At 41.1% G+C, this 72,089-nt stretch overlaps 1 protein-coding gene across 1 annotated transcript; it reads left to right on the top strand.

Annotated features, from left to right (window-relative positions):
- The first annotated feature begins 9,758 nt into the window (after positions 1–9,758).
- LOC125466010 (guanine nucleotide-binding protein subunit alpha-11-like) lies at positions 9,759–53,393 on the top strand. The gene is made up of 7 exons (XM_048560089.2): positions 9,759–10,141; positions 22,294–22,478; positions 34,511–34,665; positions 41,507–41,635; positions 44,130–44,259; positions 49,383–49,536; positions 50,701–53,393. Exons 1-7 carry the CDS (start codon positions 9,988–9,990, stop codon positions 50,886–50,888), a joined length of 1,095 nt encoding a protein of 364 aa, XP_048416046.1. The 5' UTR covers positions 9,759–9,987; the 3' UTR covers positions 50,889–53,393.
- The last annotated feature ends 18,696 nt before the right edge of the window (positions 53,394–72,089 follow it).

Consider the following 72,089-nt stretch of genomic DNA (forward strand, 5'->3'; position numbering starts at 1 on the left):
TGCGTCTACCACCTCCGCTGGCAACACGTTCCAGGCACCCACCACCCTCTGTGTAAAGAACTTTCCACGCATATCTCCCTTAAAGTTTCCTCCTCTCACTTTGAACTCATGACCCCTAGTAATTGAGTCCCCAACTCTGGGAAAAAGCTTTTTGCAATCCACCCTGTCTATACCCCTCATGATTTTGTAGACCTCAATCAGGTCCCCCCTCAATCTCCGTCTTTTTAATGAAAATAATCCTAATCTACTCAACCTCTCTTCATAGCTAGCACCCTCCATACCAGGCAACATCCTGGTGAACCTCCTCTGCACCGTCTGCAAAGCATCCATATCCTTTTGGTAATGTGGTGACCAGAACTGTACACAGAACTCCACATGTGGTCGAACCAAAGTCCTACACAACTGCAACATGACCTGCCAACTCTTGTACTCAGTACCCCACCCAATGAAGGAAAGCATGTCATATGCCTTTTTGACCACCCTATTGACCTGCGTTGTCACCTTCAGGGAACAATGGACCTGAACACCCAGATCTCTCTGTTCATCAATTTTCCCTAGGACTTTTCCATTTACTGTATAGTTCGCCCTTGAATTTGATCTTCCAAAATGCATCACCTCGCATTTGCCCGGATTGAACTCCATCTGCCATTTATCTGCCCAACTCTCCAGTCTACCTATATTCTGCTGTAATTTCTGACAGTCCCCTTCACTATCAGCTACTCCACCAATCTTAGTGTCATCAGCAAAGTTGCTGATCAGACCACGTACACCTTCCTCCAGATTATTTACATATATCACAAACAACAGTGGTCCCAGCACAGATCCCTGTGGAACACCACTGGTTACAGGTCTCCAATTTGAGAAACTCCCTTCTACTACTACCGTAACACGAGTCAAAAAAGCTCTCAAAAATAGTAGCTCCTTTCACCAGAACAGAAAAGGCACATGGTGTCTTTAATGGAGCGTCTCCACATTATGATAAGCTCTGGACAGGTTTCAGAGGGTCAGAGGCAAAAGGAGGTTCCTAGGTAACAAGAAAGGATGCAAGTTTGCTATAACTGGTTCTGCAAGTGTATTCCCGAATCCCCCGGGCCTCTCATTTTCATTCTCACCTTGTTTGCACCCTCATCTTTATGTACGCGGTCTGCTGAGCAGGGATTAAGGGAGCCAACAAGGATTTTCCAGTTGGCCTTAGTTTCCCGATGAGGGCAGATCAAGCACCTGGGGGAGCACAAGAAGTAGCAGGCTGGGGTGCCAGCACTTCCAGCTGCCGTACTGGCCCTTCCTGCCTGCTTGGGTATAGATACCAAAAACTACCCATATAGAAGGATTCATCTCACAGTGATATCTGTCAGATGGGTATGCCAGCTCACAACACTGTATACTGCTCATAGTGAAAGTTCTGTACCTCTTTAAATATAGGAAATTATAGGGCTTCACAGAGTGGAGAAAAGCCACTTCCACGTCTAACTTCTATACTTAATAAGATCTAGTTCATCAAGCCAAAATACTGTAGATGTTGCAAATCTGAATCAAACACAGAGAATGTTGGAGGAACTCAGCAGGTCTGGCAGTATATATGGAGACAGAAGCAGAGTTAATATTTCAAGTTTGACAAAACTCTTCACCTGAACCGCTGAGAAACAAATTTGAAATTCCTGTCTTCACGGAAGGGCTATTTGTAAATGTTTGTGGACTGTTCTTTGAAGGTGGTTGCACCATTAGGCATATTGAGAGAGTACAGGTGTGATTGGGAGTTTGCTGCTAATTCTACAAGTGCTGGACACTGTTTTAGTCTATCCTGCAAGGATATGTCATAAACCATCAGAGCAGAAGTAGGCAATTTAGTCTATTCAGTCTGCTATGCAGTTCAATGAGATCATGGCTGGTCTGATCATCCTTAACTTTTCATTCCTTAGTGTTCCCCATAACCCTTGATTCCCTCATTAATTAAAAATCTGTCGATCTCAGCCTTGAATATATGACGCAGCCTTAACAGCCCATTTTCAGAAAAGAATTCTGCAGAATCACTTCCATCTCATTGAGAAACATCTAAAATACACAATGCCTCAGATGTTCACTTTCCTATCGACAGGGTGGTCATTGTCTAATTAGGTGATTAAATTAGGATGATACAAGGAGCCGAAATGTAAACTCTGCTTTCTTTCCACATTTGCTGCCAGACCTGCTGAGATTTTTCCAACAATTTCTGAATTCATTTCTGATTTCCAGCTTCCATAGTCCTTTGGTTTTTTTGGTTTGATATATTCAAAGTAGTTTCTTATATCAGAAATCTAAACAGTTCTCCCAGTGACATGATGTAACTTACTTATACCAGGCATTGTCTCATTTGCATCACTCCACAATAAATGGAGTTACTTCAAGGACAGTCACTGAGAATTTAGAATAAATTCAATGGCGCAATGGCTCAGAGGTTAGCACTGCAGGTTCGATTCCACCCTCGAGTGACTGCCTGTATGGCTTTCCTCCGGGTGCTCTGGTTTCTACCCACAGTCCAAAGATGTGCAGGTTAGGTGGATAAAAATTGCCCCATAGTGTACAGGGTTGTGTAGGTTTGATGGATTAGCTATGGGATATGCAGGGTTACAGGGATAGGGTAAGGGGTTGGTCTGGGTGGGATGATCTTCAGAGGATCGGTGCGGACTCGATGGGCCAAATGGCCTGCTTCCACACTGTAGGGTTTCTATGATTCTGATAGACACTTCTGTAATTGGAATGAGACCTTCATCTATAAAGATAACTTAATAGTGTTCATTTCTCTGCTAGTGGATGAGAATCACAGCTGACTGTATTGGAAATTCACAGTAATACTGTCGTTCTTCTCACCGCGTACATCAGAAAAATAATCTTCAAAAATCCAGAACAGATACCAAAGACAGCCAATGGGAATGGGGCGAATTCAGGTCAGGCATCTGTCTGAACTTTGTAACAAAGTCAGTGGAAACTGAAACAAAATAAATAATTGTGAATGTTGAGGATCTGAAACAATAATAGAAAATGCTAGAGAGACTCAAATAGGTCTGGTAGCATCTGTCAGAACGTTCTGTTAAGGGTCACTGGATTCAAAACTTAATTTATTTCTGTTTTTCTCTTTCCAGAGGCTGCCAGATCTGCTGAGACTCTCCAGCATTTCCTTTTTTTTGTTTCAATGGAAAGCAAAGTTGGGCAGAGTGAAACTGGGCAGCTATGGCAAACAAACTCCCCTCTGCCCCTACCTTGCTGGGTTCCATAAAAATCACCCCTGAATAGGAAAATAGTCACAAAAGGATTTCTCTCTGCATCAGGAAGCCATTGGCATTATGCTTTTCATTAGAAATTGTTACATTGGGACCGTAAATGTGTTACCACAAGCAGCTTAGTAGCATAATAATTTAGACATTGGCAAAGAGTTAGGCTTGCACTGAAATTATAACAGAGGAACATGATTATCCTTGAAAAACAAGGACTCCCTCCTTCCCTGTGATACCTTGGGTTGCCACTTAACATAGAGCTCAAGGTGGGAGGCGAATAAATTGGAAAACTCTGCAGTGCTACAGTACAGGGCAATCATCTGAAGTTGGAGCTATTGTTGTGCAGATGTTGACTCTCGTAAATAAACTGGAAGTGCTTCATTCCGATACTGGGCGTCTGAAAATAGTTTAGATCCTCCGCAGAATAATCCTGATCGAAATTTACAAAAACATAGCATTAAAATACACAGTAACAAGTGAAACTTCTGGAGTCAAGTAAACGTAATTTCTTTCAAAATGATAACTCTTATCAGTGCAAATATCATCACGTGCTGAATCATGTACAGCAAAGTAACATAGTGTGAAATAAGCACCGAGGCAATCAAAGATAATACTTTTCACAAGAACTGCAATAAGTTTTCTTCCTGCTCTCTTCTTCCTTGTGTTTCTGATTCCAGCATATTCCTTTGCAAAATCTCAAAGAAACGCAACTCACTTCTGTCAAACTTGTACTCACTGCAGGCTTTTCAGGTGGGTCACTGAGCTGCAGAGGGATCCTGGAGGAGTGCTGGACTGAGAGAAGTGCCATTCTTCAGATAAGATATTAAACCAGGGCCACTAGTTTGACCCAGAATTGGTTGCAAAAGATCCCCGTCACAACCAAAAGGAAAACAATGATGTTTTGTGCCAATCATCAATATCATATCAACATCATCATTAATTGTGGAATCTTGCTGTGTGTAGTATGTAGGCTGTGTTTCCCCATATTGCAACAGTGATTACATTTCTAAAGTACATCATTGGCTTTACCGTACTGAGCAAAACAGTGAAGTCATGAAAGGCACTGTACAAATGCAAGTTCTTGCCTTTTTTTAAAAAAAAGTCCCCAAATTAGGCCAGATGTAAGTGCACCTTTTCATTTATTTAATCTTCTGTCCTATTCCTTTCGACGTTGGTGCTCCTGTTCTACTTGCATAAAAATTATTGCAAATGTTTCAAGTGAAAACAAATGGAGCAAACCTCAGCACGACTGAATGCAGGACATTATGTGCAGTGACACACCTGATGAATAACACACGTTATGTAGGTCACTGGGAAGAAATAGGGAAACTATGCCAGCTCGTATAGATTCTGCACAAGAAGCTCAAAAATGAAGCTCAGGTTCAAGTCCTTACACATCCTGCTCAACCAGTTTATGGAGCAAACCTAGAAAATCAACTACTGACTGACATGTATTTCTTCCTTTGATACCATTGGTTAGGAAGGAGCAGTGTGATTTGTGAGAGTGGTTTATTTAAACTGTTGAGCGTCCCCAGACTGTACGCATGAAGGAATTATCAGTGTGCTGCACATGACTGTACACCCATTACGTACAGAACAAAAGAATGGTTTGTGAATGTTTGCGTTGTATGCAGATTAAGAAAAGACAGATATAGTGCAATGTACATGAGGGAACATTGTGGGCTGCAATCTGACACTTTCCCAACAAGCATGAAAGGCACACATTCATAAAATTCCCCACTGTCCACTATAGTTGCGATACATTTTAAACATTCCTGTAGCTGATTTACTCATGCAATGATACAACCTGAATTTTAACAGCGGTAAGTAAAATGATGTAAGACTTTTATTCTGGGACTACCAAGCTATTAACTTACATTGAACACGTGTACTTATTTTTTCACAACAGCAGAAGAGATTTTCCTGAAAGAAGAAGAAATGCTTTGCTCAAATTAGCGTCAGGGCTGAACCATATGAGCTGGTGAAATTCATGCTAATGTCTTAAAATAACAATAGCAAAGGTGGAATAAAAGACTTTGCCAATCTATTTGTTTGAGTTCTAATGAGAGGTTGGATAGGCTGGGACTTCTTGCCCTGGACCATAGGAGACTTGTACACATCCAGAAAATCGAGAGAGGCATAGATAAGGTTTTTCAGCTTTTCCCCATGGTAGGGGAATCCAGAACTAGCAGGTAGAGGTTTAAGGTGAGAAGGGAGAGATACAAAAGGGTCCAGAGGGACAATTTTTTCACAGAGTGTGGTGAGTGTCTGTAACGGGCAGCCAGAGAGGTGGAAGTGAGTACAATTTCATCATTTAAGAAACATTTAGACAGGTACCTGCTGGGATAGGTATGGAAGGATATGGACCGAATGCTGGCAAATGGGACTAACTGGGAAAACTGGGTGGCATGGGCATGTTGGGCTAAAAGGCTTGCTTCCATGCTGTAAACCTCTATGGCTTTTGTGACCCCAAGTGGGCTTTCTACAAAATGCTATGTCCTGTGGGATCAGGATGGTTTGACCTACTTCTCTGTTATGTTTTGTTGGCTCCAAGGCTTCCAATGGAGAAACATCTTCCACTGTGAGGATTGCAGGACTGTAACAGGTTGCTAAAGATTTGACCCCTCAGGAAGAACAATGCCATTGTATAACACACATTGTCTGTAATCCCATACAAAGTGAGAGGAGGAAGCTGATGGAAAGGAACTCTTGCTGCTTTCTCCATCCAGAATCAGCATCAAACTCTTACAGACAAAGTTGTAAAGAAAGACACTCACAACTTCAGCTTGCCTCCAAGTGCCTGACAGCCAGTGAGGTGCTTTTGAAGCTAAACCTGAAAATGCTGGAGAAACTCAGCAGATCTGGCAGTGTGATCTTCAGTTAAGGAAAGTCTTATAGAACTGGAAATATTGATTCTGTTTCTCTCTTCAGAAGTTATCAGGTATGCTGAGTTTCTCTAGAATTTTCTGCTTTAATTCAGCTCATCAGCATCCGTAATATTTTGCTTTTATTGAAGCACTTTTGAAATGTAGCCAGTATAATACTGTAAGTAACATGACATTCCATTTGTACAGTCAATATAGTAACTTGGAGCCGATATCATAGACAGGAAGCAACTTGGAGGCTCGTCTCTCCTGTCCCAATGGCACCAAAGTATATCCTTCTCTAGCCTAATCCATGTCTAAATCTCGTTCCAATGTTGCCCATTATTTCACTCATTCAGATAAGAACCTAAAATGCTTCCATTAAAGGATATTGAAACAAAATCAGCTCCTTCATTTTGATGTAAAGTAAATTTGTCTCACTTCTGAAACTGAAACATTTCACCCCACAGATGTCAACATTCTTGCATTCTCACTGACTGCACAATTCCCTCTGCACTGAGTATGAGCTTTGTATCTCTGGCTGAATGGGACAAGGCACGTTGAGGAGTTGCAAAGCAAGCTTGCCAGAAGCATCCAGGTAGGCTCCAAGTGAGTGAGCACTATGACTGTGAGTGAAGATACAGCCATGAGCTGGGTGCATGACTCTAAGTGCACAGTATCCTTGCAACAGCATTGTAGAATAGCTGCTGCTGCAATCCCAAGGTGCAGTACTGAAACGCAGAAGTGTGCTGTAGGTGGATCAGAGATGAGCCACGAGGGCTCTCAGAGGCTGGCATATAGTTGTTGAAGAGTGTTTTATATGGCCAGTGGCTGTGGAGTACATCCTTAGATGTTCATGCCCAGTGTCCAATATGAAGCTCCTTCAGCACAAGCGATAAGCTAGATTTGCCAGGTACCCACTCTGGTTTCTTTGTCAAGTTTTCTCAATATCTAGTTTGCTTGCCATTTGGCAAGACAGAAAGCTGAATATTAATGAAGTGAGTTAGACCATTAACAAAATATTTAACAAGCAGTAATCTCCCTACTCCATGCTTCCGGTACTGTACTCTATGGAATGACTGGAACAGGTGTAAAGTTAACAATATATTGTGAAGGATGGAAACAGAGACAGGATACTGCTGACTGCTCAGGTTATTGTGTTTGTGACAATTTTGAATAAACATGCACTTGTATCATCATGCTATGTTTACTGAAGATGATGGAGGTCTTACCCATAGACTGGAGAACTGACAAGAGGCCACTTCACCTCTGTTTGGAAAGAGGTCAGGCATTAAATGCCAACTGAGCACTGCACTGGCCAGTGGTAGATTATCCCAGGATCAAGCACCATGAAACATCATTGAGACCTGCCACCCATTCGGAGGTCTCCAACCAGCAGTATTGATTCCTCATTAGGTTGATTACTGAGAATTCAGGACAGCAGATTCTCTGATTGGCAGTACTTGTAATCTGCCTTCTGTCCCAGAAGATCCCTGAGGTGATCTCACTGGTGATATGCGTGGACTCGAGCCCTATGTGATTATGGCTCATGTCATTAAGTACATGGTAAAAAGCTGCCCATTGCATTTGTTTCACTCTTCAGTGATACTGTCTGAGCTGTTGAGTGTTTCTGGCATTCTCTTTGCTCCATTCAGTCGAGAGGTGCTCTATCTTAATGTAAATCATGTATGTTGGATGCATCTACACTGTTAGTTTCATCAGCCTGAAAAAGTATTCCAAATAGCCATAAGTATTTGTTTCATAACAATTATTTTATTAAATAACGCCTCCCTATGTGTCATCATTTTATCTATTGCCATGAGAAAACAATGTAATTATTTCCTGTTAGATGCTCAAGACGCTTACAGAAGCTGACTGGCATCACATTAGTTTTGGAAAATACATACTCTTATAAGTTATTTTGTTACTGACAGAACACCAGCCCAGAATAAACTGCAAGTATTTTAAGCCTGAATGGGCATTCTGGTCCTATGGAAGTTTTTTTCCTTTGTATGTGGTGGACATCAGATGGATTAATTATGATTCAAATAATTGTTACGAATATGTAACATACAAATTAAGAGCAGGAACCATTCTTGAACCTGTTCCACCCATCGGTAAGATTCTGTCTTATCAGACAATTATTTTCTAAATATCCAGGAACCACATTCTTTATAATAGGTTTGAGTATTTTTCCTACTATTGCTGTCAGGCTAACAGGTCTATTGCACCCTGATTTCCCTCTCCCTCCTTTCCTAAACAGTGAGGTTACATTTGCAATCTTCTAATCTGCAGGCCCATATCTGTGTTTGCTAACATTTTTCTTTTCATATACCCACAGAAGCTTTTACAACCTGTGTTTAAATTTCTTGCTATTTTGCACTCATACACTTTTTTTCTTTCTTTATTGATTTCTTAGTTCTCCTTTAGTGAATTATAAAATTCTGCATCCTTAGATTTACAACCTGTTTTGGCAGTTTTATCCGTGCTAATATATTACTCCCCTTTGCCATGTGCTTCTACTGTTCACAATTACATTTATGTAGCAACTTTTCAAATGCCTTTTGGAAATCATCTATGAGTTCTCTATAACTACGTCATATGTCATTTCTTCAAAGGACTCCAATAAATTGGTTGACCTTGATTTGCCTTTCAAACATCTCTGCTCACTTATCCCAATTAGTTTCTTGTTTTGGTGTCAAGCTATAAAACTCCTTAGTAATTCATTCTTTGACCTTGCCAGTGACAGATATCAATCAAATAGGTCCATAGTTTCCTGTTGTGTGCTTCTATTCCTTTTTGAACAGAGGACTTATATTTGCTGCTTTCCAGTCTGATTGCAAAATTCTCTAGATTCTAAAAAAATTCAATCCCCTACCTTGGCCACCTTTTTTAAGATTCTAGGATGATATTCATCAAAATCCAATGACTTGGTGTCCCCGTCTTCTGCCTCCACTTCCTCTTCCTTCCCATTATCCTGCCTTCCCTCTTCTTTCTCTATCTTCTTTCCTTTCTTCATCACCTCACATCCCTTTCCTACCCTTTGCCTCACCCTTCCTCTATCACCCTCCTTCTCCTCTACTTCCTCCTCAGAAACACAGTTTTTCTGAGGTACTGTTGCATCTGTGAAAGTGTAAAATCAGGAGAATTCTGAATTCAATGATGGACTGTGAAGATTTAATGTGCTTTGATTGCATTTCTCTGCCAGGGTATCACAGTGAGTTACAGCCAAGGCATCACCGAACGCTGAGATAGGGAGCAAATTCTGATAACATTTAATTCAAATTTCTGAATTTACTCATCCATACTTTCAAATACAAAGCTTAGTTTCTCTCCCAGTTTTGGTGCAGTTCAACTATCAAGTTACCATGTCTACAATATTTGAGAGAAGTAAAATTGACACATTTTATCTTGTTCATTTTTCACAAAGTTCTATTTACAGTAAATTCCATTCTACTGTAATGTTCTTAGCAGTCTCTATAAGTTTCTAAACAATACATTGTCAGCCAGTGTTAGTCCAAATAAGCTGGTAGCACTCATTCATGTAACTACGAATTAAATATGACTTCAGAGTAGGCGTGGCCCAGATTCTTGGCACTTCAAATTTCAACAAACTGTTGCAGTTTTCTTCCGCACATTAAATTTCAAAGGAGATTGTCTGATTCTCTCTCTTTTGTCATTTGGGATTTACTTCAGGAACAAACGTACTGTGATTGATGTTGGATTAAAGAAGACCAAATCAGACCAAACCTGACTCTGTTCTAACAGGCAGATTTTGTTGTTTGAGTTAGTTTTAAGTATCTGGTGAAGTTCAGTGAGATTTCTTGGCCTTTGGCTAGTTTCAATGTGAGCATAAGGCTCTCTACCAGAGTATGGCTTCATGTCTGCATTATCTGTGTTGCTGTGGCTGTTACTGCTGTCTGCCAGAGGATGAAAAACTTGCATTGGCTGTCAGCAAAAAAATTGACCAAGAAATAAAGCAGCTGAAACAGAGGCAAATGAGAGAACTCAAGCTCCTAGTTCTAGGTAAGTGGAGAATCAGGTGATTTGGTGCAATCTCTCTGTCTCACCCTGAACTTAAAACACTTGCATTTATTCACTTATTCAATAACACTGCTTCATATTTTATAAGGAGTTTAGAAATGTTTGCTGAACTTTTTCTTTCAGAACAGAGGGAGAAGTTTGCTGAAGTTTCATTGCATCTTAAAATAAAATGCAAGGCATGATCTTCGAATTTTAGATTTTCGCCATGCAGTTTAAAGTTTATAAAATTGCACTCCTATTGCAAGAACTCTGTATGTGGTGGGAATTTCAGGCACAATTAGCCTCAAAGGCTGGGTATATCATTGCTGTCCACAGGCGATCCCTTCATATCCATGTTCAAGATACAATCCCAAGATGCCAAACAACAGTAATTGTAACATCATCCATAAATCATCCTTGAACAAAGGTATCACACAGAGGAAGAAAGATGCAAATTTGCTTTTCTGTTGTGGTTGCTTTAAAGTGAAAGTGCTTTACTGTCAAAGAAGTACTTAGAATCATAGAGCTGTACAGCATAGAAATAGAAGCTTCTGCCCAATTCATTCATGCTGACCAGATATCCTAAATTAATCTCATCCTATATGCCAGCAACTGGCCCATATCCCTCCAAACCCTTCCTATTCATATACCCATCCAGGTGCCTTTTCATGTAATTGTACCAGCCTCCACCACTTCCTCTGGCAGTTCATTCCTTACACACACCACCCTCTGCAAGAAAAAGTTGCCCCTTTGGTCCTTTTAAAATGTTTCCCCTAACCCCTTAAACCTATGCCCTCTAGTTTTGGGCTGCCCTTCCCTGGGAATACGCCCTTGACTATTCACCCGGTCCATGCCCCTCATGATTTTATAAACCTCTATAAGGTCACACCTTAGCCTCTAATGCTCCAGGGAAAATAGCCTCAGCCTTTTCAGATTCTCCCTATAGGTCAAACCCTCCAATCCTGTCAACATCCTTGTAAATCTTTTCTGAAACATTCCTAAACATTATAGTAGGGTCACCAGAACTGAACGCAGTAATCCAAAAGTAGCCTAACCAATGTCCTGTACATCCACAGCATAACCGCCTAACTCCTATAGTCAATGCACTGATCAATAAAGGTAAGCACACCAACTGCTTTCTTAACCATCCTGTCTACCTGCAACTCCACTTTCAAGGATCTATGATTCTGCACTCCAGGCTCTCTGCTCAGCAACACTCTCCAGGACTTTAGTGTATAAGTCTTGTCCCATTTTTATCTTTCCAAAGTGCACACCTCACACTTATCTAAATTAAACTCCATCTGCCATTTCTCAGCCCATCAGCCCATCCGATCAAGATCCCATTGTACTCTGAGATAACCTTAATCACCTACCACTACAACTAGCAATTTCGCCATCATCTGTAAACTGACTAACTGTTCTTCCAATATTCACATCCAAATCGGTTATCTAAATGACAAAATGCACTGGGCCCAACACAGGTCCTTATGGCGCACTGCTGATCACTGGCCTGTATTCCTAAAAACAACTCTCCACCACCCATCTACCATGTACAAGACAATTTTGTATCCATTTGGCTAACTCTCCATGTATTCCATGTGATCTAACCTTGTTAACCAGTCTACTACGCAGAACCTTGTCGAACGCCTTGCTGAAGTCCATACAGACAATGTCCATCACTCTACCTTAATCAACCTTCTTTGTCACTTCCTCAAAAAACTCAAGTTGGTGAGATACAATGTCCCACGCACAAAGCCATGTTGGCTATCCCTAATCAGTCTTTGCCTTTCCAAATACATGTAGATCATGTTCCTCAGGATTCCCTCCAATAGGTTGACTACCACCGATGTCAGGCTCACCGGCCTGTAGTTCCCTGGCTTTTCCTTAACCACTTTTCCTAAATTATGGCACAACATTAGCCATCCCCTAGACTTCTGTCACCTCACCCATGTGTATCAATGTTACAAATGTCTCAGCAAGGGTCCCAGCAATCACTTCTCTAGCTTCTCACAAAGTTCTAGGATACACTTAAATCTCGTCCTGGAGATTTATCTACCTTTAAAGATGGCAAGCTCTTCCTCCTCTGTAAGATGGACATGTTTCAATATATCACTGTTTATTTCTCCAAGTCTTCTAGCTTCTATATTCTTCTCCACTGTATGACACAAAATACTCATTTAGTATCTCATCCATCATTTGTGGTACCACACATGCCAGCCTTGTTGAGCTTTAAGGGGCCCTGTTCTTTCCGTAGATACTCTTTTGCCCTGAACATATGTGTAGAGCTTCTGTGGACATTGAGGGTACTGCTTGAGAACAGAGTCATGAGACTTTTATACCCACTTCACAGCAAAAAACCTTAGCTTACATCTTGTCTGAAACATTGGCATCTACTCCATCAATACTGCACCAGCAATAGATAGATTGTTAGTACTTTGAAAAACTGCCCTGTAGTATCCAGGAATGGGAACGTTAGGTGGATTAGCCATGATAAATTGTGGGGCATGGGGTTGTCGGGATAGGGTAGTGGTCTGGGTGGGATGCCCTTCAGAGGGTTGGTGCAGACCTGATGAATCAAATGGCCTCTTTCCTCACTGTAGAAATTCTGTGATTCTAATTTCCCACCACAGGCAGTATGACAATGGCTAAAATTGAGAAGGCTAGGAAGCGAGCGTTGGTATTCCATCAAAATAGAGTTACAAGGGGAAAGAATGCAGTCCAAAGCCTGCAATGCCCAACTCTTTCTGAAAACTTTGAGGATATTGGTGGATGATGACTGCTCTCTCTCTAAGTGCATGAATGTAGCCAGGGAAGAAAGGAGGCAGTCAGGACTGAATGGTTCTTGACAACTCCTGATCATTGACATTAATTGGCCATTTAATTATCTTAAGAACCATATCTGTTTGTTGCAAGTTGAATCGTCATTCCTCTCCAAATTTAGCTTGCAGGGAAAAGGCCCAGGGGTACAGATTTTGCTGTCAAACCAGTACACTGAACAGTGGTGTAAAATTATACACTTGCCCACTTCCCCTCCTACTCCCACACAGGAAGTGGTATTGCCCAAGGATCAACTGAGGTTAGAAACTGTTTATATATGATTGCCTCTTTATTAATGTTGGTCAAGGGACTATGGAGTGTTAGGAAAGAAACATTTGTTAGTTACATAGAGAGTAGAGGAGCGCTTCATGAGAGAGAATACAGAGAGATTAGAACAAAAGTAAAGGAAAACAATTCAGGGAAAGAGAGACAAAGAAAAACATAAAGCAAAATAGTTGCATATTTGGCTGGCACATCCCAACAAAGCAAGGCTATGATAGATGTAGGATCATTAAGAGATAGACAGGCTAGTACCACATCCAGCTATAGAGAGATGGCAGCAATATTAAATAATTATTTTACTGCATCATTTGCCAGACAGATGAAACAAGTAGACATGTCAGTGAATGCGATATGATAAAAGAGATGAGTGTGTGTAAAAGAAGAGTTGTATTGAATAAAATGAGCAAACAGAAAGTGGAAAAACAAACCCTGGTCCTTTGGCCTGTGTCCAAATGTTTTAAGATAATCTAGGGAAGCAGTAACAGTGACATTACAACACATGGTTAATAATTCATCGGGAAAGAGCTTAGTATCAGAGCACTGATATGTGAGAAGTGTAATTGCAGATATTTTTTAATCCACCTGTCCGGACATGGCATAACACACCTCTGGAACAAGCAGATCCTGAATCTGGGCCTTCTGGTCCAAAGGTGGGGACTATGTCACCGCACCAGACTAGCTCACTCGACATCAGTGGTGGGAAAAACAACGCAATCCATTCTAACGGATAAAAGAACACCTAGAAATAAGAAATACAGTGATGAATAGACAGAATGAATTTCAAAAGAAAAGTCCTTATTATTTTTATCTTATTGATTATTATTTTCAATAATCGATTAACTTTAATATTAATTATTCATTTTATTATTTTTTGACATAATAATAGAGGAACCAGCTAATGGGAATGGGACATTTAGTTTATCTGGATTTTTGAAAGTCGTTTGATGAAGTCCCCCATATAAACTAATGAATAAGGTGAAAGAAAATAGACAGAAGGGATTGTTAGTGGGCTTCAAATCAGAGAGACAGAATAAACTGAGTTATTCATAGTGGCAGAAAATGGGAACTGCTGCCCCGAGGAGAATCAGTCCTGAGACTACTGTTATCCTGTTAAACTGTTATATTAATGATTTGCACTTCGGAATCAAAAACGCAGATACTATAATCATGGATAACACAACTTTTGGTCAGAGTCTAAACTGAGGATGGATGCAACAAATTACTGGAGGATGCTAGCAATGGGCCGTGAATTGCCAAATGAAGTTCAGCACAGTTAGATGTGAGACGATGCATTTCATTCAGAAACTACAGAGCTGATACATCACCTGGAAAGTTCAGATCAAGATGAGGTAGAGGAGCAGAAGAGCCTTGGAGAGCAAATACAACAATCCATAAGGTTGCATCACAGTTTAGCAAGACCATGATGAAAGCCAATCCAAACACGATAGTCATACTAATTCCACATTAAACATTTGTTAAAACTCAATTAGAACACTGCATGCAATTCTGGTCACCATATTATAAAATAATATAGAGGCACTGAAAAGGATACGAGGAAGAATCAGAAAGGTGACACAAAAAATGTACAGGTATGTGTATCAGGAGAGGATTGACAGGCTGGGTCTCTTCACTTTTGAAGGAAAACAATGCTGTGGGGTAATCTAAGAGATGTCCTATAAATTATGAAAGATTTTGACAGAGCACACGCAGAGGGAATGTTTCCACATATGCGGATGGTCATAACAGGAAGCCATCCACATAGAACAGTCACCAAGAAATCCGAGGAGGAGTTTAGAAAAGAAAACCCAGAACGCAGTGAGAAGGTATGACTCAGAACCACAGGGAACGCTGATGTGAAGACTGTAGTTATATTTAAGAGGAAATTAACTACGTTCTTTCACTGTCACTGGGTCAAAATCCTGGAATTCCCTCCCTAATGGCATTGTGGATCAACCCACGGCACATGGACCGCAACGGTTCAAGAAGGCAGCTCACCACTTCTTGAGGGCACCTAGGGATGGGCAATAAATGCTGGCCCAGACAGCACGCCCACATAACACAGATGAATTTTTAAAAATTACATGGTAAGAAAGAAACAGAGAGATTCAGTGGTAGCTTTAGATAAGAAAAATGGCAGGATGCCTGAATGTATCATAAACAATAGATGGACTGAATAGAGTCAGAGATAATGGGAACTGCAGATGCTGGAGAATTCCAAGATAATAAAATGTGAGGCTGGATGAACACAGCAGGCCATGCCTTTAGATGGACTGAATAGCTTGGTTTTCTGGCAGTGTAATCCCAAAACGCCTAAGTGTAAAAAAAAATTCTTTTTGGCTCTTTCTGCCACCTCCAAATGATTTTGACTCAGTCCGAGATTTGTTTATGTAAGAAGTCTCCGATACTTCACATTTTAATCTGAGCACAGGCAGTGAAACTGGGAACAGGTAGCAACTTGACTGTAGGTCATTATGCAGCAAAGCAGGAAGCTGCCCCTACTCAAGGTTCATTTGGACTTCCCAGCAGGGAAGTGGGAAGGGCCAGAGACAGTGATGAGAAACACTTGCTTTGGCTGGTAAGTAATTTGCTTCACGTAAATGTCTTTAACTCCATCAATGTCACGTTCGGCTACCTGCTTCCTTTTAATGACTCCAGGGAACACAATGCAGTTTAACAGGTTCTCTTGTTGTCATGAGCTTGTTTGAAAATACAAAGTGTACTGGCTGCCTTCCATCAGCCTTGAGCACTTGTGAAACCTTCTGGCTGCTGAACTCAAATGCTGTAAATTCTTGCTTCCATTTCCTTGAGACATTATTTGACTCCTTTGTTGTGCAAGTATAAATTGGTACAATACACATTGCTAACATAACATAACTAACATCCAGTTTGAAAACCAATATCTTTGACAACTGACAAAAGTTGAAAGTACAATGAAATCACAATGAGTCTCAGTTGGACAACCTCAAACTCCAGCTGTGGCATGTTGTTAGCCATCGTTGCAGGTTGAATAGGAAACCCAACAACTGATAAACCGAAGTTCCGGTTAACTGATTAACTCTAGACTAGCAGAACTTGTGTCAGCTTTTCATATGACCATGGCAACCACTTGGTGTGGAGTTATGCCACTCTAAAGTGCAAACTCTGAGAAAGTTAAGGGTGCTGTTTACTGGTGACAAAGAGAATTTGTTATCACAGACAAAAGTGGCACTGCAAAGTGCAAAGTGGACATTGCTGAGGAGTGGGAGATTCCACCATCAGGTTTGACGGCCATTCTGAAGATTGGAACAGTTTGACGAGGCAGCATTAGAATCATACAGTTATACAGCATGGAAACAGGCCTTCAGCTTACCATATCTGTGCCAGCCTACAAGCACCAAACTACGCTAATCCCATTTACCTGCACTTGCTCCATAGCCCACTACGTTACGTTTTAAGTGTTCATGTAGATGCTTCTAACATATTGCGAGAGGACCTGCCTCCAACCACCCTCTCAGGCAGCACATTACATATTTCTACCAACCTCTGGGTGAACAACATTTTTCTCAGCTCTCCTCTGAACCACTTATTCCTCACCTTAAACTTATGCCCTCTGGTCTTAGACACACCTGACATGGAGTAGAGATTGTCAGGATCCCTGTCTATGTCCCTCATAATTTTCTATACCTCAATCAAATCCTCAGTACCCCCCTGCACCCCGCTGCCCCCCCCCCCTCTCAGAAAACAAACATAGCCGATCCAGTCTGTCCCTATAACTGAGATTTTCCATTCCAGGCAATGTCCAGGTGAATCTCCTCTGCAACCTCTCCAGTGAATCTCTCAATAGTGTGGCAACAAGAACTAATACAGCATTCCATCTGTGGCTTAACCAATGTCTTATAAATTTGTAACAAGGCTTTCTTTCTCCTATATTCTACACACGGCTATTAAAGGCAAACATCCTGTTCTTCTGGATCCCATTCTTCACCACACTGCCTACACCTTCTGTCATCTTCAAGGATCTATGCACATGCACAGCAAGGTTTCTTTGGCCCTCGTATTCCTGAGGGATCTACCATTCTTTGTTTATATCCTTCTCTTATTAGCCCTCCCAAAATGCATCATCGCACACTACCAGCTGATCAATATCAGGCCATAACCTGATACCTGTCCAATTTTTGTGTCATCTGCAAACTTACTGATTATACCTTCTACATTCACTTCCAAGTCGTTAATGTACTTAAACTAACAGCAAGGGTCCCAGCACCAAATGCTGTGGTACAACTGGCCACAAGCTTCCAATCACCAAAGCAATGCTGCATCATCACCCTTGGCCTCCTGCTTGCAAGCCAATTTTGGAGCCAGTTTGCCAACTTGCCTTGGAGTCCATGGCCTCTTTCACACAGCCTTCCATGTGGGACCTTGGCAAATGCCTTACTGAAATCAGTGGAAAGCACATCAACTGCACTATCCTCCATCAATACATTTCATCACTTTTTGAAAAAAACTAAATCAGCCAGACAGGATCTCCCTTGAACAAATCCATGCTGACTATCCCTGCCTATCCAAGTATTGATTAATCATGTCGCTCAGAATTTTTTCCAATTATTTGTCTACCACTACAATCAGACTAACCGATCGGTAATTAACTGACCTACCCCTGCTGCCCTTCTTGAACAGCATTAGTTATCTTCCAGTTATCTGGCATTTCATTAAAAATCTCCACCAGTGCCTAGCAATCTCCTCCTATAACAGACTGGAACACGTATTATCATGCTCTGGCATATATGCACCTCTATACCTGCTAAGGTATCTAATATCCCCCCCCTTGTAAACCTTAATGTTTTGTCGAATCTCACCATTCCAACTGAAATCCATGGCTACAATGTCTCCTCTATGAATACAGATGAAAAGTATTCATTTAAGATCTCACCCACATCCACTGTCCCCACATATAGGTTCCTCTTTGGTCTCTAATAGGTCCCACTTTTCCCGTGTAATCCTGTTACTCTAAGTGTACTTATGAAGAACTATTGGGTTTTCCTGATCCTATTTGGAAAGATATTTCATGACCCCTCTTTACCCTCCTAATTTCTTTTGTAAACTTCACCCTACACTCTCTATACTTTGGAAGGCCTCCTCTGTTTTTAATGTGCTGAACCTGACATATGCTTCCTTCTCTTTCTTTATCAAAGTCTCAATATCCTTTGACACCCAGGGTGAGCTGGACATGCTGCCCTTGCATTTTACTCTTAGAGGAACACGCTGGCCTTGAATTGTCACTATACTACTGTTAAAAGACACACTCTTTCCAAATGTAAACTTACCTGCAAGTAGCTGCTCCCAGTTTTCCAGATCCTGCCTAATGAGATTGAAATTCCCCTTCTCCCAATTTAGACACAGCTTTTACACTATCGTCATCCCTTACAATAACGACTTTGAAACTTACACAATTATGGGGTGTAAACCCCAAAATAATCCCCCCTGCGCATCCCTGCCACCCTGAAACTCCAACAACATCATTCTCTCATGAGAGGTAGTGTGAAAGAGTGGCTGCTAATGTGGCGTACGGCCATCTCTAGTCCCACCCTGCAGGAGAGGGGAGTCACCCTGGTAGAGAGACTGGGTTAAAATGTGATGGACAGCTGGATTGAATAAGACCAGGCCCTGCATCATCTTCCACATGCTAAATAATGAAGGTGAGGTAGTTCCCATAGCAATGACAGATTATTGTCTGCAATGGTCTCACCCACACCCTGAATAAGTATGCATCAATGAAGATTTTAACACAAATGAGATTGGACTATTTTACAATCTTTCATCTGACCACTCCTTAATGTTTAAGAATGAAATGTGTAATGGCATGCAAAGCATGGGATATGCCGTTTTTATGACCTGCACCAACATTACTCGCACCAAAAAAGCTGCCACTTGTGATAGAAATTGCCATGTTCCTTTGTGAAGATCGAGACGAATTGTAATGTAAAAACATTTTTCAATCACTGAATCACTTCGGTACGTTGGGTTCAGAGGTGCTTCACTTAAGACTGATACTTGGGCAATTTGCCCCCGCCCATGATTTGGCTTTCACTGCACCACTTACAGAAAGACTGACAAATGGCAGACTAATAATGTAAAGGGCACGTCCCTTTCAGTTTATCAAGCTTACTCCCACCAGCTCATGCACAATCTACCCTTTCCCAGGCTCCAATCCACCTATATGTCCCCTGATGCATGGTATAATTTCACAAAATGAATGTTTTGAAAATATCAAAAAAGTCAATGTCTCGACTCTTGTCCTCCCAACTTCCACAGCCAATATTCTTCTCACGTGTCATCATAATGATGGAGTAAAGCTTAAATTATCCTGAATTGTTAATCTTCAAATTTGATTATCTCTCTAGCCTCAAACTGATCAGTTCCTTTCTGACAGAGTGGAACAATTCAGTTGTGCATATGGAATCTGTGGAAATTTTTTCCTCTCTCCTTCCTACCATCTCAAGCTGTACAGAAATGCAGTTGCTCTGCTTCAATATCTTTATATTTTTGGCTGGAAAGGTCCAAATGAAAAAAGTCCATTTGACATTCTGTACTAGGAATTCAAAGGCTGAGAAAATACCACGTGAGCAAAGATTGATAACAATACAGACAACCACTGGTAGCTTTAAATCCTGAATCAATTAGGCAGAAGCTAACAAAGAATTAGGCAAAAGAGAAAACAGCGCTTGAGAAATTACAAACACCTACATAGAATGCTGGAGAAACTCAGCAGGTCTGGCAGTATTTGTGGAGAGAAAAAGAGTTAACGTTTCATGCCTGGTATGACATCTTCAGAGCAGTTCTAAAGATGCAGTCATGTCTACCCCCACCAGTTTTCAGGTGTTGTTATCTGTAGTGTGTCACCTTGTCTAATGAGAGAGGGAAGAGTGTCGGTGAGAGACTTAGGATGTGTTTTGATGATGCTTCTGGCCGAGCTAGATTTAAATGGAAGCAGCAAAATCTGAGTGTGAGGCTTGCTGAATTGTCAAGTGTGAGAGAATGAAAAAGAAAAGAGGCAAGCTAGTCATAAGTCCTAATAGAGAGATGCTGAGCAAATGGGGATATGGTGCATTGCTTAGTGGGTGAGGTTGGTGGTGTGGTGGGTTGGACATTATGTTTGAAAATGCATTCAGTTGATTTAACCACTTATGTGCGGTCACTGAATATTTCTGGCACTGTAGACATGTCTCTGGGACCAGATTCTTCATATTGGAATTTGTGGATATCTGCTCCCAGTCCAATGTGTACGGGATATCCTTGGCTCCTGAAGGCCTCCAAAGCTGGATCATGGAAACCTGTGAACACTCTGTGACCTGAAGCTCCATTGAGTCTCTTTCTTCTTTGTAAGGAGCACATTTGGAGAATGCCCCAACTCCTGCCACTGCTAGAATACAACCCCACTTGAAATGGTAGGCCTTGTCACAGTCATGGAGAGGAGTGGACACAGCTCTATGTTTGAAATCTGCCTGCATTGCTTTGATCGGTTGCAGGGTAAGATTGCATCGCAAACCCTGTTTTCACAAATGGGCCATACACAATATTTTGTGCGTAGAGCATAACACAAATATTGCATACAGTTTGATTGTATTTACTTTGGTTCGAGATGTGTCTCATTGCTCTGAGTGTGTATTTATGTCCAATGAGTGATGTCTATCAGATGCAGTAGATGAGTTGGATTTCAAATAAATTGACCTCATTTATTAACTTTAGAATATTGATCAGAAAAGGTCACTTGACAGTTTGCGCACCTAGAACCTAAAGAACCAAAAAAGCAGATACTTTCTCATAAACTTGTTCAGAGATGTTATTACTCAGATAGCTGAATGGCTGGTTTGTAACACAGAGGGATGCTAACAGCATGGGTTCAATTCCCACACCGGCTAAGGTTACCACGAAAGACTCTTCCTTGTAACCTCTCCCCTCGCCTGAGACTTTGAAACCCTCAGGTTAAAACACCACCAGTCTGTCTGATGAGAGAACAACTCAATGGTTCACTTTGACTATGGTGACTTTATCTTAATTAGACACCTCTAAAGCAGGCAGGACTTGAATTTAGGATTCCTAGGTCAGACGTGTGGACACCAGGGCTGCACCACAAGAACCCTCAAAGTGACCACAAAAACATCAGAAATATCTCAAAGTATTCCAGCTGCATTGCTGTGAAGTCAGGTCACTTGTCTCCCTGCCACAACAACATGAGATAGTAATGCAGTTTTCTGCTGTATAATTGTGTACTAGATTACCAACAAAGCACTGAAAGTTACACTCATTTCCCTTTCCAATTCATGTCTAGTTTTGAGGTTTGGAGTGTCAGCATGGATTTTGTGCTCAAGGACACTGACTTACAGGCAAAAGTGTAACCAAGTTGGTCACAGTTGGCTAGGTTGGCATTTATTATCCACTTGTAGTTGACCTAAGAAGATGGCAATGAGTTTTTTTTTACAGGAGTCGCATTGGTTAGTTACTTTGCATCATGTACTTTAGACAATCTAGCAGCTTTTATTGCTTTTTTTTCCCTCTGGTACTTGCACACAAATAATGATTCCATTTCATAGTTTTCCATAATAGGAGTTGTATGCTTGATCTTAAGGACGCTCGTCTAGCGCGATGAATCCTTTGCCAAGATTTTGATTCTGGACTGGTTAGCCCGGGATCCCGGATATATAGAGCTATAAATGTCAATCTCCACCCTGACAGAAAGCCTCGTACTAATTATACCCTTAGAGCTCTATAGCTTGCCTGTCTCCTCACACAACATTCTACCTTTCCAAGGAGGCACAGCAGGCTAGAGACATGCATCAAGGTCTAGGCTTCTCTGAATTTCCCTTCCCTTTCCTTTCCATCAATAAACATCTCCCTTTGTGGCCCTGTCTTTCTGACACCAGCTTATCTCTGAAACTAGGGACTCACTGTGTGGAAAAGTTGTGCGCAAGACAATACAACAGAACAATACACTGCTCCTCATGGCTGCTTTGACAGTTTTCCACGATCTGTCACAATTGAACAATCTAATTTGTACCTCACTGTCTCTGTTACATCAGGCACTGGAGAAAGTGGCAAGAGCACATTCATCAAACAGATGAGAATCATCTATGGGTCTGGATACTCAGAGGAAGACAGGAAAGCCTTTGCAAAGTTGGTCTTTCAGAACATTATTACTGCGGTACAGTCCATTGTCAGAGCTATGGACACGTTGAATATACAGTATCAGCTGCCGGAGAATAAGGTAAGATCGGAACAAATAATGTTAAAAAATATGGGCAATGTAAGCCTTGTGATTTTAGATTGTGCTATTTTGGGATTGGATTGCCCATTTTATGGAATGATGTTTCTACCATCTATATATAAACTGTTTCCAATAGATCTTCTGGATAGCATCCTAATAAGTAAGAATAGGATGAATTCTTGAAATCAATCCAGTGGCTTGTCTGCCAGACAAACCTTTTGAGAGGCTGCATTGGTTGAAGATTGGTGCCAACATTAATAAAAAAAACACATGGTAAAGACAATAGCCATTTCTTCCTATCAGCATCCCACAACAGCAAGTGATGAATGAACATTTAATCTTTTGTTTCAGGTGTTATTTGAGCAGGGATGTTAGCCAGACACCAGGAGAACTGGTTTCTGATTCCCAAACAGCTCCATGAAATTTTTAATGTTCATCCCAAAAAGGCAGACAGGAGTTTGGCACATTGAGCTGGCCAAAAGGCCAGACTCACCCCATATTATAGTTTTATTTAATGGTGTCCCTGCCAATGGTGTCCATCAACCTGTTCCATTGCTAGCGTTTAGAGAATGTATTCTCTATATGATGCACAGCAGCACCTGCCAGCACTACTTCAACAGTCCCTCACATCCACATGGCTTCTCCACCAGTAGGGACAAGGGCACCTTGGAAATACCATCACCTCCAGGTTACACTCACCCAGTGGCCTTCCAGCTCCTTTATTGGTATTGGGGCACTGTCCTGCAATCCTTTGTCTGGCACCATTGTGGGAGAGCCGTTAACATCGGCACCGCAGTGGTTCATGTGGAGAAGGCCCACCAGCTGGTTGTCAGGGTAATTAGAGTAGGTAATAAATGAGGCCTTTGCAGTAAGACCCACATCCTCAAAAACATTTTGTTTTGAATATGTTGCCCTTCTGGTTCATGGGACAGGTTGCTTGTTAAAATATTGGAATGTTTTCATAAACTTTAGAACAAATAGTGTACCATCAAAGATAAAGCTTTTCACTGCAGAATGTAGCTATAAACAAGAGGTCATGGGAAAATGGAGGAAGATGAGGTCAGGGAACCTCAGTGACAACAGGCAATTTTGTTTCAATATTAAGTTGTATGTGGAACAAAGAATAGGATCCTGACAGAAATATTACCTGTTTGGCAGAATGAAGTAATTGCTCAGATTAAATTATTTTCTTGCCAGGCAACCTTAAGTAGGTAATCTCACACCATATATCCTCTATCTACTTTTGCAAGTAAAGCATATTAGTTCAGGTAGGCAGCATTTATCAGCCGTGACAACAAGCAGCATGGAAAAGGAGACAGAAAGGAAAATATTTCATTTGGTATCTTATTTATAAAGCATTTCTCTTTTAAGTTCTATACATCCACAGGAACAGTCAGGCTCCTGAGACCACATTATACTAGCCATTCTTGTTTCACTTCTGAACTATTCTGTTCAGTTAGAAGGATTGTACTCGAGATGACAGAATGACAAAACGCTTAACATCCTGAAAGGTTATCAGTGCTATTTTGTTCCCTTTATCTTGAAAGCAGATAGTACTGAAGTATTTCTTCCATGCTCAAAAACGCTAAGGATATGATATCTTCATTCACAGACGAGACATTATTTTATGTTATGGCCCAATGAGCCTTTTAGGTATTTTTCACACTCGTGAATATCAATGTTGGGAATGTGAGACAACAAGGTGTAGAACAGGATGAACACAGCAGGACAGGCAGCACCAGAGGAACAGGAAAGCCGATGTTTTGGGCCTAGACCCTTCTTCAGAAATGTTGGGAATGGAATACTTTCCAATGTTAGCACCAATAAATCCCCAGCTGAGTCAGGAATAGTACAGTTTGATACAGATTGAAGCAAGCTCTCTACAACCTCACAATCTACCTTAGAAACAGAATGTATTGTAAGTTCTCAATAAATCAGGTAGCATTTGTGGAGAACAAAACAATTAACATTTCAAGGAAGGCCTGTTGACAGTGTGGGAGATGGGGGTGATTAAACAACAGGATCTACTGCAGAAATTCGCCAAAGCTCCTTCGACATCACCTCCGAAACCCACAGAATTTCCATCTAGAAGGACAAAGGGCAGCAGATACATGGGAACACCAACACCTGCAAGTTCCCCTGCAAGCCACTCACCACCATGACTGGGAAATACATCACCATTCCTTCACTGTTGCTGGGTCCATATCCTGTAGACCCCTCCCTAACAGCACAGGGACAGCAGTGGTTCAAGAAGGCAGCTCACCACCCCTTTCACAAGAGTAATTCGGAACAGGCAATAAATGATGGCCCAGGCAGAGACATTCAAGTCCCGTGAGCGAATAATTAAAAAGGTTGTGATGCAGGGCAAAAAGGGCCATAATGGGCCAAATTAAGAATAAAAATTTGAGTTCAGAGGAATTAAACTGCTACCCTGTGCCTGCTGCTTGAGCCAAAAGTAAGAATAGATCTTAGACTGAACTGGAGAAAGACAATGCTTCCTGCAACATCGTTGCCTCCCCACTACACCAACTAATCATAAGCCTGTCTGAATGACACTGCCAATAGCCTCATAGCTAGGAATCAGTGGAAATATTCACCACTTAAATCTGGACTGGATTTGACCCCAACTCCCAGAGCTGAAAAGTTCATTGCAGAAAGCAATTCCCTCAAAAAAGTGTTAAAGTAATTTGCATTCATAAGAAAGTTGTCACCTGGAAAGTGTTTCAAAACATCTCACGAGGTAGAGACAGAGGCATAAATGGACTTCATCGTCAAAGAGTTAAACATAGAAACTCAGAGCAGGAGTGAGCTATTCAGTCCTTCCAGCCTGCTCTGCTGTTCAGTGAGATCACCGCTGATCTTCTTTCTTAATGCCACATTCTTACTTTCACCCCAACCCCCTTGATGCCTTCAAAACCTAAAAAGAATTCATCTTTCTTGAGTGTATTCAGTGACTTGGCCTCCACAGCCTTCAGTGATGGAGAATTCTTCATGTTCACTACTCTTTCAGTGAAAAAGATTTTCGTCATCTCAGTCCTAAATAGTCCACCATGTGTTCTGAGTCCCTGGTTCCAGGCTTTAACCAGGGAATCCATCTTCTCTGCATCTGGTCTGCCCAGCCCCATAAGAATTTTACACATTTTGATCAGATCCTCTCTCATCCTTCTAAACTCCACTGCTTGCAAACTGCCTGTCCTCATAGGTCAGTCCTGCCATCCATGGTATCAGCCTGGAGAACCTCTACTGCACTTCCTATATGGCAAGAGTATCCTTCCTTAGGTAGGGTGACCAAAACTTCATGCAGTATGCCAGCTCTGGTCTCACCAAGTCTCTATATAACTGCATTAAGACACTTTCCTTTCGAACTTAAATCCTCTTGCAATGAAAGTCAATATTTATTTACTTTTCTAATTGCTTGATATTCCTTACAATACCTAATACCCCTCTCACACTAATCACAACCAAATTCACTTCCTAGTTCTGAAGCTGGATCAGAGGACTCTGTTTCTCTTCACAGGCGTTGCCAGACCTGCTGAGTTTCTCCAGCAGTTTCTGTTTTTGGCTTGCACCAATCTCTGCTGGTTGTCTAAATGCGTTTCAAGATCCTCAGTTTCAAATACCGTAATATATTTAGCCCATTCTGAATTTCTCCGGGCGTACAAAGCTCACTCCAGCCTGTCTACTTTCATTGACTGATGTATATGGATGCCATTTGTACCTCTACATTTCCCAAAATTTCAACATTTAAACAGTACTCTGCCTTCCTGTTTTGCTCTAAGTGTATTGGTTTGTAGTTAGCCATGTTGTGCTGAATCTGCTATGTGTTTGCCCACTTGTACAACTTTCTAACTCACCTTGAAGCCTCCTTCTTCACAACTACTGCCAGTTGTGTCACATCAGGAAACTTGGAAATGTTTCATTTGGTTCCCTTGCCCAATAAATATATATACCATGAGTAGCTTAGTCCCCTAGCACTGATCCTTGCCACACTTCATCAGTCACTTCCTGCTGCTTACAAAAAAAATTATTCCCACTGTCTGCTTCCTGTCTGTCAACCAAAACTCAATCCATGTCTATCTATTACCCCACATCCCATGTGCTTTAACTTTATAAAAGGAATTATCAAAAAGCTTCTGAAAATCCAAATACACCACATCCAGCCATTCTTCCATATCTATTCTACTAGTTACATCCACAAAGAACTCCAATAGATTTGATTGATGTTAGGCTTACTCATCTATAATTTTCTTACCCTCCTTGTTTTAATTATTGGGGTTCCATTTACCACCCTCTAATCATAGGAGCTACTGTAGAATCTATAGAGTTTTGGAAGATGACAACCAATATATTCAATATTTCTGGGGCTACTTCCTTTATCAAATGCTTCAGGTTAACCCCATTAATTTCCCTAGCACCATTTTACTACTAATTCTGATTTCCTTCAATTTTGCCTTCTTAAAAGATCTTTAGTTCATTAATATTTCTGGGAGGTTATTTCAGCCCTCTTTTCTGAACACAGAAAATATGTTCAATTATTCCATAGCTTCCTTGTTCACCATTATAGTTATATAGCTTTCAGTCGTAAGGACCCTAATTTGTCTTCACTAACCTTTCTCTTTTCACATATTTATAGAAGTTCTTACAAACAGTATCTATGTTCTCTACATTTTTTCTCTTATACTCTTTTATCCCCTCTTAATCATCCTTGTCCCTCCTTTGTTGAGTTACAAAATGCTCCCAATCCTCAGGCTTGATGCTTTTTCTGGCAATTTTATATTTCTTCTCCTTGGACCTAATCTATCCCCAATTTATTTTGAAACCCATGTTTAAGCCACCTTTCATTTCTGTTTGTTTTAATATTTGTCTTAGGAAACCTTTGACAACAAAAAGAGAGGTAGGATTTTAGAGTCATTGTCATAGAGTCATACAGTCCTCCACCATGGAGACAGGCCCTTCGACCCAAACTAGTCCATGCTGACCAAAATGTCCATCCATGCTAACTCCATTTCTCTGCACTTGACCCATATCCTTTCCTATCCATGTATTTGTCCAGACATAATGGGAACCACAGATGCTGGAGAATCTGAGATACCGAAGTGTAGAGCTGGATGTACACAGCAGGCCAAGCGCATCTTAAGAGCACAAAAGTGGACATTTCAGGCCTAGACCCTTTATTTTGGTCCAAATGTCTTTAAATGTTATTAATGTACCTGCCTCAACAGCTTCTGCTGACAGCTCACTCCATATGCACATCACCTTCAGTGTAAAAAAGTTGTGAAAAGTTTAGAAGAGAACTATTGAGGTCAAGATGTAGTATTTATATTTAATCCAATTGTGTTGAAGTAAGGGGAGTCAGAATCAAATTTAATTTGAGAGGATTGCTGGGTAAAGTGAGCTTTGCACAACTGGAGAAGTTCAGAATAGGTAGAATATGTTATGATATTTGAAACTGAGGAACTGGAAATGTATTTAGACAAAAACTGAAATTGCTGGAGGACACAGTGGGTCTGGCCACATCTGTGGAGACAAACAGCTAAGTTTTGAGTCCTGTAATCCTGCTTCAGAACAAGGCGTGGAATTTAGCGACAGTTAATGTGAGTGGGTTATTAGATGTCGTAAGAAACAGGACAGAGAGCAGGTAGTTTGCCAAAGGGATGTTAGTAAAGGAACCTTCTGCTAAATCAATACCTGATGTTGAGGGTATGGATTAGGTCTCAGCAGCAGTGTTGGAAACTCAGGATATATGTAGACATTGCTCTGTAGTTGGAAGAATGTGATTTAGATGACACACTGCAAATGGGCAACTTTTAAGTAGCTCGTGGTTAACTGGGATAGCCAAGCGTTAGCTATTGTTCAAAAAATGACTTCTGAAATTCCTCCCATTGATAATTGTAGAGGATAAAGCAGGAATTTCTAGTTGGTGGACATACCGACCTTTACAGGAAATCATTACTGATAATCCTGTAATAGGAACTCAATTGACTATATAAGGGAAGGTACATTGCACTAGGAAACATTTCTCTCAAGATATTTGTGAACACATTGATTAATTGTTGAAGAATGCAATTATTTAACCACAAATATACTTTGAATGCTTTCCGGTGGTTTAGAAAATTAAAAAAAGCTGTTTATAAAGATAGTAAAATATTAACACAAAATTTCGTTTGAAACAGAAGGACATCATTAGCTAAAATGGAACTGTGTTTAGTGGGGACTTCCCAACCCACTCTTTAATACGTCATTGCTTACCTTCAAGTCAACGGAAACAATACAAGAAAGAATTGTTTATGTGTCAGATCAGGCAGCATTTGGAAAGGAAAGTAGTTTAACATGGGTTTCAACTTAATTTCTTCCAAATATTTCCCATCTTCTTTTACCTCACCTTCTTAATGTTTGTAGACTTTATTTTAGCTAAAACAAAACGATTACACATCGCAGGCAGTTTTTGATGTGAGTGCTGCTCCCTGACACAAGTGCATGGAGAGGAGACAGATAGAATTTCTAGACTCTCTTCCATTACAGTCTCATAGCCCAGCTGAAGAGAATACTCATTACCTCGCATTCCAGCTAAGGGTATGGTAAGGACAAGTGTTCAATAGATATAAGAATTGCTGAGGTCCTTTAGACTTTCAAGGCTGTTCTATCATTGAGATCATTATTGGTCTTCCACCTCAACTCCATTCCCAAACTATAGGTCCCTTGAATCCATTACAACTCAAAAGCTAGCCATGTCCAATTGAATATATTCAACTACTGAGCATCCACAGTTCGCTACAGAATTCCAAAGGTGCACATTGAGTGAAGGAATTTGTCCTCTTTTAAGTCCCAAGTGACTGGCCCCTTACCTTGGGAGTGTGACTTCTAATTCTAGACTTTCTTCTTTGCCAGGAGACATGACTTCCCAGCATCTAACCTGTCAAGTCCTTTAAGAAATTTTTATGCTTCAATGAAATCACATGCCTTTTCTCACAATTCCAGGGAATAAAGGACTTCTCTACCAAAATGTTCCTCGTAGAGCAATCTCTTATTCTCAAAATTCAGCCTAGTTTTCCTTATATTTGATCTGTGGGATTTGAGCATTGCTGGCAGGGTCAGCATTTATTACCATTGCTCATTGTCCTGTAGAAAATGATAACAAATTGCCTTCTTGAACCCCTGCAGTCCATGTGCTGTAGGTTACACTCAGAGTGTTTTAAGAAGGCTGCTTCAAGAATTTGACTAAGCAACAATGAGTCATTTGCACTTTCTGCAAAGCAAGTTTATCCTTCCTTTGGTAAGAAGACCAAAACATTGTACTGTAAGAGTTATCACCTTGTACTGTACAATTACTGTAAAACTGCTTCACTCACATATTCCAACCCCTGCAAAATAACAGCTAACATACCATTTGCTTACTGAATTAACATGTTAACTTTCTCTGATTGATGGACCATAACAGCCATATATCTCTGAATATGAACATTTATTACTCTCTCATTTTTTAAAAAATCTTTTTCTCTTCATTTTTTCTATCGTGGATATCTTCACATATCCCTGCACGATATTTCAAATACCATACTCTTGCTCAGTCACTTAATCTATTTATATCCCTTCTCACAGCTTACTCTCCCACCTTACTTCTCATTCTCAGCAAAGTTGAACATAATCTAAACCACCTATAAAGATTGTAAGTAGCTGGTCTTTGTAGCTGCTAAACTAAAGGTGATCAATTTATTCTTGCCCTGTTATTTGTTGGTCAATGCTCATCCATGCTAATATATATCCACCAATCCCTAATGCTGTGTATGCTGCCATCTCTATTCTCTGTTTTTGTGTTCTTTCGGGCCTTGCATTTTCTAACGTGTAAGAGAGCAGGCTTCTTCTGGTCTAACAAGAAGAGTGTTATATACAAAATGTAGTTACAATTTTACAGACTATAACAGTTGGCTGTACATTACTATAAAAAATGTTGACAAGACCTAGCCTTTTCAAAGCCTTCCATAATCTTTTACTGAATGATAGATCCTAGCGTATCCTGTGCTAATGACACCAGGTTAACCGACCTCCAGTTCCTTGTTTTCTTTCTCACTGCTTTTTTGAATAATATAATTGCATTTATTACCTTCTAATCCATGAAAATTGTTCCAAAATCTGGGGAATTCTGGAAGATCAAAACCAATGTGTTCACTATCTCTGTACCTACCTCTTTTAATATCTGAGGATTTAAGCACAATTTGCATGGTCATGGTGTACTTGATAATAAAAGTACATATCATGAGTTTTGTATGAGGTTTTCCTCTAATTAGTAAAGAAGTTTCAATTCTATATCTCTGTTTCTTTGTGTATCTCTGGTGTGCAAAGACCATTCATTCATATTTTTATGAAATGTTAATGTAATTAGCAGCAGAATTCTATGGTTAATGCTACCTGAAATCAGGATTACCATTAAGTAAACATTTTCAAAATTCCTGGCATCAAATATTTAACTACATTATTTTGCTTTGAAAATGTTAGCTCAGTCCTTTGAGTGTAGGAGTTGGGAAGTCATGTTGAGGTGGTACAGGACACTGGTGAGGCCTCTTCTGGAGTACCGTGTCCAATTCTGGTCACTGAGTTACAGAAAGGATATTTTTAAGCTGGAGAGAATTCAGAGATTTACCGGGACATTGTTGGATATTGAAGGTTAGACTTATAAAGAAAGGTTGGATAGGCTGAGACATTTTTGCACTGGAGCATAGGAGGTTGAGAGGTGACCTTATAGAGGTTTTTAAAATCATGAGGGCTATGGATAGAGTGTAGATTCATAGAGATATATAGCATGGAAACAGACCCTTTGGTCCAACTCGTCTATGCCAACCAGATATCCAAAATAAATCTAGTCCCATTTGACAGTATTAGACCCATATCCCTCTAAACCCTTCTTATTCATATACCCACCCAGATACCTTTTAAATGTAATTGGACCAGCCTTCTTCACTTCCTCTGGCAGCTCATTTCTTACATGTACCACGCTCTGTATGAAAGAAGTTGCCCCTTAGGTCCCTTTTACGCCATTCCCTTCTCACCTTAAACCTAGGTTGATAGGGTTGCCACTCAGGTTGATAGTGCTGTTGAGAAGGCTTACGGTGTGTAGGTTTTATTGGTAGAGGGATTGAGTTCTGGAGCCGTGATGTCATGCTGCAACTGTACAAAATGCTAGTGTGGCCTCATTTGGAATATTATGTCCAGTTCTGGTTGCCCCATTACAGGAGGATGTGGAAGCATTGGAAAAGGTGCAGAGGGGATTTACCACGATGTTGCCTGGTCTGGAGTGCAGGCCCTATGAAGAAAGGCTGACAGACTTGGGCCTGTTCTGATTGGAGAAAAGGAGGCTAAGAGGGGATTTAATAGAGTCATACAAGATGATCAGAGGATTAGATAGGGTGGACAGTGAGAGTCTTTTTGCGAGGATGATGACTTCAGCTTGTATAAGGGGGCATAGCTACAAATTGAGGGGTGATAGATTTAAGACAGATGTCAGAGGCAGCTTCTTTATTCAGAGAGTGGTAAGGGTGTGGAACGCCTTGCCTGCCAGTGTAGTTAACTCAGCCACATTAGGGGCATTTAAACAATCCTTGGATAAGCATATGGATGATGGTGGGATAGTGTAGGGGGAGGGGCTTAGATTAGTTCACAGGTGGGCACAACATCGAGGGCTGAAGGACCTGTTCTGTGCTGTATTGTTCTATGTTCTATGCCCTCTAGGTTTGGACTCCCCCACCCCAGAGAAAAGATTTTGCCTATTTACCCTGTCCATACCCCTCATAATTTTATAAAACTCTATAATGTCACCCCTCAGCTTCTGACATTCTTGGAAAAATAGCTCCATTCTGTTCAACCGCGCCCCATAGCCCAAAGGTTCAACAGTAGGTGTCATTTCCCTAGGATGGGGGATATCAAGACTAGGGGACATATCTTTCAGGTGTGAGGAGAGAAATTTAAAAAAGACATGGGGGAAATCCTTTTACACAGTGGATGGTTTGCATGCGGAAAGAACTTCCTGAGGGTAGTGAATGTGGGCACAGTTACAACATTTAAAAGACACTTAAGTAAATGCAGGAATAGGACATGCTTGGAGTGAAATGTGCCATAAGCAGGCAGGTAGGACTGTTTTAGTTTGGAATTATGTTTGGCATGGACTGGTTGGACTGTTTCCATGCTGTATGACTTGATGACTCTGGCTAATGCCAATTTAAATAAAATCAGTGTTGCTGAAAAAAAAATGTTTTGTTGAAACTTCTTATCTTGCATTCATCAGGGCATTCACAAGAAATAAGAATATAAAGGGTAAACAACATTTTATACTGATGAGAAGAGCGTTGACTGATTGGAAAATTGACTGTGATTTGTAGAAGTGATGTTGGCGTTATATCAGTCTTATGGAGGGAAAATGACTGTTTTACAGCAACATTTATTGCAGATGTTCATTAACAATAAGGTAGGCTCAGTATTGATCTCCTCAGTATCGAGAGAGTCCTGTTGCTGTGATGACACAAACAAAACATGGATTTTGGGTAAAGGGTTGGAGAATAATTGGTGTCCCTACGCTCCGCTGAGCAATCATTCAGTAAGGGATTAACTTTCAGTAAGGAGAGAAAATATTCAGTCTATTGTTCCAAGTGACATGTACTGTGCTAGTCCAACAGCCGATTTCGGAGCCTCTATGTGTTACACTGATGAGCCTATAAATACAGAGGAGGCATTTGGTGGGTGGGGACAAGAATAAAGAGTGAACAGGATTTATTTTTGGACAAGTTGGCAGTTCAACAATGGCAGATCTTCAGGCAGCTGTTTAGAGTAGTGCAGGGCCATCTTGAAGTTTAATGGGGCAACGAGTGGTAGGAATGGATTGGTCACCAGTCATACACCCAAACTTGATTTTACTTTCTAAAGAAGTGAATGTTGGAAAGGTCCCCCATTGAATCGCAAGCTGACAAGGTGCATGAACCAGAATTTCAGCAGCAGAACTGGAAAGAAGATCAGAATCATTTCAGGCTTAGAGTTTAAGGGCAATGCTCATTGTGTGATTTTGACATTTGGAGTCATCCACTGGACATTAGAATTTTCATTGTGAAATAGTTATTTTTGTAAAGTCAATCCCATCAGCAGCCAAGTGTAATTCTACGTGTTGTCACTTGATGTTCCCATCATGAGCATGGGAATAGGAATATAAGGAAGAGAAACCAACAAGCAGTGCTCCAGATGCAAGATTATGTATTCATTGCTCAGTCGTATTCTGTGACACTTTATACAAGGTTGTATACTTGAATGCACCATAGTTAGAAAACAGAAAATAATTGGTGAGTTTGCATAAACATAACTGAGGCTGGATGTTGGGCTGTAAGCAATTCCACACTAGGTCACTGCAGGAATATCCCAAGTAAAATGCCTCCACCCAGACACAATACTAAAGTCAAATACAAACTTCTGAGAATATGCACACAACTCAGATGATGCTCTTGTTGTTACCTTCACTGTCCTACTTATAGAGTCAGTCATTAAGTCAAACAGCATAGAAACAGACTCTTCAGACCTACCAGTCGATGCTGACCATAATCCCACCTGCCTGGCCCTGGCCCAAAAATCTCAACCTTCCCTATTCCTGTACTTACCTAAGTACCTGCTAAACATCCAACTGTACCCACATCCACCACTACCTTGGGAAGTTCATTCCACATACAGACCACACCTTGTGTAAAAAAATTCTCCCTAATGTCTTTTTAAAATCTCTCCCCTATCACCTTAAAAATGATCCCCCTAGTCTTGAAATCCCCCATCCTAGGGAAACAATACCTGTTATTAACCCTACCTCTACATTCAAAATGGCCCTACATGTGTAAGCTTGCGTACTGTAATTGCATCCTCTCTCCAATAATGATACTGTAGCATGCCTTTCCGTTTAACATCAACTGTCGTAGCTATTGAAAGCTACATTTAGAACAGACCATGTAATGAAATTCAGGGAACCTGAGCAGTGTTAGTGCCACTGTTTACACTCTTATTTAATTCAACAGGAAAATGCTGATAAAATAAAGGAACTAGAAGCCTATAAAGTCACGACTCTTGAAAGGCACCATGCAGATGCAATTAAAAGGTTATGGAAAGATCCAGGAGTGAGAATGTGTTATGAACGACGACGAGAGTACCAGTTGCTTGACTCTACAAATTAGTAAGTCTTTATTATTCTTTATTTTCCTTTCAGAAGTTTCTTTGTGTACAGTTCAATTTTAATTAACCACCATATTGGTTATTGCATTGTCTTGCTCTGTCTCTGATGCCTTAGCAATTCCATATGTGTTTTTCCTTTATTCATTTATGGGATGAGAGCAATGATGGCTAGGTCAGCATTTATTGCCTATCCTTAATTGCCCCAAGGGCAGTTCATAGTCAACCACCTTGCTGTGGGTCTGGAGTCACATGGAGGCTGGACCAGGTAAGGATGGCAATTTCCTTCCCTAATGGACATTAGTGAGCTAGATGGATTTTGCTTAAGTGATAATGGGAACTGCAGATGCTGGAGAATCCAGGATAACAAAGTGTGGAGCTGGATGAACACAGCGGGTCAAGCAGGATCTCAGGAGCACAAAAGCTGACATTTCGGGAAGGGTCTAGGCCCGAAACGTCAGCTTTTGTGCTCCTGAGATGCTGCTTGGCCTGCTGTGTTCATCCAGCTCCACACTTTGTTATCTTGGATTTTGCTTGATCCTGGCAGCTGGTTACCAGTCCCGGCATTCTCCACAAGTGCACCTAGTTGCCTTTTGAACCAACTAGTACAATGTGGTTTAATGGCCTTCCAAGATAACAATTGAGTATCATAGAATCATAGAGTCACTTATGGAACAGAAGACCATTCAGCCCACTGTATGAATGCTAGCTTCCCACAAACCAATCCAGGAAGTATCATTGCTCTACTTAAAAATACCCATCCAACTTCTTTTTGGAATCATTGATTTTGTAGCTACTTATAACTTCAGTAAGGCCACACTTGGAATATTGCATACAATGTAGATGTTCACACAGCCAGAAGGATGCAGAGGCTTTGGAGAAGGTACAGAAGAGGTATTCCAAGGATGTAGCCTGGTTTGAACGGTAGAGATTGAAAAATCTCTGCTTGTTTGAGAGTGAGGGGTGGCCTGATAGAGATTTACAAAATTATGAGAGGCACAGATAGAATGGATGTTTGGCAATTTTTTTCCCTGAGTAGAAGTATCAATTACTGGAGGATATTGGTCTAAGGTAAAAGTGGATAAGTTTAAAGGAAATATGAGAAGCAAGTCTTTTAGAGGGTGGCAAGTGCCTGAAATGTGCTGCCAAATGTGGTGGTGGTGGTGGTGGAGGCAGATAGAATAGCAATGTTTAAGAGGCATGCGTGACAGAAGCATGAATAGGCAGGAAATAGACGGATACAGACTGCCTAGAGGCAATGCAAGCTTAGTGGGCCAAAGGACCTGTTCCTATCCTGCACACTTTGTTTTTCCACTGTTGTCATGGGCACCTCCTTCCATTTTTATGTAAACACAGAGTTTTAAATCTGAACAACCTTGCCCTGTACATCACCAATAACCCCTGTGTGAAATAAGTATGGAACTCAGGTAAGCCTTTTTCTAATTGAATGACAGATTGGATTTTCATCTCTATTTTTCATTCATTCGTGAGATGAAGATGTCACTGGCCGGGCTGCATTTATTGCCTAATTTCCCAGAGAGCAGTTAAGAGTCAACCACATTGCTGTGGGTCTGGAGTCACATGTAGGCCAGACCCTGGTCATAAAGACAGCAGTTATATTCCCCTTAGAGACATTAGTGAAACAGACGGGTTCCCGGCCCCTCCCTGAATCAACACTAGATTCATGGTCATCATTAAACTCTTAATTCCAGATATTTATTGAACTCAAATTCCACCACCTGCCATGGCAGGATTCGATCCCAGGGCCCAAGAACAGTATCTGGGTCTCTAGGTTAACCGTCCAGTGATAATACCACTAGGCTACTGCCTCCCCATTCCACTCTTAATGGAATAAACAGTCATAGACAATTTGGTGTTTGTGATCTGCCTCTTCAATACTCATCCCAGCCTCAATTTAGGCAGCCACCTCTCCCACATGAACGGGGTAGTGGCCTCACTAATATACAAAGGTGACACAGGTAGAAGCTCTGTAGAAACTTCTTGTCAATCAGTGTTGTTACCGCAGAGTCCTGGGCACTGGGTGTGACAGGTTGGGAGGTGGCCACTGGCTGTGCTCTCTGAAAGGGATTATAACTTGCAGTCATAGAAAGCTGGGGGCGGTTGAGGTAATGTAATTTTGTTCATTCCTTTAGGATTTTTAAGCGTTAGACACTTCCTGAAGGTGAATTCCCTACTGCTGCTTTGCATACTTTTTGTATTTCCACATTAGTGCGACACGGAGCTGGTCCCTACCCAATAAAGTTATTGTTGCCGATCTCAGTCCCTCCCTCTGCAAACAGCATGATTCATGATTAGTCATTGTACCGGTGGAGCAGTCACTGACACCCATCTAGAAGTTGGCCCGTGACCCAGATATTTATAGGGACGCTGGAGGCAGGGGAGACGTTCATAGTGGCTTGGCAATTCAGGGACACAGATTTGCACAAGGCCACATGCATTGATTTGATTTGATTTGAATTGATTGCTTTTCAATGGCTTACCAGCTATCAGCCAGTCAGTCTCTGATGCGGGCAAGGCAATTGCGGTTGGAGCCAGGTGGTTGTTTAATTAAAGGTAGAAGTTAAATAGATAGATGTTTATATAAAAGTTGAAAAAAGTGAAAGGTTATGGGGAAAAGGCAGGAGATTGGTATGAAGGTAAATTCTTAGAGAACAATGTAGCAACAATGGGCTGAATGTTATGGTGTGAAAGGAAGACAATTAGTGATTCAGTGAGATGGCTTGCAGTGAAATGTGGGGAATGAAAAAAGGATTGGTAAGGTGGGAGTGATTATATGGGGACAGGGGAGGGAGCAGGGCAAATTAAGATCCAGTGGGAAATCACAAATTGGGTGATGGGTCATTCACTGGAGAATTGTTTGTATTTGAAAAATAATGGACTTATTTGGGATAGTCAGCATAGCTTTATGGTGGGGAGGCCTTGTCTCAAATTTACTTGACTTTTCTGAGGAAGTGGCAAAGATGATTGAGAGTAGTGCAGAGGATGCAGTCTGCATGGATTTTGCTAAAGCATTTGACAAAGTGACTTGGAGTAGGCTGATCCAGAAGATTAAGTCACATGGGATCCATGGTGAGTTTATAAGTTAGATGCAAAATTGGCTCAGCCATAGAAGCATTTTGGGAGGTCAAATGCAAGAAGAAAGTATACAGTAAGTGACAGAACACTTAGGAGCAATGATATGCAGAGGGATATTGGGTTGCAAGTCTATAACTCTGAGTGGTAACACAAGTGGATCAGGTGGTAAAGATGGCATATGGTATGTTGTTTTCCTCTATCAGAGTACTGAGTGTAATAGTTGGCAAGTCATATTGCAACTGCATAAATCTTTAGTTAGGCTACATTGGATTATTATGTGCACTTCTAGTTACATGTCCATCCTGGGCCTCCTGCAGTGCCACAATGATGCCACCCAAAGGCTGCAGGAACAGCAATTCATTTTCTGCTTGGGAACCCAGCAGCCCAATGGTATCAATGTGGACTTCACTAGCTTCAAAATCTCCCCTCCGCCTACTGCATCCCAAAACCAGCCCAGCTCATCCCCGCCTCTGTAACTTGTCCTTCCTCCCACCTCCATCTCCTACCTATTAACCTCATCCCACCCCCCTTGGCCTGTCCATCCTCCCTGAACTGACCTATTGCCTCCCTACCTTGCCACCTACACTCACCTTTACTGGCTCCAACCCTGCCTCTTTGACTGGTCTGTCTCCACTCTATATATCTTCTCCTCTAGCCATCTTCTATCCGCCTCCCCCCACCTCCTGATTTATTTCAGAACCCCCTTCCCCTCCCCCATTTCTGAAGAAGGGTCTAGGCCCAAAACGTCAGCCTTCCTGCTCCTCTGATGCTACTTGGCCTGCGGTGTTCATCCAGCTCTACACTGTGTTATCTCTTTACCAGAATACTACCTGGATTGGAGTGTATTTGTGATAAGGAGAAGTTGGGCAAACTTGAATTATTTTCACTAGAGCATCAGAGGCTGAGGGGCAACCAGTTAGAAGAATATAAATTTATAGGAGGCATGGATAGTGTGGATACTCAAGATGCTCACTCCTTTTCCCCAGTGTAAAAATGTCTAATACTAGGTTTAAGGTGAACAGTTTAAAGGAGATGTATAAGGCATGATTTTACACAGAGGGTGGTTGATGCCTCGAACGTATTGCTAGGGGAGGTGGCGGAAGCAAATACAATAGCAACATTTAAGAGGCATTTAGACACATGAACAGGCTGGGAACAGAGGGATATCGACCACATGCAGGCAGATGGGATTACTTTAGAATGGCATCGTGGTCAGCACAGTCATGGTGGGGCAAAGGGTCTGTTTACTGTTCTATGTTTCCATGAGGTGGCAATTACAGGATGAAGATGGAGGGAGAGGGGGCTGACACAATCAAGGTTGGACGTCATAGCTGGAGCTTTGCGCTGGAAAGCATCACCTTTCCTCCTGGCCCATGGGCAGACCTGGATAGGCAACAACCTGCTGGATACAGCCCATCTCATTTCTTCATCTGTCAGGCTTCCTCAAACCAGGGGAAACCAACTCATAAAAGTTAAATCAAAATGCTTGCCAGAAAGCCATGTTATCTTATTAACCTATTCAAATAACGGACTCGCTTCTGGAGAAAAAGTTACAGTATCCCAGCCAGCCGAGCTACCTCCGTTAAAATGGGAGGTGGGCAGCCTGCTGTCAAGTCCCAGAAAAACCAAAGAACAGCGGATGCTGTAAATCAGAAGCAAAAACAGAAATTGCTGGAAAAGTTCAGCAGGTCTGGCAGTACCTGTGAAGGGAAAGCAGAGATTTTATTTCTGATGTCCCCAGAAATCTTGGATTGCAGACATAATGCACGTAAACATACACTAGTACAGCACAGGAATAGGCCCTTCAGCGCACCATGTCTGTCTACTATGATGACATTCTAAACTAATCCCATCTAGCCGCAAATGGCCTGTATTACTCTATTCTCTGCCTGTTCATGTGTCTGCCCATATGTGTCTTAAACATGGTTATTATATCTCCATTTACTACCTCCCCTGGCAGCACATTCCAGGCACCTACCAGCCTCTGTATTTTTTTAAAAAAAACTTGCCTTGCACACCCCCTTTAAACTTTCTCATTTTACTTTAAACCTATGACCCCCTAGTATTTGAAATTTCCACCCTCGGAAACAAACTCTGACTATCCACCCTATCCGCGCCTCTCGCTATTTTATACACTTTGATCAAGTCACCCCACAGCCTCCAATGCTCTAGCAAAAGCAATCCAAGTTTGTCCAACCTCTCCTTCTAGCAAATACATTGTAATCCAGACAACATCATGATAAACCTCTCTTGCACCCGCTCCTAAGTGTTGCGAAGCTGGATAGAGTGCTTGTGGATTGGAAGGCAGGCCTTAGAATTTGGTGTTTGTGAAATGTTGGTGTTTGTAAAATGCTATGGGAAAAGCAGTCCGTGGTCCCTTTTAAGAAATGGTGTGCTTTTCCTACGCTTAGAGATTCAAAATGGATAGTTGTGGATTTTGCAGGCACACAGACCACCTGAAATGAAACATTTGTATCAAAAGGCTGTACGGTTGGAAGACAAAGCAGCATTTTTACCAAGACAACAGGTTTTCAAATTTAGCCAATTATTTTAAACCAGGCCCTTAGATACCAAAAACCAATTAAATTTAGATCTGATGGTTTTGACAACATAAGACCCTATTGTAAGAAATTGATATGTCATCAAGAGTATAAAAGATGAGGGTATTTGGAAAATTGGCAGAGAGCCAACTCTCATCTGCCAAGAGAACAGCTCTGAGTTCTAAAAGAATGAATCACTGGCTCTCACAGAAATCTCTAAGCCTTACTGTAAGCTCCAGAGAAATTATAGGGACCTATAACACAAATAGTTAATGCTCCTGACAAAAGAATTCAACAGAGAAGGCATTCCTGACAGAAGGATTCACTGAGAAGAGATTCCTGACAGAAGCTCAATGGAGAAGATACAGAAAATTCCGGAATATTTAACCAGGCTGTAATTTTGAGAGACTAAATTCTAATTTTGTTTTATTTTGTTAATATAGGTGGGACTTATATTTATTGGAACAGCATACTATGAGAATCATGTTTTATTTGGCGATTGTTAGTATTTAGAAGGGATTTATTCAGTTTGTTGATAGGTTAGTTCATTTGTTCATTATTAGAGTTAGACAAATAAATCATTGCCTGTTGATTATAAAGTGAGTGTCAGGGGTTTATTTTATTAAACCACTCCTTTAGAACAATTTGGGGACAGTTATTACAGAATAATAGACCAAGGTACTCTTCTCTGAGTGCTTCAGTTTTAGTTATCAAAAGAGGGCCAACCCCTGCATTATAACAAAAGCCTTTCCTAAGGTGTAGTGACCAGACTGAACACAAACTCCAAGTATGGCTTGACCAAAGTTTTATACAGCTGCAACATGACTAATCAACTTTTATACACTTGGAATGATCCATGTCCAAAGATAGTGCCCCACTGTTGAATTGCATCTTAATAAGTGCCATCTTTAAGTTTTAATGAAAGCTCACTTTAGAATGGTTATCCCCATCTCCTCTATGAACTGATTGCACAGAAATTGAATAGGAGCTAATGTGGCACAGTGAAATTTAGGAAGGTCACATAACTGTCGTCACATGACACACAATAGCACTCTTAATGATGTAACTTTCCTGTGACTTCCTTCCTTGAACAATGGACATATCTGAATGTGCATCAATACTGTAAGGTTGAGGACACTATGCTGCTAATAAACCTTCTAAGTTCTATTCATGCTCTGACTCATGGGGGTCTGCATGTTACTTTTGCAGTTACCTGACTGACATCGATCGTATTGCAGCCAGTGATTACATACCAACAGATCAAGATGTCTTGAGAGTTCGAGTACCAACAACAGGCATCAATGAGTATTCATTTAACATGCATCATGTATCCTTAAGGTAGGCAGGAATTATTTTGTAGAATAAAGAAAAGTATTAGTTATTAGAACTAAAAATTCAATAATTTAAACAAAATATATTATAAAGATAAATACCAAATATCCAACAATTTGAGTAAAATATGTAATAAAAATAACCTTTTAATCGTTCTGTTATATCTGCTAATATCAGTGAATATAATCGTGGAGTCATAAAGCATGGAAACAGACCCTTTGGTCCAACTAATCCATGTCAAACATAATCCCAAACTAAATTTATACCACCTGCCTGCTCCTGGCACACATCCCTCCAAACATTCCTATCCATGTACTTAGCCAAATGTCTTTTAAACATTGTAACTGTGCCCATATCCACCACTTCTTCAGTAAGTTCATTCCACACATGTACCACCCTCTGTGTAAAATATACTCCCCCATTATCTTTTTTAAATCTCTCTCCTCTCATCTGAAAAATGTGTCCCCTAGTGTTAGAAATACCCCGTTCTAGGAAAAAGACAACTACCATTAACCCTATTGGAAGATATATCGTTTAGAGTGGAGGTGGTCAGCACTTCAAGAGCTAGAGGCATACATTGTGCAGTAATGTAATTTTATTTGATATTTATTACTCCAACGTGTCCACTTGTAATTCTCACAATAGCTGAAGCATGCTTTGTCAAGAAGCATGAAATCCAGCCCCTTCCGTTGACCTGAAGATTATTCTCCTTCTCTCTTTTATTCCTGTTCTGCCTCACGCATTTCTGCATTCTCCTAATTTCATTTGCCTTCTTTCAACCTTGTCACTCTCTCTTCTATCTCACTCATAAACCTTACTCTCAAAACTTGTAACTTAATGACTCACACTCCTTCTCTTGTCACCTCTATCTCAGTCTCTCCTTATCTTATTCCTCCTTCTCTTCTCTCATTCTCTCTTCCTATTCATTCTTATATTCCTTTATTTATAGAGTCATAGAGAACCATAGTACTGAAAACAGTTTTCAGTCCATTGCATGTGCTCTGATCAAAAACAACCAGCTGACTATTCTAATTCTCTTTTCCAGCATTTGGCTCATGGCCTTGTATGCCTTGGAATCAAAAGTAAACATCTGATTTGATTTGATTTGATTTATTGTCACATGTGCCTAAGTACAGTGAGAAGTTTTGTTTGCCAGCAGTACAAGCAATCATAGTAATCAGGGGCACGCAGATCATAGGGTGAAAAAAACACGGACAGAGTGAAACATACAGGTTACGCTGCACAGGACATGCATGAAGCAAGATCAACATTAACAAAATCATCATCTAAATACTTTTTAAATGTTGAGAGTTTCTCCCTCTATCAACCTTACAGGGAGTGAGTTGCAGATTCTCACCACCCTCTGGGTGAATATGCTTTTTTTTTCTCTCATTCCCTCTCAACCACTTCGCACTTATTTTATATCTATGCCCCATGGGCATTAATCCCTCCATTAAAGAGAAAAACATCTTCCTATCTACCCTGTCAATGCCTGTCATAATTTTATATACCCCAATCGTGGGTAGTCTCAATCTCCTGTAAGAAAAACAACTGCAATTCTGTCCAATCTCTTTATATAACTGAATCTCTCTAGCCCAGGCTACATCCTGGTAAATCTCTGCACCCTCTCCAGTGCAATCACATTTTTCGGTCATTTATCCTTTACTGGACTGAAAGCATTCAACCAGGATATTGTACAAGCAGCATTCTGGTGGCTCTTGTTAGTGTGAATAGAAAATAGTTTTTGAGCAAAATATGGAATTGATGATTTCTGCACATTTCAAAAGTGAGAGTTATCAGGTTATCTCAAGACAGAAATGCATTGCAATAATTGAAACACAAATACTTTCAATCAGTGTGAGAACAGAAAGGGTTAATAAGATCAAGATGGACTGAAGCCCACTTCTTTCAGTTTGTTAGTTTTGCAGGATGGAGAGGCAGGGCTGCAGGTCTAAGTAAAATAAAACAAAGAACCGCAAATGCTGGAGAATAAAACAATCAGAAACTGTTCTGAAGAAAGCTATGGGTCACTGGACTCGATACAATAACACTAATTTCTTTCCACAGATGCTGCCAGACCTGTTGAGTTCCTCCAGCAATTTGTTTTTGTTTGCTGCAAGTCTAATTTCCTGATTTGTGTGTTCTGAGTCCTCCAGGACTGTTCCATTATAGAATCAGATTTCAGACATAAAACTAGCTGTTTTGGATTTATTCATTGCAGTGTTGAACAAGGTGATGGGAAATCTGACTGGAACTACTCAGTGAAATTTAACAAGCATGGAACACTGGTGTAACAGTACCTCAGTTTTCATGTTCATATATCGATTGAATAACATTTAACAACTAAACAAGTATGCTCCGGATTCACATTTAAACTCATTAAGCTTGCTTCTGCTTTAAAAAGAGCAGTAATTCACATGTTTTTTTTAAACCAAATACTTTGCTACATCATGGCCAGTTGTTATTTCTGATTGAACTATTGGCCTTCTCTAATTGTTAGATTTGTGGATGTTGGAGGACAGAGGTCTGAGAGGACGAAATGGATTCACTGCTTTGACAATGTCATATCGGTTATATTCCTGGCCTCACTCAGTGAATACAATCAAGTCCTAGAAGAGAGGGACCATGTGGTAAGACTAATGTGAAACTGATAGCTTTGGCATTGTAAGCCTTCACATCCCTATTGAACTATTGGAAATTAACATGTTTGAAGTTTTTGAGAAAATTTGTAGCTCAGGTCATGGATGAGTTTGCAGACTTGCTCAATGAGCCAGCATGTTTGATTTCAGACGTTTCATCACCCTGCTAGGTAATATTGTCAGTACACCTCTGGTGAAACATTGGTGTTCTATCCTCCTTGTTTTTTATATGCCTCGGTTTGCTGGAGTACTTCGCTTCACATCCGGTTCTATTTTTCAGTGGTTTGTGTATTGAGTCTACTTCAATGTGTTTGTTGATGGAGTTCTGGTTAGAATGGGGGGCCTCCAGATATTCCCTGGCTTATCTGTTTGGCTTATGCTATTATGGATATGTTGTCCCAGTCGAATTTGTGTCCTTCTTTAACTGTATGTATTGAGACCAGTGAGAATTGGTCAAGTCTCTTGGTGGCTAGTTGGTTATCCTTATTGTCAGTTTGGCCTATGGAATGTTTTTCACAGTCCTTGCATGGTATTTTCTATATTATGTTAATTTTATTGGTTGTGGGTATGGGGACCTTTATTTTCGACAGTAGCTGTCGCAGGGTGGTTGCCGGTTTGTGGGTTACCATGAAACCTAGAGGTCTGAGTAGTCTTGTGGTCATCTCTGGTACATACCTGACATATGGTAGGGTGACTAGTGTGTCTGGCTGTGTTGCTTTGTCTTCTTGTTGTGGTAACAGCAGATTGTGCTTTTTGGGAATCCATCCCTTTTATAAGTGCGCCAGTTCTGCTTCGTGCAATTCCGGGTTGCTGCAGTATGTTGTGGAAAGTTTGAGCAACGTCCTGACACAGCTCGGTTTATGGGTGTTGGGGTGGTTGCTGGTGTAATTAAGTATCTGGTCTGTATGTGTGGTCTTTCTGCATATGCTCGTCTGGAGTTCCCCATTGTTCTTATGTTCCACTGTTATGTCCAGGAAGGGTAGTCACTTATGGTTCTTTTCTTCTTTTGTGAATTTTATTCTGGTGAGGATGTTGTTTGTGTCAGCAGGATTCTTCTGGTCTTGGGTGTCTAGTTTGTTCACAAGATTCGAAGAAACCCACCAACACAAACAACATCAACTATCCTCATAATTCACCAGAATAAAATTCACAAAAGAAGAAGAGAACCATAAGCAACTTCCCTTCCTGGACATTATGTGGAACATAAGAACAACAGGGAACTCCTGACAAGTGTATACAGAAAGACCACACATGCAGACCAGATGCTTACTTACACCAGCAACCACCCCAACACCCAAAAAACTGAGCTGTGTCAGGACATTATTCACATGAGCCACAACATATTGCAGCGACACGGAATTGCACAAAGCAGAACAGGAGCACTTACATGGAGTTTTTAAAAGGAATGGATACCCAAAAAGCGCAATCCGCTGTTACCTCTGCGACAGACCACAAGTAGAAGATACAACATGGCCAGACACACCAGTCGCCCTACCGTACTTCAGGGACATAATCAGAGATGATCACAAGACTATTCAGATTCCTGGGTATCACTCAGACCACAAGCCAACAACCATCCTGTGACTGCTACTGTCGAATGTAAAGCACCCCATACCCTCGACCAATAAAACTAATGTAATATACAAAATACCATGCACGGACTGTGAAACACATTACGTAGGCCAAACAGGAAGAAAACTAACAAAAGGATACACAAACACCGGCTAGCCACCGAGAGACGCAACCAATTCTCACTGGTCTCAATGCACAGACAAAGGACATAAATTCGACTGGGACAACACATCCATAACAGCACAAGCCATACAGAGACATGCCAGGGATTTCCTGGAGATCTGGCATTTCAACCAGAATTCTGTCAACAAACACATTGAACTGAACCTGATATACAAGCCACTGAAAAATAGAACCAGAAGTAATACCAACCACCCCAGCAAACCGAGACATGTAAATAACAAGGGGGATCAGAACACCAACGCTACACCGGAGGCACACTGACAATGTTACCTAACAGGATCTGCAATCAAACACATTGGCTTGGTGAGCAAGGAAATTAACATGGTTTGCAGCGGTAGTCAATACTTAAGATTTTTAGTCTCATAAAAACCTAGCCAGTTAAATGGCATCAAAAGTGTAAACAATACTGAAGACATCACCATCTTTTGTTTCAAATTCAGATGCAGGCTCAATACTTCAAACCTGCTAGCTCCACAACCAAAGTCGGATTTTAGGTGCTCCTGGGTTTGGAATACTTGTTTAACATCACACACTTCCATCACATTGAAGCTATGATAGGAAACTAACATGTTCAGGGATACCAGCGCTTTGATCAGCCCACCTCCAAACTCTTTAAACCCTTGCCTCTAAGTCAGCTTGTAGCAAGCATTCCCATCTTTGACTTTAATGTTGTTGCAAGTTTTTTTGATGAGAAGTGAAAATGGGTCAGCTTCTGAAGTCTGAAATTTAAAAATGTAGTGATTGGAATCACATGGACCCCACTGACTACAAGGTTCTGGTCTGGCATCGTTAACCTGGGCCAAGCAGGAAGCCCCAGCTGACCAATATAACCAGGAGATTGTGTCTCTCATGCCTGCACATGCACAACAAAAACTATTACCAGCAGATTAGAATCTCCTCAGTTGAGGACTGACTCCGAGCTGGCTGGCCACAGCCAGTGTTCTGTGCATAAGTAAATAAAGGGTAACTTGGTGATAGGATACTGGCCTCTGTGCAGTTATTTAAAAAATAATGAAAAAAAGAAAAAAATTATAACCAGAAGATTTAGGACCTCCTCAGTTCAGGAGACTGACTCTGAACTGGCTAGTACTATGCACTAATAAATAAAGGGTGACTTGGTGTATGGGATACCGGCCTCTGTGCAGTTATTTTAAGGAATGATGTCAGTGATTGTTCTGCTTGAAGGCAAGTCACTGCAGGTGCATGGTAATCTCAGAATTATTACAGTGAAGAGACATGCCATTCAGCCCATCTTGCCAGCACTAGCGGGATCAGTTAGACAGGCCAGGTTTATATCTGCAGGTTTTTAAAAAAGTATATGACACAGTATATGTGGAAAGGATATTTCTGCTTGTGGGAAAACCTAGAACTAGGGGTCATTGTTTCAAAATAAGAGGTCACCTGTTTAAGGCAGAAGCGAGGATAGACTTTTTCCTCACAGCTGGAGGCCTTAGAACATTCTTTCTGGAAAAGTAGTGCTAATGAGGACGTGGGGGTAAATCATTATCTAATAACCAGGGCCCAGCAATCACTGTGTTCAGACTGGGGCCAATCTACCATATTGGAGTTAGTGGCTGCATTGGTAGCTGAATAGCACCAGGGCCCGTAATTTCATCAATAGGCCCAGAGAAAGGATAGCCTTTGAATATTTATAAGGCAGAAGTAGGTAGATGTTGGATGAACAAGGGAGAGGGATGAAAGGTTATTAGGATAGGCAGGAATGCTGAATAATCAGATCGGCTATGATCTTATTGAATGGTGAGGCAGAGTCAAGGATCCAAAGGACCGACACACCTGTTCCTAAATCACAAGGTTGTATTGTAATGGTAGCTCATACTATTGATTCCCCCAAAGCCTCACTGCTTTGTGCTTTTACTTGAAGTACATGCAAAAACATTTAACTAGCAGGAGCAGTTATCAAAATGTTGTGAATAATGAATGGTGCCATTGAGAGAAAAAAAATTTGCTTGTTGAATAATTCTGGTTTTCTAACAATTAAAGTCAGCATTCTGTACCTGATCTGTCAATTAATATCTTTATTTTAATTGCTACTGACTTGTAAGGCATGGGACTCCTATGCATTTTATACCTTGCACGTGGTCCTGTGAAAATAGATGTTAAAATTGAAGAGCTGAGATCAAGGTGATTGTATCAACTGAGGAACTTCTATATCTTTAAAATGCTTTACGCAGATAACATGAGGGAAGCAAGGAGAATACTCTGCACTTGCCTGGCAGCTGAAATAATGCTCAAGAAGTTAGATAATGGCCAGGACACTTCCTCCATGACTAGTACAATGTGGCTGTGATGTGTGGTCTCCACAGAATACACAGTAGCAACCTGCTCAGGCTTATAGGGCAGTACCTTTACAACTTCCATCACCTACAAGGCCAAGGGAAGAAAGCAAACAGGGACAACATCACATCCACATTGTCCATGTGTTACCACCTTCCTGACGTGGAAAGTTATTGCCCATTCCTTGATTGTCTTTGGATTGGAATTGTGGAACTCCCGACCTAACAGAACAGTGGGAACACCTCCACCCTATATTGTAATTCAAGGGAAAGGCTCAACACCATATTCTCGGAGCAACTGAGTGTTGTTCTTGCTAACAAAACTGATATCTCTAGATTAAAAAAAAACACCAAAAGAACCACAGATGCTGTAAATCAGAGGGAAAAAAAATGACCCAGAAATTATTGGAAAACCTCAGCAGGTCCAGCAGCATTTATGGAGAGAAATCAGAGTTAATACTTCAGGTAGAGTGACCCTTCCTTAGAACTTAGTAATAGCTGAAAATATTTCAAAGGGATATAGACAGAGCTTAATTGTACTTCCTCTACAGAAGGGAAAATAGAGAATAGGTTAACTGAGCTAGCACAGTTTGACTGGATTTTTAATTCATAGTTCAGTCCTAACTTGGATACTGATTCCTCATTGTGCTCCATAGTAAAACACAGACAACAGCCAGAGTTCAGTGACCCACAAATAATATAAAATATTGCTGAATATTGGCTGGGAGATGTAAGGAAGCAAAAAGGAAAGTGAATGGAATAAGCAATTCCCCAAATGGCTAGAGGATATAACTTTAGCAAGATGGGGTCATAAGGGTGTTCTCATTTTAGTGTTGACACAAATTTATGACATATTTTACTTGTAGGATTTTAAGAAAATGTTGCAGATGATATAGGAGCAAATGATATAACATGAGCATGGCATCTTTACATTAAATCCTTCCCTAATTTAGTGCAATATATTTACATCTTGATAGGAAAAACAAAGCACAAGATTTACACAAAATTTGAATTTGAAAGGATGCTCAATAATTGTGCTGTAATTTTTTTTTGTTGCTGTCACAGAATCGAATGCAGGAAAGCCTGGGTCTCTTTCGTTTTATTTTGAAATCCAGCTATTTTGTCAATTCATCTATCATTCTGTTCTTGAATAAAAAGGATATTTTGGAAGAGAAGGTTATGAAGTCACATTTAGTGGACTATTTTCATGAATTTGATGGTATGCAGAAAACATTATTCTTTGGTTTTTCTCTTACTCCCTTTCCTTGTACGAGTCCTCACTGTTCAATTACTTCTCGTTTACTAACAAGATTAAATATGTGCTCATTGATATGAAAGTGAAAAATGTTAGTTCTGGGAATGGAACATCTTTGTTTCAGAAACTCAATGTCAACATCAAACACTCCCAGGTCAGGTAAACCACAGAAGAATACAGATTTAAATAAAATCCCTCCGACTCACCCCAACAAATTGTCATATTGCCTTAAATCTTAAAACTTTAATTTATTGCCTCATTTTCAGAATACTATAAATAAGTAAAGAAAATGAACATTTTGGGCAGTTTAATTTCCTTGGCTCAGGATTGCAAATGCTGGCTTTTGTTTTACAGTATCAGCTTAATGTGCAAGCAGATATTGGACAGTGTAAGTGAATTGAATATGGTTCTTCCTTCGCTAGTTCCTGTCAAACAAAACAAGTAAATTCAGGAGTGCAGAGTGCTTCGAGTCATAGAAGTTTACAGCATGGAAACAGGCCCTTTGGCCCAACATGTCTATGCTGTCCAGTTTTCACCATTAATCTAGTCCCATTTGTACTTATTTCTTACATTTATTCAATCACGGGATGACGTCTCACAGGCAATGCCAGCATTTATTGCGCATTCCTAATAGCCACTACTTCCTTGTAGTGGTGCATATTCACAGGGCTTTCCCTATCCCTATCACTCCTTGGACTTGTAAACGTGCTATTTCAGGCTTAAGGGGCACTATGTACATGAATGACACTTGTGCCCATGGTGATACTATGATGCCTCTTCACAATTCTAGTTCTTCATGTACGTGCACTATGCTGGTTGGAAGACCACTCTTCCTGGGGATTTTCGGATGAGTGATTAAACTGAGGCCATGTCTGCTTGTTCAGGTGTATCCAAAGGCATCATTTCAAATTGCAGCAGGGGAGTTATACCTGGTGTCCTGATCAATATTTATCTCTCAGTGAAGATTCTACAAAAATAACAAACTATTTGGTTGCTATCACATTGCCATTTGCAGGGATTTGGGAGGATTGGATGCCATGTTTCCTACATTATAACACTGACTAAACTTCCTTGGCTGTAAGGCATATTGAGATGCTTGGTGCTAATCTCTCTTTTTTTTGTCTCTAGGACCTAAAAGGAATGCTGAAGCTGCCATGAAATTTATCCAAAAAATGTATCTGCGCCAAGTTGAAGATGGAAGAAGAATCTACCCGCATTTCACCTGTGCCACAGATACAGATAACATCCGTAGGGTGTACATGGATGTTAGGGACACAGTTTTGTTTGGAATCTTACGAGACCTGGATATATTATAGAAAGAGAAGGTAAAAGTGGTAACTTTAACCTTCCCAATGCAGCATGGCTAAGAACATAAAACTCCTTAGAAGCCATATCAACACTCCAATTAATGATACATATTTCTTCATCTCTCAGCTGTTGCAACATAGATTTGAAAGGCACTTATTTCCAAAATGAAACCTTCTTGGAACTATTGTGATCATATTACTCTTGATACTCACACAATTCAGGAAAGTTTAAACTGAAGGTCAACCAGGGAAGGATGGTCAAATGATGAAGAAATTGTAACAAAGCTTCATAAATTTTCCAAGGCTTTGGTCAATGATTTTGACAATCCATAATTTTCCTTTAAAATCCAGATTGCTTACTGTACTCAGAAATGGACATTTGTATTAGATACTGAGTGATCTCAAGATTAGAGGTAAACTGGCTGTAATGTCAAGTGTGTCCATGATCCTAGCACATTCAGTGTTGGGGGAGGATCATGTGCCAGGAGGAGAGAACTTCACTCACTCTTTGCAAATCAACTCCACTGAATACTGAATTGACACTACTCTCTTCAGCCCTGAGATGATGTACAGCTCATCCCAAAGATGCAGTTTACCCCTCTTGCTCTCTAACGCAGAACTTGTTGTTTATCCTGGCATTTGCCAACTCTGCTTGGACACACATGCTGCTGATTTCATTACATGATGCTGAATGCTGTTTCCACACGAACTGGAAATTATACAAACTATCTGTTACCTGATTGAGAATCATATGCGTACAGTTATAGTGACCTAGGCCTCCAGTGTTGTAGAAATAATAAGTTTTTGAAGAAATCAAGAAGCAAACGCCATTATTTTTAGCAGCCCCACAATCTTCATTCCATGTTGCCCGCTGCAATCTCCTGGAGACGAGATTCGCCAACTTTAGGTACATTTAAGTCGTCATTGGATAAGCATATGGATGTACATGGATGGAATAGTGTAGTTTAGATGGGCTTGAGATTGGTATGACAGGTCGGCACAACATCGAGGGCCGAAGGGCCTGTACTGTGCTGTAATGTTCTATGTTCTTTAATTCCCAGAAAATCCAGGACAATTCCAGTGACCTTATGTCATACATTTAAAATCCCAACTAGGGAGTAAGGTCAACACCTTCTTTTGGGAAAAGCAAAAATAACAGGCAATACAATTTTAATGGGTATAAAGTGAATAGTGAGGTGACATATAGTTAGAGTTTCAACATGTGGTTGACTCTCAACTGCCCTCTGGGCAAATTAGGGATGCGCAATAAATATTCATCTGGCTATTGCTGTCCACAGCCCATGAATGAATAGAACAAATTTGTCAACATTGATTCTAGACCAGAGAGGTATCTCATGGCCAGTTGGAAATCTCTAGCTGGCCTTGTTCTCCCTACTTCTGGCTGAGTGCCAGCACAAACGTGAGTTTGAGACTGTAGAAAATAGTACAAAATATTTTACTCTTACTTTATCATCAAATTTTTGCCCCTGCCTCCTATTCCTACAAGTGTTGACTTCTTCTCAAGCTCAGATTCCCGCTCGTTCTCGAGCTGCCTAGTCCAATTTGTCAAACCTTGACAATCAGTGTTTGCAGGCTAATTGACAGGAGCAACATCACAAGCCAGTCAGATCTCCTTGTTATTTGATTCACTATGTAGTTGCACTCTCAGTGAGAAATTGAGCAAGCAGGAAATGGTAACAGTTTTCATCACCTTAGCACACGGCAATGAAAATTAGATGGTTATTATATCAGGACAGTCAAAAACTGCAACGTCAGTTTGAGGCGTGGTTGAAAACATCCTACTCACCAACATTTTGATAGTCCTGTTTGATTGTAGTGACGGGAGAACAATTTCAATTCAATAACAAAATTGATCTAACTCCACTAAACTAAAACGAAGAACTGTCCATGCTAGAAATCTGAAACAAAAAAAGAAATTGCTGAACAAACTCAGCTGCTTTGGCAGCATCTGTGGAGAGAAAGCAACATTAATCTTTGGTCCAGCGACCCTTTAGGATTCCTTCTCTCCACAGATGCTGACAGATCTGCCAAGTTTCTTCAGCTATTTCTATTTATGACCTAGTTTTACAAATGATGGTAAAATATAAATGCAAATTATTCCTATTTTTAACTCATAGATAAATAAGATAAAGGAAATTAACAAAGTGATTTTTACTATAATAATGAAAAATATAGATGCTAGTCTCTCTCTCCATCGTGGATCACCTGTTGGGTCATTCCTCCAGGTTAGTAAGCTAACAAAAACATAACTGAGTCCCTGAACCTTTTATTTTCAATTTTAGAACTTCTATAACAGATTATGGAAGTTTCAGTCCTGTAGATAAAGTATTTGTAGTGATACATAGTCTGCATAAACTGGGATTTGGGAATAGCCAGTTGGTGGTTGACCAGAACATCTTGTTGTGAGGACTGATCCCCTAATCACATCTGTACCATCAAGAATTTTAAGCTGCCTCAGTACACTGTACAAATATCATAGTTTGGTAAGTAATATACAAGTACGATTAAATGCAAGTAATATTGTGAAATTTGGTTTTATATCTATATTGCTCACTGTATTTACATTAAAGTGCATTTCTGTGCAACTCAAGAACCCTTGAGAACTCTCGTTTGTTAGCCATTTCCCCCCCCCCCCCCACCTTATTCACTCTCTGGATGAGGGCATCACTGGCAGGCAGCATTTATTGCCCATCCCTAATTGCCCAGAGGGCAGTTCAGAGTCAACCACATTGCTGTGGGTCTGGAGTCACATGTAGGCCAGACCAGGTAAAGATAACAGTTTACTTCCCTGAAGGACATTAGTAAACCAGATGGGTTTTTCCAACAATCGACAATGGATTCACAGACATCATTAAATTGTTAATTTTGGATATTTATTGAATTGAAATTCCACCACCTGCCATTGCGGGATTCAACCTGGGTACCCAGAATGTTACCTAGGTCTCTGGATTAACAGTCCAGCGATAAATGCCACTGGGCCATTGTCTCCCCTGGTAGTTGAAATAAATTTGACTAATAGTGCTATGGCACACCCAGCAATATGCACAGTTAAAAATCAGGTTCCGGTAATTGACACATCTTAGAAATTATTTTAACTCCTTATTTCCCTTCACCCTTCCTCTTTCAATTTTCAGGCTTTTAAAACCTAAGTTTGGACTGATCAGACAAGTAGCTCCTTCTCTTTTTATTAGTTTGATGGGTTTGGATGTTGCTGGCTAAGCCAGTATTTAATTTCTCATTTCTGGTTGCCCTAGAGAAGGTGAAATACGTTCTTGAAATTTTGCAACCCTTGTAATGTAGTGACACCACAGTGCTGGTATGAAAGGCTTCAGATTTTCACTTAGTGACTCTGAAAGAATTTTGATACATTTCCAGGTCAGAATGGTGAATGGTTTACAGAGGAACTTCCAACTGGGTGTGTTCCCATGTATTTGCTTCCCTTGTCCTACTGGGTGATAGAAGTCATGGATTTAGGAGGAGCTCTTGAAGGAGGCTTGGCAAATCGCTACAGTGCATCTTGTTGATAGTGGATGGGACTCCAAACAAGCTGGTTGCTCATGTTTGTGCTCCTCTGCCCCCCACCTCAATGAGTTCTGTGTTTGCCAAGACACTGAGCTCCTCTTCTGCTGCCTCTGCCTCCATGCCTTCTTCTTTGATAAAGATTCCCAACCACCTTCCAAGGACTCCTCCTCCCACCTCCAACCTTCCTCTTCCTCTTGGACACACCTTGCTGGCCTCTCAGCCACCCTAGACCTCAACCACCCCAGCCGATCCATCGCCTCCACACACTCCTGCCCTAAACTCATTTCTTCCTACCCCAACTCCATTGTCTCCCCCTTAGTCCAAGCAATCTCCATGTACACCAGGGACACAAACCATGCCCTCCACCTCTTTGGTAACTTCCAGTTCTCAGCACTTCATCTTTACTATTGAGGTGCAATACCTACACACGTCCATACCCAACAGGCCCTCAGATCTTTTCCTCTCCGATAGACCTATCCAGCCACCCCCAAATAATACCTTCCTCCACCTCACTGAACTAGTCCTTACACTGAATAACTTTTCTTTCAATTCTTCCCACTTCCATGGGGTTGCCATGGACACACGCATTGGCCCCAGCAATGTCTGCCTCTTTGTAATTTTGAACAGTCTCTCTTCAGTATGTACACCGGCACTGTTCCCCAACTCTTCAGCTGTTACATTGAAGACTACATCAGTGCTGCATCCTGCACCCAGGCTGAACTGAAGCAGTTCATCAACTTCGCTAACAACTTTCAACCTGCCCTCAAATTCATTTGGCCTATCTCAGATACCTCCCGCACCATTCTTGACCCCTCTGTTTCTATTTCTGGTGACAGTTTACGGATCAACATTCACTATAAACTCACAGACTCCCATAGCTACCTAGACTACACCACCTCCCACCCTGTATCCTGCAAAAACTAAATCTCATTTCCCCAGTTCCTCCGTCTCCATTGCATCTGCTCTGATGGGTAGATGTTCCACTCCCAAACATCCTGGACGTCTGCCTTTTTCAAATAATGCTCTTTCCCCCCTATCATCCAGGCAGCCCTCCACCGTACCTCTTCCATTCTCTGCTCCAGATCTCTAAACCAACCAAGCTCGTCCCCGCCTCCCTAACCTGTTCCTCCTCTCACCTATCCCCTCCTCCCACATCGAGCCGCACCTCCATCTCCCACCTACCAACCTCATCCCGCCTCCTTGACCTGTCCATCCTCCCCTGACTGACCTATCCCCTCCCCACCTATACTTTCCTCTCCACCTATCTTCTCCTCTATCCATCTTCGGTCCGCCTCCCCCTCTCTCCCTATTTATTTCAGAACCCTCTCTGATGAAGGGTCTAGGCCCGAAACGTCAGCTTTTGTGGTCCTGAAATGCTGCTTGGCCTGCTGTGTTCATCCAGCTCCACACTTTGTTATCTTGGATTCTCCAGCATCTGCAGTTCACATTATCTCTATTTTATATGGCTAATCCAGTTCAGTTTCTATTCAGGGGTAATCCCCAGAAAATTATTTTTGGGCTACAGCAATATTAATGCAATCGAACATGGAAGGGAGGTGGTTAAATTCTGTGTTTTTGGAGTTGGCATGAATGTTATTTACCACTTAACAGCGGTAGCCAGGATATTGTCCACGTTCTGCTGTATTTGGCCATGGAATGCTTCAGTTCCTGAGCAGTTGGAACTGAACATTGTGCAGTCATCACTGAACATCCCCACTCCTGACCTTAAGGTGGTGGGGAGGTCATTGATGAAGCAGCTGAAGGTCGTTGGGTCATGGACAAAACTTGGAGGAACTCTCGTGGTATCATCGAAATTTACTTATTGCCTATTTCATTTCCTGTTGGTAATATTATGTACATTGGAACAATATTCTTCCACTAGTTTACACATAAAATGATATTTGATTGGGAAAACCAGCTGACTGCACTTAACTGAAGGAGGAATATCAATGATGATTGTAGCTTCATATTGATATTTAAAATACCAATCAGACTCCTCAAAGTGTGATTCCTAAAATAATTTCAAACAAGAACTGTACTCAACCAGGACTGATTTGTAATCATGGAAGCCAAAATAAAGATCATTTTCTTGAGGATCAAAGGACCGAGTGTTCATTTTGGATGCAATGCCTTAGTAATATTCATTGGCATTTTCTGTCCCATATGAAGAATTGCTGTGCAATGTTCCAGTGTAATGCAGCAGTTGTGTTCAAGATTGAGTTCTGTTTGAAGCAAGACATTAGATTAGATTAGATTCCCTACAGTGTGGAAACAGGCCCTTCAGCCAAACAGGTCCACACTGCCCCTTGAAGCATCACACCCTGACCCATCCCCCTATAACCCACACACCCCTGAACACTACGGATAATTTAGCATGGCTGATCCACCTAGCCTGCGCATCCTCGTATTGTGGGAAGAAACCGGAGCACCTGGAGGAAACCCATGCAGACACGGGGAGAATGTGCAAACTCCACACAGACGGTCGCCTGAGGCTGGAATCGAACCCCGGGGCCCTGGCGCTGTGAGGCTGCAGTGCTAACCACTGAGCCACCATGCCGACATGCTTGACATTTAAAACTGCGTAAAGCAAAACTACCAACAATGAAATCTGACCAAAACCAAAACCATGCTCTAAAGCTCTCTAAGACACAACCACCAGACTTGACTTCATCAATATCCCAGGCTATGACATACATACATGGAAAACCTTATAATATCCCTTAACTGTGAGTTCACCTACATCTCTATTCTTCAAGTTCTTCAGCTTTCTTTCACCTCCATGTAGCTGTTGTACCCTCCCCATCTCTCTACCCTACATTGATGAAATCTTCTGCCTCTTTACGTCAATTTCAGAATTTCCTGTTTGATAGCTCCAGTTACCTCCTCTTTACCATAGACATGCAATCCATTTACACATCCATCCCTCATTAGGATGGTGTCAGGAGTCTCCGTATTTTTCTAGAAAAAAGACCTGAACCATCCCCATCCACTCACCACACCCCTCGTATGGCCTGACTGAGCTCATCCTCACTTTGAATGACTTCTCTTTAACTCCTCCCACTTTCTTCAGGTCAAAGAGTGGCCATGGGAACCCACATGGGACCCAGTTATGTACATCTCTTTGAGGGATACATGGAACATTCCTAGTTCCAATTCTAATCTGGCCCCCACCCGCAATATTTTCTCCGGTACATCAATTACAACATTGGTAATACTTCCTCATCTTGTCTGGAATTGGAAAGGTTTATCTATTTTGCTTCCAATTTACACCCTGCTCTCACCTTCACCTGGTCTATCTCTGACTTGTCCCTTCCCTTCCTCAGCATCTCTGTTTCCATTTCGGAGTGTTGGTTGGTCATCAAATCAAACTGACTCTCAGTTACCCGGACTATACATCCTGCTTCTTATAGAGACTGTATTCCATTCTCCCATCTTTGCCACATCTGTTCTGATGATGCCAACTTATACAAGGAGACCCCTGAAATGTCCACCTTCTTCCTCAAAAAATAGTCCATCTTTTCCCAGCTCATCTGTTCTGAGGAAGGGTCAAGAGATCCAAAATGTTAACTCTGCTTTCTCTCTAAAAATGCTGACTATTTTCAGCATTTTTTTGTTTTTGTTTCTCACTTTCAGCATCACAGTTCTTTGGTTTTCCCGATGAAACCTTTGTCGGCACCTTCATTATATCAAAGGAGAAACTTCTGCAATGGTCTCTTTGCTGGCCTTAGCACAAATTACTACAAAGTAAGTCTTTGCAGGTTATGACTTTGCTCACTCCATCACTCTGTGCCCATCAACATCCATCCCCACCATGCTCCACTTGCATCCCTCATCTCAGAAGATCACTTTTTTTCCTCCAACCTAAAAACCTATGGCCTATCAATAACAACTCAGTTTTTTCTCTAGCTTTTCATCCCTTTGTTCAAAAATCACTTGCCTTAATGCTAACCTCTTCCTTGGGGCAGCATGGTGGTTAGTACTGCTACCTCACAGCACCAGGGACCCGGGTTCAATTCCACCCTCGGGGGAGTGTGTGTGTGGAGCTTGCATGTTTTCCCCGTGTCTACGTGGATTTCCTCTGGGTGCCCCGGTTTCCTCCCACAGTCCAAAGATGTGCATGGTAGGTAGATTGGCCATGCTAAAGTGTTCATAGTGTTCAGGGATTTGTACATGAGTTGGATTATAGGGGGATGGGTTTGGGTGGGGTCCCCTGAGGGTCGGTGTGGACTTGTTGGGCTGAAGGGCCTGTTTCCACACTCTAGGGATTCTATGATTTAGTTATCTCCACCTCAGCATAATTAACTGTACTCTGTGACAATTTCCAATGTAACCACATTTCTCTCCTAAAAGAACCCATTTTGCCAATCCACCATCGTCTTTGAGCATGTTTTTATCAAGTCTCCTTTCCTCTCCATATAGTATTCCTCATTGTCATGGAAACATTTCAGCGACATCCTTTTTCACGTAAGGTATGATACAAAACAATAAATTACTCTTGACAACTTGACTTGGACTGATTCTGAGCCTTTGCTCAGGTGATCATGAATCATTCTGAATACAAGAAATATTTGGGGGTGTAGAGGCACATTCAGAGGAAATTGCATGTGTGGAGTTTCTGACCACCCCTGAGTTATTGCATTTTTGTTCTGCCTTTTTGGCCAGTATTCATCATGACCTGCTGACTGTAGAATTTATGGCCCAAAACAAAATTTTCAGTCATTTAAAGATTAATTTCTCATCAAATAATATCTGTTCACAAACATACCAGCCAACCAATGAACTTGGTCTAAACTTAGTCTTGGTGGGTTGCTAAATGATAAATTTTAAATATAGCTGGAGGTCATTCTACTTTGTTGTAGATTCAGTTCTTTGCTCACGATTAAAGTCACATTCAGCCCTTGGCGATTGTTGGTTGGTTCGGGTGAGCTCACATCTTCCCAAGAATCTGAATACCTCAATAACTTCCCACCTTGACTTCAACAGCATTTTCTCTCCCAAGTATGCATCACATAATGTCACAAAGACTGGTAAGGTGGTGTAGTTTTCATGTCACTAAAATCTGACTGCATTTCAGTTTGACAGTAAAGAATAAAGAACCTACAATCACAGAGTCTCACACCATTCAGGGGATGCCTCACTCTGAATGAATTACTTGAGCTACGGGCATGGTTTTGGAGGCAAACACGAAACGCATATTGGTGAACAGAAAGTTTCCACAATGTCAGTGATATGATTGGTCAGTAGATCTGCTATAGTTTTGAGTTGGGGATGAATGTTGAGCAGAGCCCTGCAGAGAACCACCTGGTCAGGTAGACAGGGCTTTTGTTTAACACCTCACCCAACTGAGAGCACTCTAACTGTGTACCCTACAATCGTGGTGATAAAGTGCCAGTCAGGAAGGCATGCTCAATACATTAACTGGAAATTTAATGTCATTGGATGGCCAACTGAAAGAGGGAGGTTTGCACAGGGTTCATGTCAGCGATACAGTGAGCAGCACAATTTTGGGATCATATCAAATAAGAGAAATGGGAATTTACAGGCAAAGGGGAAAAAATAAAAATATGCTTATGACCCAGAAGAACTTCAAGAAAAACAGATACTGCTGATTGCTGGAAGCAGAGAACCCCAAAAACATGGAAGGCAACAGAAGAGTTCTTCCAAGAATGACGCAGCAAACACCGCAGAGCCAACTGATGTCAGACAGGAATAGACGAAACCAGCAGGTCCACGGTAGAGGTACAGGCTGCATCACATGGTATTTTCTTGTGCAACTGGCCCTAAGTCCAAACTGAGACTGCAAGTAAACCAAACTTTGACGATCGGGAATGTTAAAAGCAAAGCTCCATTAAGCAAAGCGAAAGCCTTAAAATGGTTCAGTGCTTCAGGCTGAAAGGGAAGTTATTTTGTTTTAAATGCCAAAGTTGCAATCAGGCATCACTGTCATAGCATGTGGACGCAACGAAGGATTGCTGGAAAATATAAATTAAGTAGACTGAGAGACACTGACGCATTCTGGAAGCAGAAGGAGATAGAAATCTTATCAAAGCCACACAAAGCAGATCTATATTACACAGCTTAAACAGGTGTGCAATTCTTGTAAGAATGCAGAGGTCACAGCACAGATCTATGGAAAATTGCCATTGCAGCTGTAAAACCATTATAACTGTGGAGTGTTGGAAAACATTCTAGAACAACAGCAAAGCGTGGGAGAATCACCATCAATTCAGAATGAAAATCTTCAAAGAAATAAAAATTACTAATCATGTTATGAATCTACAGAATTAGAAACAACATTGTCAGGAAGATTTAATTTGAGAGAAGGGTCACATGGAGCACAGAACTGACATCTGGGAAAGATTACTCTTGAGGTATACAATAGCTATAAGCTGGATATTAAGATGGAAGCTGGACAAGTAAATACACTTCCGTATACAACTGGGAGTATGATGTTCTTGCTGACCAAAGAAAAATTGGTCAAATTTGAAGAGATATTTGAAACAATTATTATTGGCTTCCATATTAGAACATCTAAAATTCCTGGAAGGGCAAGGTAAGGCTTTAAATTAAAATAGCTAGGGAGAAGGTTTAGTTGCATTGAAACTGAGAAAATCAAAGTTAAAGAAGATTTAAGGCAGGAATTTGGGGTAATGATGAGGCTGATCATTAGAGAAAACAAAAGGAAGAGACAGATATGCGAATGTTATATCACACCAAGGAGATGTGCAAGAGTAGGGATATTTGATAATTGAACAAACATAAAGGATATGTATATCTGAATGCACAAAGCACGTGGAATAATATTAATGGGTTCACAGGTCAAATAGAGACAAGTGGGCATGATTTGCTCATAATTACTGAGATGTTGTTGCAAGGAGACCAAGTTTTAGAATTAAATAGCCAAGGGTACTCAGTGTTTCAGGAGGATAGGCAGGGAGGAAAAGGAGGTAGTGTAGCTTTGTCAGGAAAGAATCAGATTAGTGTTATAGTGAGGTCAAGATGTTGAATCAGTCTTGGTAGAAATAAGAAACATCAAGGGAAGGAAGTCCTTGGTGGAAGTAATCTATAATTTGCCAAACAGCAGTCCCACTGTGGGGCACAGTATAAAACAGGAAATCTCGCAGCCCTGTAAGAAAGGTACAGCAATAATCATAGGTGATTATTATATACATAGACTGGATTAATTAAATTGACAAAGGTACACTCAAGAGTGAGTTCATTGAATGCATTAGAGATTATTTCTTGGAGCAGTATGTTGTGGAATCAACAAGGGAGCTTGCTGTTTTGGATTTGGTATTGTGTCATGAGGTGAGGATCCTTTAGTGAAGAGTGAACATAGCGTTTCAGAATTTCAAACATAGCTTGAGGCTGAGAAACTAGAGTTCTCTAGAACTCCAGCAAGTATTCTAGAGACTGGCATTAGGAGAGATTTGGCTCAGTGGACTGAGCAGGAAGACTACAAGGCAGTACCATCCTGTTTCCACTTGCAGAATGTTTGATAATCAAAGAACACAGCCTTAAGCAAATTAACTAAAAAATCTAGGGGATGAGGAGGATACTTTCTTTTTTCCACTCAGTAATATATTCTGATCTGGGAAGTACTGTTACAAATGGTAGTTGGAATTAGATAAATATTTGAAAAAGCAAAGAGAGTTGTGGCTATATAGGAAGAAAGGCAGAGGAAATAGAAATCCATTTAAGAGGCTGCATAGGTGGGAGGAACAAAATCCTTTCATTTGTGCAAAATAATTCTACGATTCTCTATCAGTAAAGTTGTCAAATCACATCTGAAAGCAGAGGCTGCAAATCAAAATGACAACTGAAACCACAGGGAAATGTTCAGGCAGCATCAGCAGGAGGAAGAAGAGTCTTACTGTTTCAGGTTGTGACTTTTAGTCAGAATCTCGAGACATTACCCGTTTTTCTTTCCCTAGATGCTGCAAGACCAGAGCGTTTCCCGATCTCATCTTGTCCTATACTACTCCTCTGTTTACATTAAATTATTGTTCACCTTTCCAGATGTGTATAATTTTGTTTTCAAGACACAAGTCAGCAGTGTATATGAACACCCCTTACTTTCCTGGATGAGTGCAGCTGTAATAACATTCAAGAAGCTTGACGCCGTCCAGGACAAAGCAGTCTGCTTGATTGGTACTACATCCACAAACGCTCACTTCCTCCACCACTGAGGCTCAGTAGTAGCAATGAGTATCACTTACAAAATGCACTGCAGAAATTCACCAAGGATCCTGAGACAACAGCTCTTAAACCCACATCTACTTGCACCTAGAAGGATAAGGGCAGGAAATACATGGTAATTCCATCATAATTAGTCACCATCCTAACTTGGAAATGTATCATTGTTCCTTCAGAGTTGTTGGGTCAATATCCTGGAATGCCCACCCTAAGGGCACCAAAAGTACTGCAATGGTTCAAGACGACAGCTCACCACCTCCTCATCAGGGGCAATTAGGGAACGGGCCACAAATGCTGGTCCGGCCAGGATGCCTACATCCTGTGATTGAATTTTTTTTAAAATTCACTTGGGCTCAATAGTCATCCAAGATAAAGCATGCTAGCCTCAGAAACAGATGAGCTTGTGATCTTGGTAGCCACATTGGGATCATTTCCACCGATGACAAACTCACTGACCCCACCTGAATATGTAAGGTGATAGGGCCATAACCCCACTGAAGGACTGACAGTGAGCAACCTCAGCACTAGGGGGAGCACCTCAAGCCCTTGATTATTCTGGGGACGCTGAACAATTTGATCACTGTAGCTTGGCTTGCAGTGGTGGGAGCTAAGTGATCCTTTCATGATTGAGGGAAAGAGAGATGTCAGGACTTCCCCAGAATCATGGCATATTAAAAGCAAAGTGTAACACTTGGATGTACCGTGTGCAAGATATTTAACATTTCACAGATGTAGGAATTTGACTAACTCAAGGAAAATAGGAACAAGGAGAGTTCATCAACCCCATTAAGCTTGTTCTGCCATTCACATAAGTCATAACTGACCCGTATCTTAAATCCATTGACTTAGCTATAGAGCCTAGAACACTGTTAGAATATTGGAACTTTGCTTTGTGCAAGTCTGCATGCATCTGAGACAGCATCAGCAATTAATACGTAGCTAGAAGCAGATAGGGAGTCTGTGCTAACTACATCAGGGAAAACTTGTCTTACCAGCAAGAACATCAGCAATCATACCAAGGGAATTGAGTATTTGTGTTTCCAATTTTGTTCCTTTTCTTTCTAAATTGCCAGCATTTCCACAAACAAATGTTCATCTGCAATGTGTTGCCAAGTCTGGTTGAACTTAATCTTGCATGTTTCATACAATGGCGACTGACTTTTGAATTATTGCGTGGCAAACCCCATCTATCTAAAACAGGCTCTATCCACCCCTGAAGGGGAAAAAAAATACGACAGATGAATATGACACAGCCATATAATGCATTAATGCCGGTGGTCAGAGCATAGTCAAAGAGGTAAATTTTTGGGACATCTTGAAGGATGAGGGAGAACAGATAGCAGGAGACATTTAGGACACAGGCAACTATAAGGACAGCCACCAACAATGCATGATTTAAAATAGAAAACATGACAGAGGCTAGAATTGGGAGACATGCAGAGTTCCTGGCCAGTTGAAGGACGTTACAGTTAAGGAGGGAAAATCTCCTTCCTGTCAACTTAAATTAGATCTCTTTGCCCATTCTCTGTGTCCCGTGGTTCTTGCTGGGATGTAAAGTGTTCACAGGCAAGTGATCCTATGGAATAGATATTATGGATTGAAGTAAAAGAGAGATAGGGAGAGGGGGAAACTAGGAAATGAGTTCAGGATAGGTTAGTGTCTGCCAGGAGATAGACTGGAATGAAGGAGAGTGTGATTTGAGTGGGCAAAGAGGGCAATTGAGGAATGGAGTCAACATGGGGTCTAACGTTCTCTGCATTCTGCAATAACAGGCATGGAGAGTAGGTGAGGGGCCATGGAAAGCATAGTAGTAAAAGGATGATAGGAAAATAGGGAACCTGGCCAGGAGTTGAGGGAAAATTTATTCCACTGTTGAGTGAAAGAGTCAGGAGCATTTGCAGAGGTCATATGTACAAACAACATACAATCAGATGTCAGGTAACATTTGAATGTCATGTGATGAAACTTCCAGGACTGATTCCAAGTAGATTTGGCAACGTTACCTACATGTGACAAACTTACTTCACCAGGGGGTTGCAAACACTTGCTTTCGTTTTGTTTTACATCTTTAACAGAACCAAGGTACAACCAAGAGATGGCAGTATCAGCTCATGAAGTACTTACATCTAAACAGCCTCATGGAAGTACAAAGAAATATATCTCAGTTTTCCCCAATATGTTTTCACGTTCAGTAGTGCTTTGGCCCACTGGGGGCCTGGAAAGACATGTTTTGGATACTGACTGTATCAAGTTCTCCTACATCTGTAAAGTTTAGATGATACACCAGCTATTTAACTTAGAGAACTCTGCTCAGTATTCTTGCCGTCTTAGTGGCCTAGATTTTCTCATCCCCTTTTGTTTATTGATTTCATTTATCCAAATAATCAATTATCCAAATAAAATCAAAAATTCAGGCTACCATGAATGAGACTGATAACTCATGATTAAGTAAGAACTGATGTTTGCATTGTGTAACTACAGATAGGAATTGAATTGAGGTCAACTCAAACTTGCTGATAGTAAAAGAAAAAGATGATTCCCAATATAATTGTTATTATTCTGTGCAGGACTAATTCAGTGTAGATGCAACAAGATTTCTCATTCATTTGGCAGTTGAGATAAAAATTAAACACCTGCATTTATATCACATCTTTCATGAACGAAGAACAGCTCTAAGTGCTTAACATCTAATTAAACCCTCTGTAAAATTGTCAGTGCAGAAAATGCGGCAGCCAACTTGCAGATATTGAGGTCTCACAAACAGATCATCTGTTCATCTTAGTGATGATGCTTGAGATAAATATTTAAGGATTGTGGTGGTGCAGTGGTAAAGCCCCTACCCCTGGATCAAGACTTGGATCAAGGAATTGTGGGAGCAGTCAACAACGCCCCAATCGAAGTGGAAGATTACTGACAAGAAGTGGAGCAGCAGAGCAGAGTATGGATTCAGGGCCCTGTGTTGGTGTTAGTATCACTGCTGCTTAGTCCAGAGTCCTGAGACTGTGTGCTGCTGTCGCTGGGTTTCCTCCGGGTGCTACAGTTTCCTCCCACAGTCCAAAAAATGTGCAGTTTTGACGCGTTGCCCATGCCAAATTGCCCAGTGTCCAGGCAAGGTGGGTTAGCTACGGAAAATGTGAGAATAGGATAGGTGGTTTGGGTCAGAGTGGAATTCTCTTCTGAAGGTCAGCGGAAACCCAGTGGGCTGGATGGCCTCTTTCTGCACTGTAGGGATTTTGCCATTCTGTGCTGGAGACGCGAAGCAAAAACAGAAATTGCTGGTGAATCTCAGGTTTGACAGTTACTGTGGAAAGAGAGTTAACGTTTTGAATCTGTCATTCTGATAAACAGTCACCAGATTCAAAACATTAACTCTGCTTTTTTTCTATGTGCTGCCAGACCTGCTGAGATTCACCTGCAATTTCTGTTTTTGCTTCTGATCCTAATTCCTAGCCATGATTCAATTGATACCATTCACTTCAGTCAGTGAAACCCGACTTCATGTCCAACTCCAAACACGAATGCAATTTAGACTGCCACTGACAGAGCACCACTGTGTTCAAAATACCAATGCAGAGAGAGAAACGTCAGCTAGTTGCAAAAGGACCCAAGGGACGAGACAGGGAGGAAGTTAAGTTCTCCCCACTGCGCTGGGCAATATTTATCTCATATTTTCTAATCAATTATACCTGGAACAGGTGGAACTTAAACCTGGTCCTTTTGGTTCTGAGGTAGGGACACTACTACTGAGCCACAGGATATGGGAGAATGTGCAAACTCCACACAGTCACTTAAGGCTGGAATTGTACCCAAGTTACTGGCATTTTATGTTTTTCTGGGAATTAGTATATTCAGTTTGGAACACAGAATTGCAGACTAACGTATAATGCTGGAGACTGAATTCGAAAGCCCCCAGGGTCACAAGGTGCAATTTACACTCAACTATTGACAGAAGCACAGTCAGCATGTCACTGATTTGATTCCAATCTCCAGCCAGTGCTTAACACTTTGCTGGTAGATTGATTGTAATAGCAGGAGGCCAACATGGTAAATACCTAGCACACCTGAAAGCTCATCTGCACTGAGTTAAGTGCATGTGCACTTTTTAAAGGAACATGTTTTGCAGCTGGGACAGGTGCTGGCAGCCTTACAGGAAGTGACTTTGTTCTGGGCACAATGCAGGAAAGCATGGACTCCAAGATCTCCTGATGTTGCACTGCAGAGATTAGTTAAAGTGACAGATAAGAAGCAAGATGTTATACTCCAAATGGGGGCAGGTGACCCTCCAAGCATGTTCAGAAGTAGCAGGAACAAACAACCCTTTAGGACGTCAAGCTTTTCTCACCGGACCTTAGGAGGTTGAGGGGTGATCTTATAGAGGGTTATTAAGCCATGAAGGGCACAGATAAGGTGAATAGCAAAGCTCTTTCTTTAGGTCAAGAGATTTCAAAACTATAGGGCACAATATTAAGAAAGATTTAAAAGAGACTCAAGGTGCAATTTTTTCCACACAGAGTGTGGTTCGTACGTGGAATGAACTGCCAGAGGCTGGTACAGTTACAACATTTAAAAGGCATTTCGACAGATACATGAATAGGAAAGATTTAGATAGATATGGGCCAAATACAGGTAAATGGGACTAGTTTAGTTTGGGAAACTTGGTGGGCATGGATGAGTTGGACTAAAGGGTCTGCTTCTGTGCCGTCTGACTCTATGACTCTAATCTGCATGTAGCACTGCAAACAATTTCACAAAAATGATTAGATCAGCGAATGTATCTTCAAAATCGCATATCATACCAATTGTCACAACACTGCTTAATTCACCACTCGCTATTACTCACCAAACACCTATAATCATGGAGCAACTATTACCTGATGTTCACATGCTCCACTTCATCCCATGCCTAACGTTGCTGGCAGGCCTCACATCCAGATCACAGAAATGTAGACATTACTTGATGTATAAGCACAACACAATCCCAGCTGACTGCAGGGCACTGACTGAAACACTTCCTCCTCTCTTACAGGACAGGGTACCCACAACTGAAGAAACAAACAAACAGGAAGGGTCAGATATGGTTCTGGACTCTAACCCTCCTGGAGGAGTTAAGCATTACTGGGACAAAAATATTTGATGATGCTCGAGCTAAAACTCCTCATATCCCAATGCCCCATCATTTCAAACATACCCAAGTTAAACACTGCACATGGTGTAATATGTGCTGCTTATTTCCACCATGCCCCCATCTACAAATTTACCCTGTAGCTGTGTTCCTTCACAGAACAGAATCTCTACAGTGTGGGAGCAGTCCATTCAGCCCGTCAAGTCTCCACCGACCCTCCAAAGGGCATCCAACCCAGACCCACTCTAGACACCATGAGCAATTTAGCATAGTTGGATTGGCTACGCGACACATCTTTGGACTGTGGGAGGAAACCTATGCAGTCATGGGGAGAATGTGCAGAATTTGCACAGTCACTCAAAGCTGGATCCCTGATGCTATGAGGCAGGAGTGCTAACCACTGAGCCACCATGCCAAGGAAGTAAAAGATCAGCAAGGAAACAATGCTGAAATCACAGCATCACTTGCTCTCACTCTTGAAGGCACCAGTTCAGATACTAGCATCACTCATAGCTTAGAAAATAGCATACAGGTGAGATCAACACTTGAATTGACACCAGATGTGCATGTCCTGCAACCAAGACACCAGGATAGTGCAGGTGCCAGCTCACCAGAGGGTGAAGCTCTGAGTTATACTGTAGAACACTTAAATGAGCATCTTGTTGGGGCAGACAGCAGAGAAGCAATGACAGGTACACAAAACGAAATGCTTGTGCAGGTGGGGCCTCTATGGCAACGTCAAAAAGTTTGGAGGAATCCTACCAACTTTGCATAGGTAGCTGAGTGAAGCTTGAAGCCCACTTTTTATAGCATGTTAAAGGTGACCAATTTAGTACACATTACAATGCTGCAGAAGATACAGTAGAATATCAGATTGTGTGGTGGTGTTAATGAGGGCCTCTTTCCCCCGTTCCCAAAATAACCAGAAAATACAACATTGCATAGCAGATTATGGTGTTAATATTCCATGGTCCCAGGCGTGCAGTGAGCAGTTCTACCCCTTTTTGCATGCCATAAAAACTTTGAATGTGATTGCTACTTAGGCAATTAAGACTTTTTTTATTCAGTTACGGGACGCAGGTGTTGCTGCCTAACCCCATTGCCCGCGAGGCTGGTGAACTGACTTTTTGAACTGTTACACTCCAAGTGTCAAACATTGCCCTTAGAGAGAATTCCAGAATTTTTATCCAGCAACAGTGAAAGAACAGTGATATATTTCCAAGTCAGGATGGTGAGTGACTTGAAAGGAAGCTTGTAGATGGTGCTGTTCACCGATACCTACTACCCTAGGCCATCAAGATGGAAGTGGTCGTGGCTTTAGAAGCTGCTGTCTCAGGATATTTTGTGACTTTCTGCAGTATCTCTCAGTACATACTGCAACTTCCCAGCATCGGTGGCGGAGGGAGTGGATAGGGCGCCAAGTGAGCTGCTTTGTCCTGGATGGCATCAAGCTTCTCATGTCGTTGGAACTGCACTCATAGAATTGCAAGTGGTGAGTATTCCATCACAATCCCGGCTTGCCCCTTGTGGTCAGGATTTGAAAAGTTAGGAGTCAAGTTACTCACTGCATGTTTCCTCTGACCTGTACTTGCAGCATCTATATTAATATTAGAGCGTCCAGTTGTTTCTGGTCAATGGTAACCCGCAAAATATTGACAGAGGGAGTTCAACAATGGCAACAATATGAAATGTCAGAGTACACATGCCCTTTGGACCATGATATGGCCATTTGATTGAAGCAAATGCAGCATGTTTGTCTCATATGCTGCTGGCACATGGTATAGGTGTAACATTGATGTAACATGGTGCCATACAGCCATCTTTCAGCTCCTTGATTGATCACTGCTGACAACAATGATAAGCTGCCTGCATTTGTGTCTGCACTAAAATGCAAATCAAGACACAAGGGCAGCAAACTTATAAATTGTAAATGAAATGGCAAAGTACAAGGTAGCAAGGGAAGGCTGTTGTCAGGACCCACTTAGGTGCAATCAGATCACTAAGAGATCAAGCAAGCCCCAAGTTGCAGCTGAGCCCAATCCATGAGCTGGGAACCTGTTTTGGGCTTGACATGCCCTGGCTACAATATTTAAAGAAAAGGTGTTGGTATAGCTTTGGAGAATCACATTCTGAAGAAGGATGGAGATGTGCCATGATGTGGTGAGACTAGTGCATGCCTGACACCAATCTGTTGGGGGAGGGGATAGTTACTGGTTCAGCTCTGTCACCTTTCAGCACAAGCCAGGTGCTTCCTGTTAACATTAAACTCTTCATCGCCCCACAGACAACACCTGACCTGCTGTTTCTGGCTTTTTTTTAAAAATACTTCAGATTTTCAGGATCTGCAACATTTTATTTTGCATACAGCATTAAAATTATTTTAAACAAGTTTATATTGCTAAATTTCCTCCAATTCTTAGATAATCTGCTTTCAGTACAACTGCAACACCAATATTTTCTTTAAAACTTGTCAAAACTTATTTCTATTCCATCATTATTTCTATCATACAATGAGCAACTGGTTCACTGTATTAGAGATAATGGGAACTGCAGATGCTGGAGAAATTCCAAGATAATAAAATGTGAGGCTGGATGAACACAGCAGGCCAAGCAGCAACTTTTGTGCTCCTGAGATGCTGCTTGGCCTGCTGTGTTCATCCAGCCTCACATTTTATTATCTTGGTTCACTGTATTGGTTGGTATCCACTTCAGTTAAATACTTGATCACATTATATGAATCACTAAAGTTTAGATTAAGTTCTTCTTTCTGCCACAAAATTACTCCAGTGTTCACTTAAATTTGACTGGCATTCTAGTTGGCTGTGAAGTTTCTCCATGTGTAGCCTGATCTAATACTGAACAATATTTATATAAAGTTGTTCCTTGGATGATAATCCATTGATCATTAAGTCACTATTCTTATGAATGCCTGCAGATCACATTTTCTTGCCTGTGGCAAATATCCTGGCAGGAAGAATAATAAAGAAGCATATTATCTAAACTGTGAGAGATTTCAAAGATTTGAAATGACAAAGGATCTGGGTGCTGGCATACATTCTAATACATATTTGTATAGTTTTGATTTTTTTCAACTCCAAACTGAAATAGAAATTGGACTGCTATAACCGGAATACCGGGCATGTTATGCAACTTGACAATCAAATGCTGCATATATCGTTGAGCTATGCAAAGTATCTTTCTGAAGCAGTAATCGGGAGCGAGAGGAGGTGGGGGAGGACAGAGAGAGAGAGGGAGAGGTGGCGGGGGGGGCAGGGAAGAGGAAAAAAAACACATATGGAGAATGGTTTAACTAGAGGGCTGCTTCGTAGAATGTTCTTAACTAGAAACAGAGTTTAAAAAGCTCCAAGTGTAAATGCTCAGAGTGGAAGAAACATCTGTAGCCGATAGAAAGCATCCATCTCTCCCCAGTGTGGAGAAGACAAAAACCAAGAAAGCTTAAACGATTCAATACAAAAGCTATTTGAAGGATTACTCGTACCTTGCAGACAACAGTGTATCATTGCAAAAGATAAAAGGACTGTGACAAACGGAGGTGAAAGATTGTGAAGCAATGGGATCAATCATGTCCTCACTGAAGGACAGAGCAGGCGTGGCGGAGCAAGTGGCTCACTCTTTCTCAAATACGTATGTCAATATTATGACAATGCTGTGGCTTTAAGAGGTTATTTCGTCCTTTTTTGCAGAAAAAGGAAAGAGATGTTTTCAGACAGAGGTACTGAGCTACCTAGTCAGAAAACCCTCAAACAGCTTGAGGCTTTGGGTTTTCTTTTAAAGTTGGAACAATAGAAACTGCCTGAATGTGTGGTTAAACTTGCACAGAACCAGGATCTTTAGTTTTTGCAACAGAAATTGTTGCTGGGGTCTCAGCAGTGTTGGAAGGCAGTAAACTTCTCTCAGCCGCTACTCGCGTTTTCTCTGGATGTTGTTCCTCCTGAGCTGGTGGGGTTGCATATGAGATGATTGTCTTCTGAATTTGTCTTTTATCAGGGGTCGGTTTATGGAATGTTTATTATATTGGAACAATTACTGTTTAGTAGTAAAATAATCTATTATTCTGTTGAGTTTCCCTGATGCCTACTACTTTTGTTATATTTTAATTGTTGTGTTTGCTTAAAAAGGAGCAGTTTGACCAATCAAATTGCATCCGGAACACAAAACCTCAGTTACCTTTTAAAAAGTTAGGGTCTAGGCTAGCTTAACATATAAAAAAACCAAAAGAACTGTGGATGCTGTAAATCAGAAACAAAAACAAAGTTGCTGGATAAGCTTAGCAGGTCTGGCAGCATCTGTGAAGGAAAAGACAAGAGTTAACGTTTCAGGTCCGGTGA

Source organism: Stegostoma tigrinum, chromosome 30 (genome assembly GCF_030684315.1).
Source record: "Stegostoma tigrinum isolate sSteTig4 chromosome 30, sSteTig4.hap1, whole genome shotgun sequence".
Lineage (NCBI taxonomy): Eukaryota > Metazoa > Chordata > Chondrichthyes > Orectolobiformes > Stegostomatidae > Stegostoma > Stegostoma tigrinum.

Coding starts and splice junctions, on each gene's coding strand:
- LOC125466010 (XM_048560089.2), top strand. CDS start 9,988: ATGGCTTCATGTCTGCATTATCTGTGTTGCTGTGGCTGTTACTGCTGT. Junction 10,142..22,293: donor ACTCAAGCTCCTAGTTCTAG/GTAAGTGGAGAA, acceptor CTGTTACATCAG/GCACTGGAGAAAGTGGCAAG. Junction 44,260..49,382: donor TAGAAGAGAGGGACCATGTG/GTAAGACTAATG, acceptor TTGCTGTCACAG/AATCGAATGCAGGAAAGCCT.